The sequence below is a fragment of the Arachis ipaensis genome, chromosome B10 (genome assembly GCF_059453495.1).
Source record: "Arachis ipaensis isolate K30076 ecotype BB chromosome B10, ASM5945349v1, whole genome shotgun sequence".
In the NCBI taxonomy this organism is placed as follows: Eukaryota; Viridiplantae; Streptophyta; class Magnoliopsida; order Fabales; family Fabaceae; genus Arachis; species Arachis ipaensis.
In genome coordinates, this window is record NC_142435.1 from 124,662,759 (window position 1) to 124,734,847 (window position 72,089).

A 72,089-nucleotide genomic window follows, 5' to 3' on the forward strand; every position below is an offset into this window, starting at 1 on the left:
ACGTTACTCAGTAGTTGTGAATTCAATGATAAGAAGATGGTTAAGGCTTCGGAGATGCTTTGTTCTTCTGGATCAATACTTTCTTACTGTCTACTCCAACTGTGAATGATTTCTTCTATAGCAAGCTGTATGTGATCAACGCCGCTTGAGAGGCCGCCACTCTTCCTCTAGGCTGAACACCAGGTTTAGTGCGCATCCAGTCTGAATGAGGGTGAAGCTCCTGTAGTCCATCCCCTTGAGAGAATGTTGCGCCTTGATTCTAGCCTTTACCACAAAGACCTTAATCTCCCCATACCTCGGCTGAACTGATGTCTCGAGAAGTCCTCTACAAAGTCATGGATTAGCCGTCTAAGAGACGTATCCTCAAGCTAGTGGTTCATTGATATCCGATGAAAGATGCTCGATGAACCCATGTAGAATAGAGATGACTTTTGATGGTTCAACTCATTCATAAGGTTGAAGAATAAAGATACATCTTAGGAGAGAATCAAACACGAATTGAAATAGAACAGTAGTGCTTTTATTAATCCATAAAACTCAGCAGAGCTCCTAATCTTAACCTTAACCTAGGAGGTTTAGTGGCTCATGTTATACAATGAAACTCGAAAATATGAAATAATATTCTATGGTGGTCGAAGATCCTAAAACAAGAGTGATCTTCTCCTATATATACTAATCTAATAACTAAGGATTACAGAAATATGATAGGCTTAGGCTTGTAGTATAAAAATCAACTTCCGGGGCCCACTTAGTGAGTTTTTAGGCTGAGCTAAGGGTGTCTCCACATGATAGTAGGGCTCTTGGGCATTGAACACCCCCTTTGGACTCCCCTTTGGGTGTTGGACACCAACTGCTCCCTTTTGGGCGTCCAACGTCAGGAAGGGGGTAGATGGCTGGCGTTGAACGCTAATTTTGGGCCTTCATCTTTAAAGACAAGTATGAACTATTATATATTGCTGGAAAGCACTAGATGTTAGATTTCCATAGCTGTTGAAAACGCTCCATTTGGATATCTGTAGCTCCAAAAATGCTTGCTTGAATGCACCGAGGTCAGATCCTGACAGCATCTGCTACGATTTCCTTGCCTCTAAATAAGACTTTGTCAAAACTCTCAGATTTCAGCCAAAAAATACTTGAAATCACCATAAAACACAAAAACTTATAGTAGAATCCAAAAATGTGAATTTTACACCAAAACCTATGAAAACATAATAAAACTTAAACAAAACATGCTAAAAACTATATGAAAATGATGCCAAAAAGCGTATAAAATATCCGCTCATCAGTTACTCAGAGAGACCTTTGACGATCGGATTTCCTGTCGGTAAAGAAATTCACAAATATAATCGCGTTGCAAGTATATCTTCTAAACCAACAGAAAATCCTTTCGTAAAAACGTTTGGTTGTCACAAGTAACAAACCCCTTTAAAATTTATAACCGAAGTATTTAAACCTCGGGTCGTCTTCTCAAGGAACTGCAGGGAGGTATGTTTTTATTATTAGTTATGAGTTTTGTAAATTGGGGGTTTTTGAAATAAGAATCAAGTAATTTAAATAACAAGAAAAAAATAAATTAATAATAATAATAGAGAAGAACTCTTGGCAAGGTATGAGAATTTAGAAGTCCTATCCTAGTTATCCTTATCGATGGTGATGAGAATTGAGTTAATCCCATTTAGTTAACCTTTACTAAAGCAAAGGAAAGTCAAGTGGACTAATTAGTTTGATCCTCAAGTCCTAGCCAATTCCTAAGAAAGGACTAGAGTTAGTGGAATCCAATTCAATTAGCAAAAATAACAATTGTCAATCACGATGATTTTGATAACTCAAGAGTCTCCAATTAATCAAGCAAAGCCAAGAATATAAAAAGCTAAATAAGAATCATAAATCTGAAATACCTCAATTGCATTAATAAAAGAAAATCAACCTAAACATAAAGAGTTCATAAGCCAAATTGGTAACATAAGTCAGATACGAATAAAAGTATTAGAATAAATAAAAATATAAAAGGAATATTAAACCTGTGACTGAAGATGAAATGAACTAAACTAATAGAAATCCTAAAATCCTAAATCCTAAGAGAGAGGAGAGAACTTCTCTCTCTCTAAAAACTACATCTAAATCCTAAAATTGTGTATTATGAATGTGTGATCAGTTGTATGTTGAATGGATGCATTTCCCCACTTTATAGCCTCTAATCTGTGTTTTCCGGACCGAAAACTGGGTCAAAAATAGCCCAGAAATTGCCCCCAGCGATTTCTAGTACGTACAGGTCGCGGCAAAGTGACGCGGAGGCGTCGTCCACGCGTTTGCGCGGAATGCACTTTTGCCAGGTCACGCGTCCGCGTGATCCACGTGTTCGCATCGCCTGGCTTCGGTTTTTCTATCGGTAAAGAAATTCACAAATATAATCGCGTTGCAAGTATAGCTTCTAAACCAACAGAAAATTCTTTCGTACAAACGTTTGGTTGTCACAAGTAACAAACCCCTTTAAAATTTATAACCAAAGTATTTAAACCTCGGGTCGTCTTCTCAAGGAATTGCAGGGAGGTATGACTTATTATTAGCTATGGAAAAGGTAGAATTTTGGGTTTTTAAAAGGTTTGAACAAGTAATTATTAATTTATTTTAAAAGATTTATTATACTAACACACGCTCCTAAATCACACATGCAGTCAGAAAATATCACACCACCAATAGTACAATTAACCATACATGGACCTGGAACACTACACTTTTCAGGTATACCTCCCATTAAAGCAGATATAGAACTACCTAAAGGAATAGTTTCTAATTCATTAATTTTGTCTTGATGTATACATAAATCTTTTAGAAACTTTGCGTATTTAGGTACCTGATGAATAACATCAAAAAGGGGAACAATTACCTCAACCTTTTTGAATATTTCTACCATTTTGGGATCAAGTTCCATCTGCTTCCTGGGCTTCCTTGCAATTTGTGGAAATGGAATAGGAAGGGCGTTTTTTGCAGCGTCTGCATCCTTTGTTGCTTCTTTCTGTGGTTGAGCTTCTTCTTCTTCAACCATGTCTTGTATGTCCACTTCCTCTTCAGCATCTTCTACTTCCACCACCTCTTCAGCTGAGGCATGTTCTGGTGGGTTTAGCTCCTCCCGATTCCTCTCTTGCAGTGTGGTTTCAGACCTTAAGGTGATGGCATTGTTGCCACCCTTTGGATTGGGTAAGGGTTGAGAAGGAATTCCACTGGAGCTTGCATGTTGAGTGTTTGAAGTATTGGATGATCCCATCTGAGAGATGAGAGCTTGTATAGTGGATGTTAGACCATTAAGTGAACTTTCCATGTTCTTTTGTCCTTGCGCAATGGATTGAAACATCTCGTCACTCGGAGAGGAATTAGAATAAGTGATCTGAGGAACTTGTTGTTGGTTGTGCTGTAGTCCTTGGGATTACCTCAGGTGACGTGCTCTGTAAGGCTGGTTCTGGTTCTGCTGCCTGTTGTTGTTATTATTCCACCTCTGATTTTCCTGATTGTCTCTGCCTCCTCTGTTATTGTTGTCCCTCCAATCCTGGTTAGAATTATCTCTCCAACCTTGGATGGAATTTTCCTGCCATCCATGGTTGTAGCTGCCACCTTGATTGTATCCTTGATTGGGGCGGTCATAAAAGTTATGAGTGGCTGCCACAGTATTGTCTTCCTGCTGGAGCTGCGGACATTCATCAGTATAATGGCTATAATTGGCATAGATTCCGCACACTCTCTGTGGGACTAACTGTTGGCTTTGCTGTGGTGGAGGGGGCTGAGCTTGTTGTTGACTTAACTGCATCTGCTTCAGTAAGTTGGTCATTTCACAGATACTCTGAGTTAGAGCAGCAGTCTCTCTGCTAGAGGATACTTCTGCAACAGCTTTTGACTGGCTTTGTTTCTGCCTGTGATTCCGAGTAGATTCAGCTAAGTCGCTGATCAATTGCCATGCCTCATCAGTGGTCTTGTACTTTTTCATAGACCCATTGCTAGCACTTTCCAATGTGGTCTTATCTTGAGGCCTCATGCCCTGTGTGACGTAGCCGAGCAACACTATCTTGTCAATCATATGGTGGGGGCAAGCTTCCAGAAGATTGTTGAAGCACTCCCAGTATTCGTAGAGAGTCTCGGATTTGTCTTGAACAATCATGGAAATGTCTTTCCTCAGTTTATCAGTAACTTCAGCTGGAAAGAATCTTTCCAAAAATTCTCTTCTAAGCGTAACCTAGTTAGAAACAGTTGCTGCGGGTTGAGTGTAGTACCACTCTCTCGCCTTTCCCTCAAGAGAGAATGGGAAGGCTTTTAACAAAATAGAAGTTTCATCTACACCATCACGCCTGACAGTAGAACAGGCTTCCCGAAAATCCCTAAGGTGCTTGATAGGCTCTTGAGCAGGTAAGCCATGAAACTTAGGCATCAAGTTGAGTAGTGCAGTCTTGAGTTCAAAATCTACAGCCACCGCTGGGTGATGCGCTTGATACGGTTGCAGTGTAAAATCAGGGGCTCCAGCTTCCTGGATAGTAACTCTCCTAGGTGCTGCCATGTCACATGCACGTAAGTCAACCGAATCAGTAGAAAGGGAGCTTGTTTCTTCCTTACGTGACGTTTTAGATTCGCCCTCGGAGAGGACTAACCAACGCCGAGCTTGCCTTATACGTGAAATAATTCTTTCAATCTCAGGATCAAATACTGGCAAGCTTGGATCAGGAAGTGAACGCGTCATTTAATGAAAGAAACATGTAGCTCATAGTAGCAAAATAAAATAAAATACAAATAAATAAATTCCAATTAATAACTTAGCACTCTATTGCAACTCCTCGGCAACGGCGCTAAAAAATAAGAAGCAAGTAATTTAAATGACAAGAAAAAATAAATTAATAATAACAATAGAGAAGAACTCTTGGCAAGGTATGAGAATTTGGAAGTCCTATCCTAGTTATCCTTATCGATGGTGATGAGAATTGAGTTTTAATCCCACTTAGTTAACCTTTACTAAAGCAAAGGAAAGTCAAGTGGACTAATTAGTTTGATCCTCAAGTCCTAGCCAATTCCTAAGAAAGGACTAGAGTTAGTGGAATCCAATTCAATTAGCAAAAATAACAATTGTCAATCACGATGAGTTTGATAACTCAAGAGTCTCCAATTAATCAAGCAAAGCCAAGAATATAAAAAGCTAAATAAGAATCATAAATTTGAAATACTTCAATTGCATTAATAAAAGAAAATCAACCTAAACATAAAGAGTTCATAAGCCAAATTGGTAACATAAGTCAGATACGAATAAAAGCATTAGAATAAATAAAAATATAAAAGGAATATTGAACCTGTGACTGAAGATGAAATGAACTAAACTAATAGAAATCCTAAAATCCTAAATCCTAAGAGAGAGGAGAGAACCTCTCTCTCTAAAAACTACATCTAAATCCTAAAATTGTGTATTATGAATGTGTGATCAGTTGTATGTTGAATGGATGATGCCAGGGCATTTTGTCCAGTTTCACTGACCTTTTCTTTACTGTTTTTAAGGTAGTTTCATGCATTTTCTTAGGAAATAAGCTAGTTTTGGGTAGATATTCACTTACATCTTGATTCAAGCATACATTGTGCACTTTACATGATTTCATGAGGATTTTGCATGAATTATATGATAAATTGGATGATGCATGATCCCATGATTAAGAGCAAGACTTTGATGCACTTTGTTTGATTGATTTCAGGCCAAAAGAGAAGATCCATGTTAGTATCTACGTTAGTTACACTAACGTGGAAGGAAGGAAAGCCACAACGTTAGTGAGAAAAGCTAGTGGCATTAACTTTGAAGAAGGAGAGCATGGAACGAAGACCCACGTTAAGAGTCACGTTAGCTACACTAACGTGAACTCTAACGTAGGGACAAAAGGCACCAAGCAACCTTAATGGGGAAGGTGAGCCCCAATAACGCTTGCGAAAGGGGTATATGCCAACGTTAGTGGAAAAAGTGAGTGCCGCTAACGTTTTCGAAGCAAAAAGACCCACGTTAGCTTCCACGTTAACTACATTAACGTGGGAACTAACGTGGAAGGAAAGGAAGATGCCAAAGTAAGTGGAAAAGGTGATCTCCACTAACGTTGGCGAAGCAAAAAGACCCACGTTAACTAAGTTAACGTGGGCAAAAGTCCCACCTAGCAGCCTGACCATGCCTTCTTCAAACACGCATAACTTGAGCCACAAAGCTCCAAATGAGGTGATTCCAGTGGCATTGAAAAGTAGGATTCCAGAGCTTTCCAAGCATAAATGGCACTACAAGATGGACACTAAATTTGAGGGAGAAAACCTACCCCGAAAGTGCAAAGATGAATATGGTATCAACCTGTAGTAAGGCCAGCTGACCTCTTCACCTTCCAAGAAGTGTAACTCGAGTTGTAGAGCTCCAAATGATGTGCTTCCAAAGGCATTGGAAAGTAAACATTCAGGGCTTTCCAACAATATATAATAGTATGGGGTGGACACTAAGTTTGAGCTCCAAAAACTGGCAATAATGAAGCCCTGATCGCTAGCGTTATTGGCACTCAAGTTTTCCAGTAATGCTAGCAACTATGCCAGCAACCATGTCCACTTCAAAGGAGTATAACTTGAGCTACAGAGGTCCAATTGAGGTGATTTTAGTTGCGTTAGAAAGCTGACATTCAGAGCTTTCTAACGATATATAATACTCTATAGTGGGCATGAAATTAAAGTACAAACAAGAGGCATCTTTTAAGCCCCAAAAACACCAACTGGGCAGCAAGTGCAACGTTAGCCACAATAACTTTAGCACTAACGCCACACTTGTAGCGTTAGTGTGGCTAACTTTAGCACTAACTTTAGCACCTGGACCTCAACTTGACTCACTTCTCTCTCAAGTCCACTTCAAAGCTCAAGCAAGCAAGCCCACAATTGTCAACCAATCAAAGCCACAAGAAGCATCTAGAATAGGAATTTTTATTTAATTGTAATTTGCTTTTAATTTTATTTTGTAATTTAGGAGAGCCTATATAAAGGCCTTAGTTTTTACATTGAAAGGGGGTTGGAAATTCTGGAATGGGGGATTGAAGAGGGGTCTTCGGACTCCCTCCCCTCACACACTTTTCCTTCTCTTTCTTTTAGTTGTAATTTTCATTTATGAATGTTGAATTTTCAATTTCAGTTTGAATCTTCATATTTACTTTTCTGCACTTTCTTTCTTTTCTATTTTTGTAGAGCAATGATCAACTAACTCTTTACATTGGGTTAGAGAGCTCTATTGTGATTCAATGGATTAAGTGTAGTTCTTATTCCTCTTCTTCTTTCTTTTCTCTTGATTTTACTAGAGGGCTTTCGATCTTCATCCAATTGGGTAGTTATCTTGGAAAAGAAACTATTCATACTTGGATCTCTTCTGAACCTTGAAAGAGGAACGAAGAGATCATGGTAGAAATACTTTCTCATGCTGGACCAAATTGGGTGTGGATGGATATGTGACTATAATCCTTCCAACACTTGATTTGGGAAATGCATGTGGTATAATCAGTGACCATACTTCATCTCTTCTCATGAGCAATTGACCAAGAAATTGGCTATTGATCAAGATTTGAGAGATCGAATTACAAGGAATTGTAATTCGATCACTTAAGATTGCCAAGGAGATCAATGAATGCATTGATTGAGGAATAGATGAGAATGAACTTGATCCAGAGGATTGCAATATCTCTTTATCCCAATGTTCATTTTATTTTTATTTCTTATATTTACTTTTCTTGCCATTTTACATTTCTGCACTTTATTGCTTTCTTTACATTCATGCAATTTACATTCCCTTGTTACTCATCATCCAAATAACTAGGATAATCAATCAACTATTGATTGCTTAATCCGTTAATCTCTGTGGGATTCGACCTCACTCTTTTGTGAGTTATTACTTGACGACAATTCGGTACACTTGCCGAAGGAAATTTGTTGCGAGACAAGTTTTCCGTGCATCAATGGATGCATTCCCCCACTTTATAACCTCTAATCTGTGTTTTCCAGTCCAAAAACTGGGTCAAAAACAGCCCAGAAATCGCCCCCAGTGATTTCTGGTACGTACAGGTCGCAGCAAAGTGACGCGAAGGCGTCGTCCACGCGTTTGCGTGGATTGCACTTTTGCCAGGTCACGCATCCGCGTGATCCACGCATTCACGTCGCCTGGCTTCGAGCCAGTGAAGAACTGAAGATTGATGGTTTAGAAGTTATAGTAAATACTCGTTGCAAGTATAGTTAATAAACCAAGCAATCAACCTTTCTTACAAACGTTTTGGTTGTCACAAGTAACAAACCCCTAAATAAATTGATAACCGAAGTATTTAAACCTCGGGTCGTCTTCTCAAGGAATTGCAGGGAGGTGTTCTTATTATTGGTTATGAGTTGTAAATTGGGATTTTGGATCAAGGTAAAAAGTATGTTGAATGACAAGTAAAATAAAATAATAATAACTATAAAATAAACTCTTGGTAAGGTATAAGAACTGGAAGTCCTATCCCAGTTATCCTTATCAATTGTGATGAGAATGGATTTTTCTCCTACTTTGTTAACCTCTAACTATGAAGGTAAGTTAAGTGGATGAATTAATTCCAATCCTCAAGTCCCAGTCTTTCCTTGGGAAAAGTTAGAGTTATTGGATCCCGAAGTAATTCTTGAAGAATTCCAATTTTCAATCAACAATGAGTTTGATAACTCAAGAGTTACCAATGACTCAACCAAAGCCAAAAGGGAAAAATCAAAATTATTTATATAAATAAAAGAACCTAAGAGAGAGTCACTCCTAAAACTAAGATAAGTCCTAAATCCTAGTCCTAAGAGAGAGGAGAGAACCTCTCTCTCTAAAAACTACATTTACTCCTAAAATTATGAATGTGAAAGCTTGTCGTCATTAATGGGTGCATTCCCCCACTTTATAGCCTCTAATCTGTGTTTTCTGAACCGAGAACTGGGTCAGAAACAGCCCAGAATTCGCTGGTTGCAAAATCTGCCACGCTGGTTTTTCGTCACTGCGACGCGTCCGCATGGAGCATGCGGTCGCGTCACCTAGCGTCAGGGAAACTATGAAATATTATATTTCAAATCGAAGCCCCGAACATTAGCTTTCTAACGCAACTGGAACCGCATCATTTGGACCTCTGTAGCTAAAGTTATAGCCATTTGAGTGCGAAGAGGTTAGGCTGGACAGCTTAGCAATTTCTCCAACTTCTTGTATTCCTTCCATTTTTGCATGCTTCTTTTCCATCCTCTGAGCCATTCCTGCCCTGTAATCTCTGAAATCACTTAACACACATATCAAGGTATCTAATGGTAATAAGAGAGGATTAATCATAGGGAACTTAAGGCCAAAGAAGCATGTTTTCAACCAAAGCACATAATTAGGGAGGCAAATAAAAAAATATGCAAATAGTATGAATAAGTGGGTAAAGAGTTGATAAAATAGTGGTTTATCAACCTCTCCACACTTAAACATTATCATGTCCTCATGCTAAGCTCAAGAGAAACTATAAAGAATGAAGAGGAATGGTATGAAATGCAACTACATGCAAAATGTTTCTACCTACTTGGTTAAAAGTAAATAAGTCCTCCAAGACAAATATAAATCAGATTTTACTAATTCAAATCATACAATAAAAGCAAATAAACTTGTAAGAAGATAGCTCATGAAAGCAGGGAACATGGAATCAAGCCTTGAACCCTTACTGGTAGTGTATATCACTCTAATCTCTCAAGTGTCTAAGGTTAATCACTCTATTCTTCTCTAATCATGCTTTTTAAACCTTGTTCTTCATCTAACCAATCAACAAAAATTTAATGTACCAATGCAAACATCATGAGGTCTTTTCAAGGTTGTAATGGGGCTGAGGTAAAGGTAAGGGTACATGTATGGCCAAGTGAGTTATAATATGAATCTTTGACTAACCTAAACTCTCACCTAATATACATATACTCTATATACTGTTAAATTCATGCCTAGCTACCCATAATTCCCACTTTTGTATGATTCCCATACTCATGCACCAAAATTTTGATATTTCTTTACTTTATCACATGTGCATTGATCTTTTTATTAACTTAGCATTGGGGTAATTTTGTCCCCTTATTTACTTATTTATTGAGTATTTTTGGATTTTTTTTCTCTTTTTCTTTTTTTTTCCTTTTTTTTGTAGAGAAACAAACATAACTTATCAATGCACATGGATTTTCTATTATTTTTCTATTTTGGTTTTTCATGAGTAGGTTCCCAAATTCCTGATATTCAAATAAATTAGAAACATTATACTTTTTCTTTATTAACCCATGTTCCCACAGTTTCTCCACACTTAGTTGATGCACAATTTCTATCTTAAGCTAACCAAATATTCAATTTGGGATAATTAATTTGTTTTTCTGCTTAAGCCTAGTGATGTGGTAAAATACAGAACAAATGGGGATTAAAAGGCTCAAAGTGGCTGACAAGGGTGATTTAAAGGGTAGGCTTATTTGGGATAAGTGAGCTAAAATCAAACAATGGCATCAATCATATGCAAGCATGAAAATACACTAAATAATGGACATATAGAATGGAACAAAGCAAAGATTGCAATCATAGAGAAGAAAACACATAAGAATAAAAATTTATGGTTAAATAATGTAACCATGTAAATAAGCTCAAAATCTCACAGGTTGTGTGTTCTTTGGCTCAAAAACCATGTTCCAAATACAACTTCAAACAAGTTTTAACATAAAAATTCTTTCAATTTAAATTAGTGAAATTTTTCAAAGATAGGGTCTTAAAAGAATTTTATTACTTTAACCAAGTAGTAACTAGATGCATAAAATCAAACAAATATGCAAATGCAACAACTAATTTAACAAAGAAAATTAAACATTGGTGCTAAAATATAAAGTGACTAACCCATGGAAGTCGGTATCGACCTCCCCACACTTAAAGATTATACCGTCCTCGATGCATGCTAAGATGTGCAGGTGGACGGGCTATTTCAACTGGCGCTTTTCTCCGAAGAATTTGCAGATGGACTTGTCTGTCTCCTCATGTAAACGTCTTCCGGTTCTCTTCCTGGTGGCCATCCTGAAAGAAAAAGGGAAGAAAGGTAACCCAATAATAAAGATAAGAAAATAAATGAAGTATGGTTGGGTTAATGCCAAATGATAAGGGTCTCATTTACATGGAAGCTTCAACATGTACGTGAGAAAACAATGTAAGCACATGGCATACACATCGTGCAAAAATTGCAACAAAGGAGAGGAAAATGTGGGTAATGCAAGATAATATAAGTTCATATCAATGCAAGAGAAGTACAAGTGTCATAAAAGATTAGCATTGATTTAAATAATGTTACCCAATCAGAATAAAACAAGTCATAAGCACTAAGATAATACCAGAAAAGATATAACAGTTGAATATGAATATTTGAACACCAATAGTAAAATAATAAATTTAGAAAAGAAAATAAAAATATACAAAATTAAAATGCAATGAATGAAAGTATGCAAAAAAATAAAATAAAAGATAAGAAGAATGAGAAGGGAAAGAAATAAAGAAAGAAAGAAAGAAGAAAGAAGAAAAGATAGAAGAAATTAAGATAAGAAAAGAAAAGATAAAGTATGTGGCACTGATCTGGATAAGCTGTGCGGCGCAGACGACGCGGACGCGTGAGTGACGCGGTCGCATGGTGCGTGATAAGGTCAGGTGACGGGGACGCGTGGGTCACGCGATCGCGTGGCCTGATTTGTGCGATTGGCGCGAGTGCAGCCTCATGTTCGCACAACTCTCTGTTTAAATGCATAGTGCCAAAAATCTGGGTGACGCGATCGCATGGGTCATGCGATCGCGTGAGTGGCCAATATTGGGATATGACGGGGTCGCGTCGGTCACGCGGTCGCGTCGTAAGGTTTGTGCATTTGGCACCAGTCCATCACCACTCTAGCACAACTTTCGGTCGTGCACCCTTTTGACGTCGAATTCCAGGGCACGCGGCCACGTGGGGCACGCGGTCGCGTGGGAGGCCAATGTTCCCATGTGACGCGGACGCATCGGCGACGCGGTCGCGTGGGGCAACTTATGCCATTGGCACGCCTCCAGCCACGCTCTCGCGTGACTCTCTGTTCAATTCTCTTTTCTTCACAACGCACTGGTGACGCGGACGCGTCAGCGACGCTGCCGCGTCGCGTGCGTGTTTTTTTTTATTATGCATGAAAAATGCAGAATGCAATGCTAATATGAATGTTATGCACAACTCCAGGTTCAATACAATAAAATAAAATAAAACTCGAAAACAAATAAAACTAAATAAAAATGAAAAAGGAATGATCTTACCATAGTGTGTTGTCTCCCACCTAGCACTTTTAGTTAGAGTCCTTAAGTTGGACACTTGATGAGCTCCCTGTTATGGTGGCTTATGCTTGTATTCATCCAGGAATCTCCACCAATGTTTGTGATTCCAATAGCCTCCGGGGTCCCAAACTAGGCGCAGAAAGCCTTCAAGTAAGTTAAAGCAAGTGACAAGGCCCCAAGAGTGTTGATTGTTGGAATGAATTCTGGGGTCCCAAACCTTGCTTTTGCACCCGTCTTCAAGTTGATTATCATGATTCCATCCGGGTGGTTTAGCTTTGGAATTCTCACTGAAGCGTCCAAACAACTTCCTAGACCCATTCAATTGAGCTTTACACCAACCTTTGCATTTAAACTTAAAGCTTCCAACCATAATGAACCTTGCAGGACAGTTCTTACCACTGACCATCTTTCTCTTACTCTTGATGCCACAAAGAGTTCTAAGTTGACCATCTGTCTCCAGTAGCCCATATTCAAGTGGAATTAGAAAGCTAAGGGATATGAATTTTACCCACTTGAATGTTGTGAAGGATGATGGCAACTTAGGGGGAGGGGTCTCCAATAACTTTGGCAAGGTGATTTCAAGCTCCACTCTCTTGTGCTCTTTGACAACTTCCACCTCTTTGCAAACTTCTTTAATTTCAACCTCTTTCTCTTGAATCTCCATCTCTTGATCAACCTCTTCCAAGTCTTTAACCATGACATGCCTTGGAGGTTGTACACCCTCCTCAACATCAAATGCAAATGTCTTGGAAGGAGGTTCTATGTCTTGACTTTCCCATGGAGGTTCAGCATCTACCAAGTCTTCAACCACTTCTTCTTCTTCAATAATTCCGGCTTCCTCCACTTGTTCCAGTACAAATTCATGCTCCTTGCTGTCCACCGGAGTTTCTAATGTCTCCTTCATGCTACGTTCTTCATTAGATTGTCCACATGAAGCCATGGGGGTTCCTTGAGTGTCCGAATGTCGGGAAGCTAATTGATTTATCGCTTGATTCAATTGGTGAAGGGTTGCATGAAATCGATCCACTGATTTCTTGAGATGATCCCTTGATTCTTGTTTCACTTGGATTGCATGATTAGGATCATATGGCTCTTGGGTAGATGGATATGGACATGATGTATATGGAGGTGGTGGCTCCTTCACCTTTAGGGCCTCCTCTAGCTCTTTATGAAGTATGGATTCACGAAGATGATCCCTTCTCTCTTGTTCCATGTCAATAGCATCATTGGGATCATGTTGCTCTTGGATTGATGGATGTGGGTGCCCTTCCGTGGATGGTGGTGATGGGATAGAGAGATTATTCTGTGGTTGAAAAGGAAGTGCACTAGAGCTTGAGGGTTGATTGTTGAAGATATTTGGTGGTCTGATTTGGGCGACGAGAGCTTGTATAGTAGAGTTTAGATCAGTAAGTGCTTTCTCCATGGAGGTTTAGGGTGGATAGGAGGGTTCATTTGGCTCATAAGGTGGTTGGTATGGTGGACACGGGTTAAGGTCATATGGAGGTGAATGGTGAAAAGGGGCTTGTGAGTATGGTGGTCCAAAGTCATGTTGAGGAGAGGGTTTATAGGCATATGGTGGTGGTTGTTGATAGTCCATTGGAGGTGGTTGTTTCCATGAGGGTTGATCAAATCCTTGTGGCTCCTCCCATCTTTGATTGTTCTAACCTTGATGCATGTTCTCATTGTAATTTCTTCTTCCTGCAACATAATTGTAACCAGACTCATAGCGATGGTGGTGAGTACTCATAATAGCAAATAAAAATTAAAAATGAAAATAAAAACAAATTTAAATTAAAAGGTTATTTAAATTTTGAATTTGAAAATTAAATTTTGAAATTTGAAATTTGAAATTTAAATATTGAAATTTGATTTTTGAAATAAGATAAGATAAGATTTTGAAAAAGATATGATTTTTTTGAAAAAGATTTAAATTTTGAAATTTAAATTTTGAAATTTTAGATTTTGAAATTTGAGATTTTTAATTTTAAATTTTTAAAATTGAATTCTAAAAATTGAAATTTGAAATTTGAGTTTTAAATTTTGAATTTTTGAATTTAATGAGGAAAGAGAAAAATAATAAAATGACACCAAACTTAAAATTTTTTAGATCAAAACAAAGAAAACAATTAAGAACAACTTGAAGGTCAAGATGAACACGAAGAACAACTTGAAGATCAAGATGAACACACAGAACAAAATAATTTTTGAAAATTTTTTTTAATAACTAAATAAAAATCAATAACCTCTTAATTTACGAAAAAGCAAAAATAAAAACAAATAAACAAGTAAAAAGCAAATATTTACAATAACCAATAATAAGGCACACGTTTGCAATTCCCCGGCAATGGCGCCATTTTGAAGAACTGAAGATTGATGGTTTAGAAGTTATAGTAAATACTCGTTGCAAGTATAGTTACTAAACCAAGCAATCAACCTTTCTTACAAACGTTTTGGTTGTCACGAGTAACAAACCCCTAAATAAATTGATAACCGAAGTATTCAAACCTCGGGTCGCCTTCTCAAGGAATTGCAGGGAGGTGTTCTTATTATTGGTTATGAGTTGTAAATTGGAGTTTTGGATCAAGGTAAAAAGTATGTTGAATGACAAGTAAAATAAAATAATAATAACTGTAAAATAAACTCTTGGTAAGGTATAAGAACTGGAAGTCCTATCCTAGTTATCCTTATCAATTGTGATGAGAATGGATTTTTCTCCTACTTTGTTAACCTCTAACTATGAAGGTAAGTTAAGTGGACGAATTAATTCCAATCCTCAAGTCCCAGTCTTTTCTTGGGAAAAGTTAGAGTTATTGGATCTCGAAATAATTCTTGAAGAATTTCAATTTTCAATCAACAATGAGTTTGATAACTCAAGAGTTACCAATGACTCAACCAAAGCCAAAAGGGAAAAATCCAAATTATTTATATAAATAAAAGAAAGCAATCATAAGTCTGAAATACCTCAAAATATATTAAATAGAAAATCAATCTAAACATAGAGAGTCATAAATAAAATTGAGAAAAGAAATAAAAGAACATTGAACCTGGGATTGAGAGTCACTCCTAAAACTAAGAGAAGTCCTAAATCCTAGTCCTAAGAGAGAGGAAAGAACCTCTCTCTCTAAAAACTACATCTACTCCTAAAATTGTGAATGTGAAAGCTTGTTGTCATGAATGGATGCATTCCCCCACTTTATAGCCTCTAATCTGTGTTTTCTGCACCGAGAGCTGGGTCAGAAACAGCCCAGAATTCGCTGGTTGTGAAATCTGCCATGTTGGTTTTTCGTCACTGCGACGCGTCCGCATGGAGCACGCGGTCGCATCACCTAGCTTTAGGGAAACTGTGGCATATTACATATTAAATCGAAGCCCCAGACGTTAGCTTTCCAACGCAACTGGAACCGCGTCATTTGGACCTCTGTAGCTAAAGTTATAGCCGTTTGAGTACGAAGAGGTCAGGCTAGACAGCTTAGCAATTTCTCCAACTTCTTGTATTCCTTCCATTTTTGCATGCTTCCTTTCCATCCTCTGAGCCATTCCTACCTGTAATCTCTGAAATCACTTAACACACATATCAAGGCATCTAATGGTAATAAGAGAGGATTAATCATAGGGAACTTAAGGCCAAAGAAGCATGTTTTCAACCAAAGCACATAATTAGGGAGGCAAATGTAAAACCATGCAAATAGTATGAATAAGTGGATAAAGAGTTGATAAAATCCACTCAATTAAGCACAAGATAAACCATAAAATAGTGGTTTATCAGGCAGCTATGGCAAATTATATATCGTTGCGAAGCCCCGGACGTTAGCTTTCCAACGCAACTGGAACCATCTCATTTGGACTTCTGTAAGTTAAGTTATGACCGTTTGAGTGCGAAGAGGTCAGGCTGCACAGCTTAGCAATTTCTTCAACTTCTTGTATTCCTTCCACTTTTGCATGCTTCTTTTCCATCCTCTAAGCCATTCCTGTCCTGTAATCCCTGAAATCACTTAACACACATATCAAGGCATCTAATGTTAATAAGAGAGGATTAATATTAGCAAATATAAGGCCAAAGAAGTATGTTTTCAATAATAGCACAAAACAGGAAGGAAAACGTAAAACATGCGAATAGTATGAATAAGTGGGTAAAGAGTTGATTAAAACTACTCAATTGAGTATAAGATAAACCATGAAATAGTGGTTTATCAACCTTATAGTTTGAATATGCTTTGACTTAAGAGCTTTCCTTTAATTCTTTTTTTTTTTTTGAAACTTTTAACTGTACGAGTCCTTTCTTATTATAAATATGCCCTATTTTAATATTTTAATTCTGATTTTGCATTTTAAATTGTTACATATGCTCTATGAATTTATTAGTGAAACTGTTGTATTAGTATTATGCTCAGTAATTAAAAATTTAGTTTAATTTATAGACTAGTTGTATGAAATAAATTTTATGTTATCTAAATTCTTATATTTTATTTATATGAACTATTTTATCTAAAAATTTGAATAATGATATCGTGGTTGGTTTCATATTTTGGTATTGGTTGAGATTTTATATTGCAAGCATTTAGTTTACTATGAAGTATAAACGCAATATGTCTGGACAATCAATACTTCCAGAGCTACAACAACAAAGTGAAGACATTAACTTAAATTCAGAAGATGGTTTGGATCAAACAAGTCTCAACCAATTTGGGGAAGAATTCTCAGAAATGGAGATGATAAATCGAAGTGGTGATAATAACTCACAATCTTCTGCATCATCTATGAATAAGAAAAATAAAAACAAGCTACTGATTGTGAATGTCAAAGGTAAGTGTATTCAAACTCTAATTTTGTTTCTTATAACCCTTTTGAATTGATATGTTTTGAAATTGTTATTTCATGGCAAGTACTTTGTTCCTTATAAACCTTTGGAATTGATATGTTTTGGAACCAACCCAAACTAATATATGTTTAACATTATGTTTAATTTGTTACCCATATATGTTTAACATTATGTTTAATTTGTTATCTTCCAAACTCTCCCTCCTCTGAATTATAAATCTTCTCTCTGCTCTTTCTCTTTTTTTATCTTACTCACTAAGCTCCTTAAATTTTAACATGGTGCAATAAGCCTTTGCACTTGCAATGCTTCTTCATCCCTTTGATCTTTTCTTCTTCTTCTTCGTTTCTTGATTTGCCTTCCTCTGAATCATATGCATTTGAAAAACTATATGCATTTGAAGCATTTTAAAATGTTTAAAATGCATAGTAATACTTTACATCTAATCAGTGACTACATAGCTTAATAAGAAAATAAATAAGTGCGTCAACAAAAATAAATCAGCTCACTGAGTCATTGTATGTATATATATGTTACCTTCCTTATTAGTTGAATGTTATGCATTAATGTAATTTATGTTTTCTCTTTGTAAGTTAAGTGAAAAAGCATTTAGTTAGATTTATTTCTTATGTCACTGGATTTTTATCTAGTTGGTTTAGTTTGACTTGACGCTCTTCCATGATTACGGACACATCTACTAGAGAAATTATCATTCACAAAATGATAGAAATTTAAATTTGGGGTTTGAAAAAAAGTAAAAAAAATGATGAAATTCACTACAAGGATTTTGCTCATTTGTGGCGGTTTTTTTTTTGTTTGTGGAGGTTTCAAACCCCCACAGAAAGGATCGTGGCAGTTTCAAAAAACCCCCAAAATTTGAGGTGCCACGAGCTCTTTTGTGGCGATTTTTCACAACCCCCACAATTCTATTAAGTGGCGGTTTTCTATACCTTTTGTGGAGGTTCTACGCTTGCATTTTGTGACAATTCTTGGTTAATCATTGTGGCAGTTTAGAACTCCCATAAAAAGAATTTTCAATTTAAAAAGAAAAAAACATTCATGTGGGTTTCAACCTCCACAAACATATCAATATTAGTCTGAAACAATTAATCTAGATACTAAAATTACATTATTATACTACTAATCAACTATCACTTAAAAGAAATCTTTAAATAAGACACATTAAAAATTTAGAAGAAAATTAAAATATTACATATTTGAATAAAATTTAACATGAATAATTTGAAATATAAAACAAGGTCTGTCAATATGACCTCGACCAAACTGGATAGTAAACTAATATAAGAACCCCTTCACATCCCAATTGGATGAAATAAAGATTGTATTTCAACTATATAAAGCACTAAAATTAATTTGGCTGATTAATGCATTCTAGCTGTCACTTAAAAATATGATGACACTGACGAACGAACCTCTCGCAATCTAGAAATTTCACAAATAAATTTTCGTTGTAAGTATAGCTTCTAGACCGACAAGAATTCCTTTCGTACAAAAGTTTTTGTTTGTCACTTAAGCAAACCCAATAAAAATAAATAACTGAAGTATTCAAACCTCGGGTCGTCTTCTCAAGGAATTGCAGGGCAGTATGATTTATTATTGGTTATGGAAAATTGTATATTTTTTGGTTTTTGAAATAGGGAACAAGTAATTTAAATGGCAAGAAAAATAAATTAGTAATTAGAAATTCTCTTGGCAAGGTATGAGAACTGGAAATCCTATCCTAGTTATCCTTATCAGGTGTGATGAGAATTTGATTTTGTTCCCACTTAGTTAACCCTTACTAAATAAAGGAGAGTCAAGTGGACTAATTAATTTGATCCTCAAGTCCTAGTCAACTCCTATGGAATTACTAGCTTTAGAGGGATCCAAATCAACCAGCAAGCTTCAAATATTAATCAACAGCTGAGTTTGATAACTCAAGTGTCACTAATTACTCAACCAAAGCCAAAAGGGAAGAAAATCTACTCGAATGAAAATAATTTGAATTAATTAGAAGCATCAATAACATTAAAGAGAGCAATTATAAGTCTGAAATACCTCAAATTATATTAAATAGAATATTCAAATCTTAACATGAACAGTTCATAAGCCAATTTGGCAACATAAGTAATTAACAAGTAAAAGCATTAGAATAAATAAAAATAGAAGAGAAACATTAATTAAAGGAAAAATATTGAACCTGGCATTGAAGTATTAATCATAAAAGGAATCCTAATCCTAAAACCTAAGAGAGAGGAGAGAACCCCTCTCTCTAAAACTACATCTAATCCTAAAATTATAAATTATGAATGTATGATGAGTTGTTATTTGATTTCCCCATTCTCTGACTTATATTCTGTGTTTCTAGATTTGGAATTGGGCCGAAAAAGGGTCCAGAAATCGTTGGGGGCGTTTTCTGCAGATTCTTGTACGTGGCGTCTATCACGCGTTCGCGTGGTTCACGCGTTCGCGTTATCTAGGAGTTTTCCTTGTCATGCGTATGCGTCATTTGCATTCTACTCAAAGCACGCCGTCCGCGTCAGTCACGCATTTGCGTCGATGCCATTTCGCTTAGGCACGCGTCCGCGTCATCTATGCGTTCGCGTCGCTGCCTTTTCTTCAAAACTCCATTTTTGTATGTTTTCTTTCTGTCCTTTAAGTCATTCATGTCCTATGAGACCTGAAAATACTTAACACACAAATCATGGCATCGAATGGTAATAAAGGATAATTAAAATTAATATTTTTAAAGCATAGGAAACATGTTTTTCACATATATCATAAAATAAGGAAGGAATAGTAAAACCATGCAATTTACTTGAATAAGTGGGTGAAGGATTGAATAAATCACTTAAATTGAGCACAAAATATATCATAAAATATGGGTTTATCAGACACCCTATGCAGAAACCATAAATATATATTGAAAATTTCAAAACCAACCATGAATAGACAAGTAAGCCACTAGAAAAGGGGTCATTTGATTCAGTGAGTTACCAAAATGATCAAACACTATTCCTGGTTGGCAAACATGCTTGAACAAGCGAATGCCAAGTTCTCTTCCTTCTTCTTCTTGGTTGATCTTGGGATCTTCATCATTCAGAACAGGGTCAAGTTCCTTCACTACCTCTATAGTCTCTTCCAACATGTCATGTAGAAGCTTTTGTGCCTGCCACGAGCATCATCATCACCATAAGACCAAGAAAAAAGAATTGGGAAACATGTGGAACATAACACCCACTCATTAGAGTTTTCTTTCAAAAAATTAAATTCCTAAGCTGACATATTAGATATAAACCACTCCTATTTTTTTTATCTAAATTTTAAAAGAAAAAGAAAAATAAATGAAAATTTCTAATTTCTTTATTACGAAACAAATAAATTCCTCTAACCATTGTAAATAAGAGAAAGGACATATGTGTCCTCAGCTTACAAATCAGAATTTAGAAACAGAAAGAAACGAAAGTGTTGCAGGGTACGAACCTGAAGTTGCTAGTGCTTAAGGTGTGGGGGTTTGGGCTTGCATTCTTGGGCAGCATTGGGGTGACTCCTTTGATGAAACGTAACCTGTTTTTGCCAACCATCTGCTGCACACTCTACTAATCTTTCCAATAACATTACTATTGTATTAGATTTCATCTCTTCCTCCATCTCCATTGTAATTTGACTCAAAAAATAATACAACACAAAATTAGAGGGGACATGAGAATAGAGACCGTTATTTACTCTACAAATAAATTCCTCTAACCATTGTAAATAAGAGAAAGGACATATGTGTCCTCAGCTTACAAATCAGAATTTAGAAACAGAAAGAAACGAAAGTGTTGCAGGGTACGAACCTGAAGTTGCTAGTGCTTAAGGTGTGGGGGTTTGGGCTTGCATTCTTGGGCAGCATTGGGGTGACTCCTTTGATGAAACGTAACCTGTTTTTGCCAACCATCTGCTGCACACTCTACTAATCTTTCCAATAACATTACTATTGTATTAGATTTCATCTCTTCCTCCATCTCCATTGTAATTTGACTCAAAAAATAATACAACACAAAATTAGAGGGGACATGAGAATAGAGACCGTTATTTACTCTACATTACTAAGTCTATTAATCAACCATAACTATACAAGTACATACAAATAATTGAAATGTTAATTAATATATTATTAGTTATTATTTATACAAATAATTATACTGTCAAAAGGAGCATAATATTAGTTATTATTTATATATCTGGAAAGTGAATACACAATGAAAGCCATTAAATGTTAATAAATACAAAGTACTAAATGCCTTGATTGACACATAGCCATCATATGTTCATATAACTAGTACGCGTAAGAAAGAATGGGAATGGAAAATGGTAAAATGAAAAACAACCCTAAATTTGATCCACTCAAGCGGTCAAGCCCTCCCCTCCAACTTTAGGAAACAATGGATTAAATAGAGAAGGGGTAATAGGATAATACTAGATTGTTTTTTCTTGAATAATTTGCGTTGACGTTCAATTGCCTCCTTTGTTTCTATTAGTTGCCTATACAAAAGTAAATAAATGAAAATAAAAAATTAAAAGACAACAGAATTCATGTATGTATTATTTAAAATGCAACATTTTCATAAGCAAGGTTTCCAATTTTGACCATAAAAAGAGGCCTACAATCAGAAGGAATTTACATGCTCTGCAATATGACAAATTCTTTATATAAAAACCAAAATATTAATGACATGGAATTAAACACTAAGTAATAAATATCAGCAAATAACTTGGAAATGAGACTTGGAAATGAATTTGCATTGACTTCGTCTTCATGTGGCCATATGTCTTTTAACTTCTCCATTCTCCTCAATTGGATCTCCTTTAACTGAGAAAAGATACGAACCTGTTTTGATGTAATAAAAAGTCATTCAATAAGAGTCAGTTAATAATGATGAACATTAGCAAATAAAATGCATTGATATATGCTAACTAGATTAGTGAGTAAATAAAATTATAATAAAAATCTATTACAAACTTTATCATCATCCTACATACTTGTGACTACTCATTGTTATTTCCTTCGGAGATGAATAACTTTTCTATCAAAGAACTATTATATATAGAGATGCTTTTCAATTTATTGAGATTGCAAGCCACAAACAATGAACATAAATATGTCAAGTTCCGACAATCTTCCAGAGTTAACTTTATTAAGTTTTGAAACCAACCATTTGACGGTGGATTGCTCATATCTTGTGAATCTTGATTGAAAACAACTTCAAGATTTCCAAGTTTGGAATTTCTACCTGTAGGAAAGAACCACACACAAACCTTGTTACTCTATTTGGAATCATAGGTCTTAAAATGATAAATACATATTATTTTAAGTCGGAAGAAAGCCATACATTTTCATTAAAGAGAGAAAATGAAGTTGTGGCATTCCGCTCATCCGTTGCTGGGACAATTTCCCTGCTCAAAAACAAGATATTTTGGGAAGATTTGTTGAATGAACCTTGCCACCACATAAGAATATTCACAAGTATAATGAAATCTCAACCATCTCCATAATAGAAACCAACTTTCACAACTCACAAGAACATGAATTTCTTCTCTAAAAATCCCTAATTGAACTCGGTCATAAATCGCTGCAACCTATCAAAATGCGTAAAACCCTCAATATAAAGAAATAAACAAGAGAGGAATAAGAGGTATATGAAGAGAGGAAGACGGATGGTTTAGAGGTTATAGTAAACTCTCGTTGCAAGTATAGTTACTAAACCAAGCAATCAACCTTTCTTACAAACGTTTTGGTTGTCACAAGTAACAACACTCTAAATAAATTGATAACCGAAGTATTCAAACCTCGAGTTGTCTTCTCAAGGAACTGCAGGAAAGTATGTTCTTATTATTGGTTATGGAGATTGTAAATCGGGGTTTTGAGAATGAGGAGTGAATAGTTTAATTAGCAAATAAAGTAAATGAAGAACAAGCAATTTAAATGGCAAGTAAAATAAATAAATGACTGTAAATAAACTTTTGGCAAGGTATGAGAAATTGGAGGTCCTATCCTAGTTATCCTTATCAATGATGATGAGAATTGAATCTTAATTCCACTTTGTTAACCTTTACTAAGATAAAGGAAGGTCAAGGGATTAATTGGTTTGATCTTCGGATCCTAGTTATTTCCTAAGAAAAGATTGGGATTATTGAAGTTCAATTCAATTAACAAAGATAACAATTATCAATCATGTTTGAGTTTGATAACTCCTGAGTTACTGATTTCTTAACCAAGACCAAAAGGAGGAAAGTAAATCTATTGGAATACAAATGTCTTCAGATGGGAATATCAATAATGTAAATAAAAGAAAGCAATATTAAACTGAAATACCTCAAATAACATTAATTCAAAAGAGTAATCTGTAATATGGAAGAATTCATAAATTAAATTGCAAAAGTAAATAAAAGAGAATATTGAACCTGATAAAGAGATAATCCTGAAAGCGAATAAAATCCTAATTCTAAATCCTAATACTACAGAGAGAAGAGAGAGGAGAGAACCTCTCTCTAAAATAAATCTAAATCATGAAAACTAACTAAAGTGGAGACTCTCCTTGAATGGATGCATTCCCCCACTTCATAACCTCTGGTCTATGCCTTCTGGACTTGGATTTGGGCCAAAAAGGGCTTCAGAATTCGCTATGAGCGTTTTCTGCAATTGCTGGTGCGTGGCCTCTGTCACGCGTCCGCGTGGGTCACGTGGTCGCGTCATTCGGAGTTTTCCCTATCACGCGGTCGCGTCAGTCATGCGACCGCATCATATGTGTTTCGCTCGAGGTGCGTGGTCGCGTCAGTCATGCGGCCGCGTCAATGCCTTTTCGCACTGGCATGCGGCCGCGTCGCCCATGCGATCGCGTGGATGCCAGTTTCTTCAAGAACTCCGTTTTGTGCTTTCCTTCCATTTTTGTATGTTTCCTTTCCATCCTTTATGTCATTCCTGCCTTAGAAGATCTGAAACTACTCAACACACTAACCACGGCATCGAATGGAAATAAAGGTAATTAAAATAATTAATTTCTAAGCATAGGAAACATGTTTTTCACATACATCACATAATAAGGAAGGGAAAGTAAAACCATGCAATTAATATGAATAAGTGGGTAAAGGATTGAATAAATCACTCAAACTAAGCATAAAACATATCACAAAATATGGGTTTATCAACCTCCCCACACTTAAACAATAGCATGTCCTCATGCTATATCCAAGGTAAAAAGTAAGGTTAAAGTGGTGGAATGCCATGCAATGCAATCTAATCTAAATGCAACTACCTACATGCATCATGTAATTCTAATTTTTATTCACTTGTATATAAAGCTTACATGTAGTTGAATTAATTCACATTCTCAAGGAGTTATATATATATATATATATATATATATATATATATATATATATATATATATATATATATATATATATAGCCAAGCCTTTAGATAGTGGTAAAGTGCCTTTACAATTGAGATGGGAGAGAAAAACATTTTTATAAACTTGCAAGACAATTAATAATTTAAGCAGAGATATATGTTAATGAGCTATTGAACCCTCACTGGATTTTGTGTTTACTCTCTAGTCACTCAGTGTTTATTGGGTTAATCACTCTATTCTTCTTTTTATCCTTTCTTTCTACAACTTTGTTCTTCATCTAACCAATCAACAACTATAGAATATACATACAAAAGTCATGAGGTCTTTAATTAAGGTTGTAATGGGGCCAAGGTAAAGGTAAGGGTATATGTATAAGGCTAAGTGAGCTAATAAGTGAATCCTTAATTAGTCTAAGATCTCACCTAACATACATACTTTCTAAAGCAAAGCTTCTTTACCTATTTTCCCATATTTTCCCATTTTTGATGTTACATGCTCATGTTTCAATGTTTATTATTTTTATTCCATGTGCATTGCTTTATTTCACATTAGGGAATTCTTTTGTGTCCCCTTTATTCAAATACTGAAAAAAATAACATTTTTTTAATGCACATGGTAATTCAATTATTTTGATTTCATATGAGCATGCTTCCCAAAACTTTTATTTAAATTTTATTCTTTTCAACTTTTCTACCTTTTGTTTTTATCATCCATGTTCCCAATAGGTTTCTCACATGTAAACCATACACAATTTCTATCTTAAGCTAACCAAGGATTCAACTTGGGATTTTTATTTTGTTTTTCTGCTTAAGGCTAGTAATGTGGTTTATAGAATAAAAGAGGATTTAAAGGCTCAAGGGGGCTAACAAGGGTGATGTAAAAGGTAGGCTATTTTGGGATAAGTGAGCTAAAAATCAAACAATGGCCTCAATCACTCTCTTGGTATGTAATTATATTCTATAATCGGACATATAGATTAAAACAAAGTAAAGAACACCAGAATAAATAAGAAGGGCGGAACACACAGGAATAAAATATTATGGTTTGAATGTAACCATACAATTAAGCTCAAAACTCACAGGCTGTGTGTTCTCTAACTCAAAAATCATATATCAGTTATGTATGTCATGCAGGTTTAGTTAAAAATTTCCATTATTCTCAATGTAAAACTTAAGGTGGCTTTGAAGTTCTAGTGTTTCTCCTTGATGAAATGTTGTTAACTAACTAACATGTAATGCTATATATACAAGGTGTGTGGATTGTTGTTCTTAAGTTCAAGTCTCTAGTTTACTTCCTTTTCATATTTTTCAATTTAAACTAAGCTATCATATGCCAAAAAGGGTAAACTATACTAATCAATCCACAATTTCTATAACTAATAAGTTAGAATTGCAACTAAACTAAAAGGCTGAAATATGAACTAAAAATGCAAAATGTAGAAAATAGAGTATAAATACATAAAAATAGCAATATATAAGTACTGAGAAGAGAAAAAATAAAAATAAAAAGAAAAATACAGAAAAGTAGCAAAATAAAATAAAAAGAGTCTGTAGTGGTTCACCAAAAAATACGCCAGAGATGGCGACCTCCCCACACTTAAAATGTAGCATCGTCCCCGATGCTCACTCAAGCTGGGTGTGAAGAGGTGTCATCACTGGAAGGGTGGGTAGCTGGAGTCTCTGTGGTGGTGGTCTGAAGATCTGCCTACTGTAGAAGAGGGGCTGTCTGAATAGGGATCTCAGGATCTGCATCCTGAATCTGAGGCGGGGCCTCCTGATGTGATGTGGCCTGTGTTGTGCCTGCTTGCTCGGCCTCACTCTGTGGGTGGGTCTCTGCCTCGTGATCATCCGCCTCCTCCTCAGATGCCTTGGATGGTGTGTCAGGCTCGGAGGGGATGTCGCCAGATCGTATCATCAGCTTCAGGTGCTCATAGCGTCGCTTGTTGCGACGCTCCATCTGGTCAAGCCATCGAAACAGGCGGTGCACTAGATGATAGATGGGCTCTGGGGCAGGTGGAGGTGCAGTGGTGGTGGCAGGGGTAGCTGGGGTTGCTGTGGAAGAAGAGGGGCCGGCAGATGGTGTGGCTGTCTCAGCAGTAGCAGTAAGGAATGGAGGTCTGTAGCCCAAAGCCAGAAAGTTCCTGCTGTGCGGGATAATCTTCTTGCATTCTGCAGCAGGTGGCTTTTCATCAGCATCCTCCCAAGGCACGTCAGCTCGACGGCCTAGCTGTGTAATCAGATAAGGAAAGGGAAGAGTGCCTCAGACGTGGACCCTGGCCATATAGTACCGGATAAAGCGTGGCAGGTACAGGTCCTTACCCTCCATCACACACCATAGGAGGGTGATCATAGTAGCTGGTATCTCAGTCTCGTGAGTACTCGGCATAATGAAGTTGCTAAGTATCTGATGCCATAGCCGAGCCTCATCATTTAAGTAAATCCGCTTGATTCCCTTTGGCATGGTGGTGTTCTGACCCATAATCCAAGGAACGGTCGGGTCAAGGGCTATCCTGGCCTTGACTGCATCCCAATCAAACTTCATGAAGCGCATATCTTCGTCAGCTTTTTGATAACCATCCAGCTGATCAGATTTAGGAAGAAGCTTCAGAACATCCTCTATGGCCTCTTCAGTGACCAGAATCTGCTTCCCTCTTAGGTTCACTGCATCTAGGGAAGTCTTGAAGTAATTGCAGTAGAATTCCCTTACCCAAGATGCATTGACCTCAGTCAGGGGTCTTTCCAGGAAGAACCAGCCTCTTTGTTTGATCTGGTCAGAGGTGTATTGCTGGAGTTCTTCTGGGATCTTCAAAGTTCTCTCCAGGTATAAGTTCCTGGAGGCTGCAAACACTGGATACCTCAGCTCACAGTATTGGTTTGCAAACTTTACTGGATCAGTAGTAGGGAGTAGCTGGTCGGCCTTCTCCTGCGGGGTAAAATTTTTCTCCCGCAAGGAGGCATCATGCATGAGATCTATGATAGACATAGAGGATTCTCCTCTTTTTTGTTTGCCAGTAGTAGCCTTTCCTTTCCCTTTTCTGTGGGAGTCCGACATCCTGAAAAACAGAATTCAAGGATATAATAAAAACAGGAAAACAAGGAGGCAATTAACAAAAGAAGCACATAGTGGCAAAGGAGCAGGAGTGTAATGAATATGAGCTAAGTAAATGTGCATTAAAGATTGAATAGGAGTTAAAAGTCTGAAAAGAAAAATTCACAATCCAAAATGTAATTGAATTCATGTTAAATAGAAAAATTAACATCATGCCATGGTTAGAATGTTAAAAGAAAGTGAAAGAAAATCAGAAGAGAAGTTTTGAAAGGTTAGGTTGGTTAGAATTGAAAAAGAGTTTAGGAAGTTAACATTAGTAAGTTAGTAAAAAGTGGGTTAAAGTAAGTGGCATAATGAAAATATTCCAAGTAACAAGTATTCACAGTTAGAAGCTATAAGTAACTCATATCCAAATAAGGAAAACAGGTTGATAATGATTCAAATAGATATAGAAATAGCAAAAATTGGAATCAAACATCAAAAATGCAAATTATGAACCAGGAAATCAAAAAGAATAAGAAAGCTTGCCCTGGCATTCATGAATTGGTTTGGTTAAAAGCGGAGTAAAGCAGAGTTTAAATAGCCAAAACCAAAACATGAATGAAAGTCAAAAACAGTTTATAAAAATTTGGGCAGCATTCCGGCTAAAATTGGATTGTCCCGGAAAATAAACAGCAACAGAATAGTTCATATGAATCAAAAATAAAGCTGCAATTACATATAAGAAATAAGAATCATGAAAAATCAGAGTAAAGAGCAGCATGAAACAAGAAATTACATCATACGAACTAAACTAACATCAAAGCAACAGCAGAATTGCGAAAATAATGAAACAAGAAACACGAACAGTGCAATTAATCAGGCCTAAATCCACTAACCACATCCTAGGCTACCTAACAACCTAAAATCTACTACAACATGCATATCTAACTAGCCTAAAGATGAACATAAACAGAAAAATATGAATTAACTACAAAGGATAGAAGGGTGGCGTTCGTCGGAACCTGGTAGGCGTAGGAAAGAGAGTGGGGCAGAGAGGTGGCTGGGGACAGCGGTGGTGGTGTCCGGCGCGGTGGAAGAGAGTGGCGCAGCGGCGGTGGCTGCTGTTCGGAGGAAGGGAAGGAAAGGTAGGGGTAATGGGGGTAGGGGGTAATAGGGGAAGGAAGGGGGCAGTGGCGGTGGAGGGAAAGTGGGGACGGCGGTGCGGTGGCTGGTGGACGCGGAGGGGGGCAGTGGTGGTTGAGGGGAAAGAAGAAGGAAGAAGAAGAAAGAAGGGGGAAGGAGGAAGGGGGTGGGTGTCGGCGGGGTCTGGGTGGTCGGCGGCGTCTGGCGGTGGCATGGTGGTGGCTGGGTGGTGGTGGTGTGATTGGAGAAGAAGAGAGGGAAGAGAGGGGTTTGGGGGGCGCGACTGATAGGGTTCGCGTGACTGGGGGGGTTATAAATTTGAATCCACGTGATCGCGTGGGGCACGCGGTCGCGTGGTTGGGCTGAAATGGTGGTTGACGCGATCGCGTGGGGCACGCGGTCGCGTGGAATGGATCAGGGATTGAATGACGCGATCACTTGGGGCATGCGATCGCGTCGCTGGAAATTGTGCTAAACGCACGATTCCAGCGTCGTTTAAGCGCAACTCTCTGTCTCCTTTTGGGGTGTTGTGCAATCCTTGCGACGCGATCGCGTCGCTCACGCTATCGCGTGGGATTGATGTTGTGCAAGTGACGTGATCGCGTCAGGGACGCGATCGCGTGGGCATTTTGTGCAAAACGCACGATGGCCGCACGATTCCAGCCTAACTTTCTGGACGTTGGATGTTTACGCCGATCTCCAGGGCACGCGGCCGCGTGAATGACGCGGTCGCGTGGGAAGTGTTTTTCGCAACTTGACGCAATCGCGTGGATGATGCGGTCGCGTCGCGCACCTTTTTTTTATATGCAGTATGCAGAATGCAATGATTAATATGAATGCGATGCAAAACTCCAGGTTCAATATAATAAAATAAAATAAAACTTGAAAACAAATAAAACTAAATAAAAAATTGAAAAAGGAACGATCATACCATGGTGGGTTGTCTCCCACCTAACACTTTTAGTTAAAGTCCTTAAGTTGGACATTGGATGAGCTTCCTGTTATGGTGGCTTATGCTTAAATTCATCCAAAAATCTCCACTAATGCTTGGAATACCAATAGCCTCCAGGGTCCCAAACTAGGCATGTGAAGCTTCTGAGCAGCTTCAAACAAATTCTCAAGCTCCCGGGGTGACGAATGTCAGCATAGATTCCAGGATCCCAAACTTTGCTTTTAAATCCGCCTTCGTCTTGATCTATACTTTTCCATCTGGGCGGTTTAGAAATTAGATTCTCACCAGGATAACCAAACGTTTTCCGAGATCCTTCCAATTGATCATGATGCCAATCCGTGCACTTCGAGTTGAAGCGTGGAACCTTATTAAACCTTGTGCACCAGCTCTGAGTATGAGCCATTTTCCGCTTACTCTTAAAGCCGCAGAGAGCTCTAAGCAGGCCATCTGTTTCAAGCAAACCATATTCAAGTGAAAAAATACAGTTAAAGGTTAAGGATTGTACCCACTTGAAGCTTGTATTGGGTGGTAATGGCCTTGGGATAGGTGGTTCCAGTGGTTCTGTGAGTTCTACTCCCTTGTGCTCTTCTGTGAAATTCTCCACTTCCTTGCAAGATTCTTCAAATGTATCCATGTCCTGATCAAAGCCATCTATGTCTTCCTCATTACTTAAGTCATAGACTGGAGATTGAGAGAAATCTACCTCCGTATCATCTTCGTATTCACTTGGGGAAGACTCTTCGATCTCAGAGAATTCACTCGCGGATGCAAGTTCATTACCAGAAGAACTTGACTTGAGATTATCATCATCAAGGAAACTTGCTTCTTGGGTTATTCTGTCTAGTTCTTCATGAGAGACTTGCTCTGGGGATTGCGCACAATCCTCCTTAGCATCAATTGTAACATCCTTGACAGAATGCTCCACAACTTTGGATTCCCATGGAGGTTCAGCGTCTCCTAAGTCTTCAACCAACTCTTCTTTGTGTATAATGACAGCTTCCTCTACTTGTTCTAGTACGAAGGCATGCTCTGTCTTGTCCACAGGAGTTTCTAATATCTCCTTCATGCTACGTTCTTCGTTAGATTGTCCACATGGGGCTCTGGGAGGCCCTTGAATGTTCGAACGTCTAGAAGCTAATTGCCTTACTGCTTGCTCCAGTTGATGAAGGGTCGTTTGAAGTTGATCTACTGTTTCCTCGAGGCGAACCTCTGATTCTCAGGGTGATAGATTTGGACGTGGTACATGGGGAAGTGGTGACGTTTAGGAGTAATTGAATTGGAATCGGGGTAAATGAGGATCATATGGTGGTGAATGGCGAAAAGGAGCTTGTGAGTGTGGTGGTTCGGAGTTATGTTGAGAGGATGGTCTATAAGCATAGGGTGGGGCTTATTGGTAATTACAAGGTTGTCCACCATGTCTATTACCTTGGTATGCATTGTAGAATGGTCTTTGTCCATGATATCTTGGAGGGTGTTGTTGCCTAAAGGGTTGATCAGGTCCTCTTGGCTCCATCCATCTTTGATTGGTCTGACCTTGATGCATATTTCTGTTATAACTTCCATTCCTTTCAATAACGTTAGAACCAAACTCAAAGCGAAAGGGGTGAGAATTCAAAGTAGCTAATAAAAATAAAAAGGGAAAATAAAGACAAATAACAAGTAAAAGAAAAATATTTACAATAACCAATAATAAGGCACACGATTGCAGTTCCCCGGCAACGGCGCCATTTTTGAAGAGAGGAAGACTGATGGTTTAGAGGTTATAGTAAACTTTCGTTGCAAGTATAGTTACTAAACCAAGCAATCAACCTTTCTTACAAACGTTTTGGTTGTCACAAGTAACAAACCCCTAAATAAATTGATAACCGAAGTATTCAAACCTCGGGTCGTCTTCTCAAGGAACTGCAGGGAAGTATGTTCTTATTATTGGTTATGGAGATTGTAAATCGGGGTTTTGAGAATGAGGAGTGAATAGTTTAATTAGCAAATAAAGTAAATGAAGAACAAGCAATTTAAATGGCAAGTAAAATAAATAAATGACTGTAAATAAACTTTTGGCAAGGTATGAGAAATTGGAGGTCCTATCCTAGTTATCCTTATCAATGATGATGAGAATTGAATCTTAATTCCACTTTGTTAACCTTTACTAAGATAAAAGAAGGTCAAGGGATTAATTGGTTTGATCTTCGGATCCTAGTTATTTCCTAAGAAAAGATTGGGATTATTGAAGTTCAATTCAATTAACAAAGATAACAATTATCAATCATGTTTGAGTTTGATAACTCCTGAGTTACTGATTTCTTAACCAAGACCAAAAGGAGGAAAGTAAATCTACTGGAATAAAAATATCTTCAGATGGGAATAACAATAATGTAAATAAAAGAAAGCAATATTAAACTGAAATACCTCAAATAACATTAATTCAAAAGAGTAATCTGTAACATGGAAGAATTCATAAATTAAATTGCAAAAGTAAATAAAAGAGAATTTTGAACCTGATAAAGAGATAATCCTGAAAGCGAATAAAATCCTAATTCTAAATCCTAATCCTAAAGAGAGAAGAGAGAGGAGAGAACCTCTCTCTAAACTAAATCTAAATCATGAAAACTAACTAAAGTGGAGACTCTCCTTGAATGGATGCATTCCCCCACTTCATAACCTCTGGTCTATGCCTTCTGGACTTGGATTTGGGCCAAAAAGGGCTTCAGAATTCGCTATGAGCATTTTCTGCAATTGCTGGTGCGTGGCCTCTGTCACGCGTCCGCGTGGGTCACGCGGTCGCGTCATTCGGAGTTTTCCCTGTCACGCGGTCGCGTCAGTCATGCGACCGCATCATATGTGTTTCTCTCGAGGCGCGCGGTCGCGTCAGTCATGCGGCCGCGTCAATGCCTTTTCGCGCTGGCATGCGGCCGCGTCGCCCATGCGATCGCGTGGATGCCAGTTTCTTCAAGAACTCCGTTTTGTGCTTTCCTTCCATTTTTGTATGTTTCCTTTCCATCCTTTAAGTCATTCCTGCCTTAGAAGATCTGAAACTACTCAACACACTAATCACGGCATCGAATGGAAATAAAGGTAATTAAAATAATTAATTTCTAAGCATAGGAAGCATGTTTTTCACATACATCACATAATAAGGAAGGGAAAGTAAAACCATGCAATTAATATGAATAAGTGGGTAAAGGATTGAATAAATCACTCAAACTAAGCATAAAACATATCACAAAATATGGGTTTATCAGTATAACATGCTAAGATAGAAGATAGAGGCATGACGACGGCAGAGGAGAGACAGAGATCAGCCACAAAATGCAAACACACAAATTCTATTTATCATTTGAGGCATTTCCGGAATCAATTAACAGGCATGCCATCATATCATAAAGAACAATCTAATCAATAATCATACTTACTAAAACAACTAAATGAAAAATAGAAAACACAAAGATTGAAGAATAGAAAATCACTAAAGTTTGAAAGAAAAAAAAAGAAGAAACAACATATCAATTCGAAGGGAATTGAAGATAACACATTTTCTAGTAGGCGAATCAAATTAGAAAACGAAGAAATCAAAAATAGAGAACAAAAAAAACCTGAAAATAGATCTTATTTGAGAGAAAGAGCGTTTTTATTGACCTCTTTGAAAGAGCCTGAGCTTCTTCCTCTGTGAGCTTGCCTCAATGCAAACAACGAAAAGCGATAATTAAAAAAAGAATTGGAAAAGTCAAAGAGAGAGAGAGAGAGAGAGAGAGAGAGAGAGAGAATAGTGGATGAATGTGTGAACCTGGCCTCCATTCATAACTCCATCGGACGACGGTTGACGGAGGAAACTTGGCGGCAACGGCGGCAAGGAGATGAATGGCGGTGGCGATGGAATCGTGATTCTAGGGTTTCAGACTCTCCCTGCTTGTTCTCTCTCTCTCTCTCTCTCGAATAACTCTTTCATTTTTTTATTTTTGGTATGGGCTTAGGTAAATATTTGTTTGGGTTGGATTTTTTATAATTAATTGGGTTGAAAAGTGAAAACAAACGGTGGGAGTTTTTGTCAACTCTTTAAAATTGTTACAAATAAACTATATTGTGGAGCTTTTAATAACTCTCACTAAAAAACTTCCACAAACAAATAAGAATTTTGTAGTGATTGGATGTCGATGGACAAGATCGAGATAATAGCTTGAATCTATATAATATTTCTTGGTCAAGTAGCTCATCAATTAAGATTTTGTCCCATATCAATCAAAAGATGGGATGAGATGCCAGAAGCTAACACAAAAATGCAATTGGAATTTATTGAAGTAACTTCACTTTAATGTCTCATTTTTCTTGATTTATCATCATTGAAGAATAGATTTTAATTGGAAATTCTTTTAAGAAAAATTTTGAGTTTGATTATGTTGCTAGCGTCAAATGGACTCTAAAGACCTTAGCTAATAGATGAAAAGCCCATAAATATAATTTATGAGGTCAATACTTCTATCCTAACAAGAGAAAGAAAGAAATTATAGATATGAATCCTTCATGTAAGTGGAAAAAAATTAGAACGACCTGTATGTCAAAGTGAGGTTATTTTATCAACTTTATTAAAGAAAGATGGGAGTTATGTAAGCGGAGAAGGATAAAGATTAGCAGTAAGTGTTTGAATATTTTTGTGTTATGTTACTCAATTTTTTAAATTAATCATGTGTATACACTAATCCAATGCAATGCACATTTGTTTGTAGGAATAAATATCAGAGCATTTGCCATAAGATTAAGAGAGTGCTGCCAGTAAAGGTGTTCCTTTGAAAGTATTGGCTCATCCAGATGATGTAATTGGAAAAGTCTATAGTCTTGAGCATGATTAGTGAGTCCGTAGTTTTAGTAATGCTATATGTCCTAATGGTTTTGGTAAGTCAAAGCATATCTTTGGAGTTGTAAATTGTGGAGGTTCTAGCAGTGTATCGCAATAGCACGTCGCAGATTTAGAGAGGCAACTTCAACAAGTTAAGGATAAAGTAGAAACTCTCCACAATAAAAGTATGGTAATGAAGTACCTACTTTCTTAGATGATGTGCCATACACTTAGTCGAACTTAATGCACCTCATAGCTTGTTAGTTTAATCTTTAGATATATCTAGTTTAAACTATGTTATTAGAGATAATTTTATTTTTCGTATAGAATTATAGAACTTGGTTTATTTAATTTTTTTCATATATTTATATGAACAATGCATATTTAGGACCATTGTTATTTAGTTTTTTATATATTGTGGTTTATTATTGATTACAATTGTTTATTTAATAGTATCTCTTAATGTAAAATATTTTAAAAGAGTAATGCTACATGTACACTAAAATCAGGCATCAGTATAAAATACATGTTGAAATACAAATAGTCAAATACACATTGAAAATAAATTAAACCACACATGTATTTTATATATAAATACATTAGTGGCTAATTTTAATAGCTGATTTTAGTGTACAAATAATATTTTTTATTTTAAAAATACTAGTATATATATATATATATATATATATATATATATATATATATATATATATATATAAATGAATGAATAGAAGGAAAACAATTAAAAAAATTCAATTAGCAATTAACACCTAAAAATTATTTTTTAAAATAAAAAATATCCAATTAGTCACTTAATGATGTGTTGTTAAATAACCCATCAATATTAGTCACGAAAAAAATGTGAAAAAAATCAGGCCTGCTTACGCTAACCACAAATAAAGCATGGCAAAAGCTTAACCTTAATTTTACATGTTTTTATTTTGTCATGAAAAAAATTGTTGTTAAATAACCCATCAATATTAGCCACAAAAAAAATTGTGGCTAAACAACCGACCTTTTTACCATTTTTGTTATAGGTAAAGCGTGGCAAAAACAAAAATATTGTTATGTATCATTTCATTTTGTCAGAAAACAGAGTGTATCTAAATGTACAAAATTTGTGGCTAACAAAAAGTCTCTACGAGTGTTAAAACTGTGGTTGACTGATCAAAAACCGTGCCTAATTAAAAACACGTTGCACCTCTCCCGATCTTCATTCGTGGCAAAAGCATTATCGAATTTAGCCATAATTTTTTCCGTGATTAACCCCTTGTTTTTTGTAGTGATAAATATAAAATTATTTTGTTAATCAAATTGTTCTCATAAAATTATTTTATTAAACTCAATTATTTTATTAATTGAGTTTGTTAGAAACAAGAGACTAAACTAAAGAAAGTGTTTTTGTGTATTATTCAGTCTGAGAAAAAATACAATGTACAAGGGCTATATATAGCTGCTAGAGGAATCAAAGTAATAAAGGCATAGAATCCTACAATTAATATACAGATACGCTATATAAATACAAATGATACTAATTGATCTGATTTGATTCTAATTATTCTCTTAACATCTCCCCCCCCCCCTCAAACTCAAGTGGGAGCTAAGGATACCATCTTGAGTTTGGATAATAGAGTCTGGAAACGAGTTGGATGATGAGCCTTTGTGAAGATATCAGCAGTCTGATCCAGTGTTCCAACTGCAATGAGACAAACAACATCAATAAGGATACGTTGCTGGACAAAGTGACAATCAATCTCGATGTGCTTGATGCGTTCATGAAACACATCATTGTGGGCAATCTGAATAGCACTGCGGTTGTCACAAAAAATATCAGTTGGAGATGACTGAGGAGCTCCCAAGTCGGCGAGAAGCCAACGAATCGATATAACTTCAGCAGTGGTGTCAGCAAGAGCACGATATTTAGCTTCTGTGCTGGATCGAGCAGTGAATGTTTGCTTCTTAGCTCGCTAGGAAATGAGAGAGTCGCCAAGAAACAAACAATAACCAGTAGTAGAACGACGATCAGTAGGGTCACCAGCCCAATCAGCATCTGAGTATGCTTGAAGGGATAAAGAGGAATGGGCAGAAAAATAAAGGCCATGGAATAGGGTGCCTTTGATGTAGCAAAGAATGCGAAGAACTGCCGCATAGTGAGTAGCACGAGGAGCGGACAAGAACTGGCTAAGAACATAAACCGGATAGGCGATGTCTGGTCGGGTGATAGTTAAGTAGACGAGTGCTCCAACTAGCTGTCGATAAAGAGTAGGATTATCCAGAACAGTACCATCCATAGGAGTAAATCGAACATTAGGCTCAGGAGGAGTGGACTCAGTGCGACTATCTGTAATTTCGGCTCGAGGCTCGAGTAAGGAGATCTGAAGCATATTTAGCCTGAGAGAGATAGATGCCATCATCTGTGGATGTGACCTCTAGACCAAGAAAGTAGCTGAGAGAACCAAGATCTTTCATCTCAAAAGTACGTTGAAGAGATCCCTTAAGAGCAGAGATACCATCAACATCATTTCCAGTAATGATCATGTCATCAACATACAGAAGTAGAAGAACAACTCCACGTTCGCTTTTACGAATGAAGAGAGCATTCTCATGAGGGCTGCAAATGAAACCAAGATTGCATATGGTGGTCAAACCATTCACGAGGAGCTTGCTTAAGTCCATAAAGTGCCTTGCGAAGGAGATAAACTTTGCTAGAAGGACAAGGATAACCCGGAGGGGGTTTCATATAGACCGTCTTTTTTAAATCTCCATTAAGAAATGCATTCTTTCACGTCCATCTGACTGAGAGACCATTTTTTGACCGCAACAATAGCAAGAAGGGCCCAAACAGATGTGAGCCGAGCAACAGGAGCAAAAGTCTCTTCGTAATTAATACCATATTCTTGCATACAATCCTGAGCAACCAACCATGCCTTATAACGGTCAATAGAATGATCAGAGCGAGTCTTGATCTTGTATACCCATCTGCTTTCCAAAACTTCATGATTAGAAGGAGGATCAACCAAATCCCAATTGTATACTTTTTCAAGTGCCTGTATTTCTTCCTGCATTGCTTGTTGCCAATGTGGATTTGTCGAGGCTTCTCTGAATGACTTAGGTTCATGTTGATGAAGGATAGTAGAAAAGCAATGATAATCAAGAAGATGAGGAGGTTGATTTCTTACCCTAGAAGAACGAGTGGGAGGAGGAGGCATGACAGTAGGAGTAGGATCATCGTCCGGTCTGGAATCATTGGGAGATGGAGAAGGCGGAAGAACAGGAGGCTATGGAGGGTCACTCGAGATAGAACCTGCGGAATCATCACTAGGAAAAAGATCAACATTGGGGTTAGTGAAAAAGGTGACTGAGTAGGAGGAATGGACTCAAAGGAGGAGAACCGAGAAAACATGTGATGCTCCCAGAAGACAACATGACGAGATATACTGATATGTTTAGAGAGAGGATCCCAACAACGATAACCCTTGTGTTCAGTGCCATAACCAAGGAAACAACACATACGAGCCCGAGGTTCAAGTTTACTATGTTCATGAGGCTGAAGAAGAACAAAACATATACAACCAAAAACTCGAAGAGAACTATAATCTGGGGAGGTATGATAAAGACGCTCAAAGGGAGTAACGTTACCAAGAACAGAAGAAGGGAGTCTATTAATAACATGAACAGCAGTAAGAACAGCTTCACCCCAAGTACGTTCAGGACACGAAGAAGAAAGAAGCATTGTACGGACGGAATCAAGAATGTGACGGTGTTTGCGCTCAGATCTGCCATTTTGTTGAGACGTACCAAGACAAGAAAACTCAGACAAAGTACCCTGTTCTGCAAGAAAGGTTAAGAGTTTGGAATCATGGTATTCCATAGCATTATCACGTCGAAAAACCTTAATGACCTTGGAAAACTGAGTTTTAATCATAGTAGCAAAGTTGATATAGATCTGAGGTAACTCATGGCGATTAGTCATCAAATAAACCCAAGTAAAATGTGAATAATCATCAATGAAAATGACAAAGTATCGAGCACCGCCCATAGAAGTAGTGGGAGCGGGGCCCCAAACATCAGAGTGAATGAGATCAAAAGGGGAGAAAGCAAGAGAGGAATTATTGTGAAAAGATAAAGCTGGTTGTTTGGCATTTTGACAAGAAATGCAATCAAAAGATTCATTTGGAACCTGACCCAAAACACCCTGAGACACGAGAGGACGCAGTTTTCCCAAGGAGGTGTGGGCAAGACGTTGATGCCATAAGTGAAGGATAGAAGGCTGATTTTAATGGCTGATTTTAGTGTACAAATAATATTTTTTATTTTATATATATATATATATAGAAGGAAAACAATTAAAAAAAATTCACTTAGCAATTAACACCTAAAAATTATTTTTTAAAATAAAAAATATCCAATTAGTCACTTAATGATGTGTTGTTAAATAACCCATCAATATTAATTACGAAAAAAATGTGAAAAAAATCCGGCCTGCTTATGCTAACCACAAATAAAGCATGGCAAAAGCTTAACCTTAATTTTACATGTTTTTATTTTGTCACGAAAAAAATTGTTGTTAAATAACCCATCAATATTAGACACGAAAAAATTTGTGGCTAAACAACCGACCTTTTTACCATTTTTATTACAGGTAAAGCGTGGCAAAAACAAAAATATTGTTATGTATCATTTCATTTTGTCAGAAAATAGAGTGTATCTAAATGTACAAAATTTGTGGCTAACAAAAAGTCTCTATAAGTGTTAAAACTGTGGTTGACTGATCAAAAACCGTGCCTAATTAAAAACACGTCGCACCTCTCCCGATCTTCATTCGTGGCAAAAGCATTATCGAATTTAGCCATAATTTTTTCCGTGATTAACCCCTTGTTTTTTGTAGTGATAAATATAAAATTATTCTGTTAATCAAATTGTTCTCATAAAATTATTTTATTAAACTCAATTATTTTATTAATTAAGTTTGTTAGAAACAAGAGACTAAACTAAAGAAAGTGTTTTTGTGTATTATTCAGTCTGAGGAAAAATACAATGTACAAGGACTATATATAGCTGCTAGAGGAATCAAAGTAAAAAAGGCATAGAATCCTACAATTAATATACAGATACGCTATATAAATACAAATGATACTAATTGATCTGATTTGATTCTAATTATTCTCTTAACATCCCCCCCTCAAACTCAAGTGCGAGCTAAGGATACCATCTTGAGTTTGGATAATAGAGTCCGGAAACGAGTTGGATGATGTGCCTTTGTGAAGATATCAGCAGTCTGATCCAGTGTTCCAACTGGGATGAGACAAACAGCATCAATAAGGATACGTTGCTGGACAAAGTGACAATCAATCTCGATGTGCTTAATGCGTTCATGAAACACATCATTGTGGGCAATCTGAATAGCACTGCGGTTGTCACAAAAAACATCAGTTGGAGATGACTGAGAAGTACCCAAGTCTACGAGAAGCCAACAAATCGAGATAACTTCAGCAGTGGTGTCAACAAGAGCACGATATTCAGCTTCTGTGCTGGATCAAGCAGTGAATGTTTGCTTCTTAGCTCGCCAGGAAATGAGAGAGTCGTCAAGAAACAAACAATAACCAGTAGTAGAACGATGATCAGTAGGATCACCAGCCTAATCAGCATCTGAGTATGCCTGAAAGGATAAAGAGGAATGGGCAGAAAAATAAAGGCCATGGAATAGGGTACCTTTGATGTAGCGAAGAATGCGAAGAACTGCCGCATAGTGAGTAGCAGGAGGAGCAGACAAGAACTGGCTAAGAACATAAACCGGATAGGCGATGTCTGGTCGGGTGATAGTTAAGTAGACGAGTGCGCCAACTAGTTGTCGATAAAGAGTAGGATTATCCAGAACAGTACCATCCATAGGAGTAAATCGAACATTAGGCTCAGGAGGAGTGGACTCAGTGCGACTATCTGTAATTCCGGCTCAAGGCTCGAGCAAGGAGATCTGAAGCATATTTAGCCTGAGAGAGATAGATGCCATCATCTGTGGATATGATCTCTAGACCAAGATAGTAGCTGAGAGAACCAAGATCTTTCATCTCAAAAGTACGCTGAAGAGATCCCTTAAGAGCAGAGATACCATCAACATCATCTCCAGTAATGATCATGTCATCAACATACAGAAGTAGAAGAACAACTCCACGTTCGCTTTTATGAATGAAGAGAGCATTCTCATGAGGGCTGCAAATGAAACCAAGATTGCATATGGTAGTGCTGAACTAGTCAAACCATTCACGAGGAGCTTGCTTAAGTCCATAAAGTGCCTTGCGAAGGAGACAAACTTTGCTAGAAGGACAAGTATAACCCGGAGGGGGTTTCATATAGACCATCTTTTTCAAATCTCCATTAAGAAATGCATTCATCACGTCCATCTGACTGAGAGACCATTTCTTGACCGCAGCAATAGCAAGAAGAGCCCGAACAGATGTGAGCCAAGCAACAGGAGCAAAAGTCTCTTCGTAGTCAATACCATAATCTTGCATACAACCCTGAGCAACCAACCATGCCTTATAACGGTCAATAGAACCATCAGAGCGAGTCTTGATCTTGTATACCCATCTGCTTTCCACAACTTCCTTATTAGAAGGAGGATCAACCAAATCCCAAGTGTGTACTTTTTCAAGTGCCTGTATTTCTTCCTGCATTGCTTGTTGCCAATGTGGATTTGTCGAGGCTTCTCTGAATGACTTAGGTTAATATTGATGAAGGATAGTAGAAAAGCAATGATAATCAAGAAGATGAGGAGGTTGATTTCTTACCCTAGAAGAACGAGTGGGAGGAGGAGGCATGACAGTAGGAGTAGGATCATCGCCCAGTCTGGAATCATTGGGAGATGGAGAAGGCGAAAGAACAGGAGGCTGTGGAGGGTCACTCGAGATAGAACCTGTAGAATCATCACTAGGAAAAAGATCAACATTGGGGTTAGTGAAAAAGGTGATTGAGTAGGAAGAATGGACTCAAAGGAGGAGAACCGAGAAAACATGTGATGCTCCCAGAAGACAACACGACGAGATATACGGATACGTTTAGAGAGAGGATCCCAACAATGATAACCCTTGTGTTCAGTGCCATAACCAAGGAAACAACACATACGAGCCCGAGGTTCAAGTTTACTATGTTCATGAGGCTAAAGAAGAACAAAACATACACAACCGAAAACTCGAAGAGAACTATAATCTGGGGAGGTATGATAAAGACGCTCAAAGGGAGTAACGTTACCAAGAACAGAAGAAGGGAGTCTATTGATAACATGAACAGCAGTAAGAACAGCTTCACCCCAAGTACGTTCAGGACACGAAGAAGAAAGAAGCATTGCACGGACGGAATCAAGAATGTGACGGTGTTTGCGCTCAGCTCTGCCATTTTATTGAGACGTACCAGGACAAGAAAACTCAGACAAAGTACCCTGTTCTGCAAGAAAGGTTAAGAGTTTGGAATCACGGTATTCCATAGCATTATCACGTCGAAAAACCTTAATGACCTTGGAAAACTGAGTTTTAATCATAGTCGCAAAGTTGATATAGATCTGAGGTAACTCATGGCGATTAGTCATCAAATAAACCCAAGTAAAACGTGAATAATCATCAACGAAAACGACAAAGTATCGAGCACCGCTCATAGAAGTAGTGGGAGCGGGGCCCCAAACATCAGAGTAAATGAGATCAAAAGGGGAGCAAGTAAGAGAGGAATTATTGTGAAAAGATAAAGCTGGTTGTTTGGCATTTTGACAAGAAATGCAATCAAAAGATTCATTTGGAACCTGACCCAAAACACCCTAAGACACGAGAGGACGCAGTTTTCCCAAGGAGGTGTGGGCAAGACGTTGATGACATAAGTGAAGGATAGAAGGCTGATTTTAATGGCTGATTTTAGTATACAAATAATATTTTTTATTTTAAAAATACTAGTATATATATATATATAGAAGGAAAACAATTAAAAAAAATTCACTTAGCAATTAACACCTAAAAATTATTTTTTAAAATAAAAAATATCCAATTAGTCACTTAATGATGTGTTGTTAAATAACCCATCAATATTAATTACGAAAAAAATGTGAAAAAAATCCGGACTGCTTATGCTAACTACAAATAAAGCATGGCAAAAGCTTAACCTTAATTTTACATGTTTTTATTTTGTCACGAAAAAAATTGTTGTTAAATAACCCATCAATATTAGCCACGAAAAAATTTGTGGCTAAACAACCGACCTTTTTACCATTTTTATTACAGGTAAAGCGTGGCAAAAACAAAAATATTGTTATGTATCATTTCATTTTGTCAGAAAATAGAGTGTATCTAAATGTACAAAATTTGTGGCTAACAAAAAGTCTCTATGAGTGTTAAAACTGTGGTTGACTGATCAAAAACCATGCCTAATTAAAAACACGTCACGCCTCTCCCGATCTTCATTCGTGGCAAAAGCATTATCGAATTTAGCCATAATTTTTTCCGTGATTAACCCCTTATTTTTTGTAGTGATAAATATAAAATTATTTTGTTAATCAAATTGTTCTCATAAAATTATTTTATTAAATTCAATTATTTTATTAATTGAGTTTGTTAGAAACAAGAGACTAAACTAAAGAAAGTGTTTTTGTGTATTATTTAGTCTGAGGAAAAATACAATGTACAAGGACTATATATAGCTGCTAGAGGAATCAAAGTAATAAAGGCATAGAATCCTACAATTAATATACAGATACGCTAAATAAATACAAATGATACTAATTGTTCTGATTTGATTCTAATTATTCTCTTAACATCCCCCCCCCCTCAAACTCAAGTGCGAACTAAGGATACCATCTTGAGTTTGGATAATAGAGTCCGAAAATGAGTTGGATGATGAGCCTTTGTGGAGATATCAGCAGTCTGATCCAGTGTTCCAACTGCGATGAGACGAACAGCATCAATAAGGATACGTTGCTGGACAAAGTGACAATCAATCTCGATGTGCTTGATGCGTTCATGAAACACATCATTGTGGGCAATCTGAATAGCACTGCGGTTGTCACAAAAAACATCAGTTGGAGATGACTGAGAAGCACCCAAGTAAAACGTGAATAATCATTAACGAAAACGACAAAGTATCAAGCACCGCTCATAGAAGTAGTGGGAGCGGGGCCCCAAACATCAGAGTAAATGAGATCAAAAGGGGAGCAAGTAAGAGAGGAATTATTGTGAAAAGATAAAGCTGGTTGTTTGGAATTTTGACAAGAAATGCAATTAAAAGATTCATTTGGAACCTGACCCAAAACACCCTGAGACACAAGAGGACGCAGTTTTCCCAAGGAGGTGTGGGTAAGACGTTGATGCCATAAGTGAAGGATAGAAGGAGAAGAAGTAGCATAGAGATTTGGTACAAGAGGAATATGAAGATTTTCAAGTTCAAACAACCTTCCGACCTTATGTCCAGTCCCGAAGATTTGTCCTGTCTGAGGATCCTGGAGGGGTTGAAAAAGCAGCAGGGGTATAAAGAATGAATGATTGATGGTTTAGAATTCAGAATAAATTCCCGTTGCAAGTATAGTTTCTAAACCAAGCAATAATCCTTTCTTACAAATGTTTTGGTTGTCACAAGTAACAAACCCAATAAAATTTATAAACCGAAGTATTCAAACCTCGGGTCGTCTTCTCAAGGAATTGCAGGGAGGTGTTCTTATTATTAGTTATGGAAAACAGTGTTTTTGGGTTTTGAAAGGTTTGAACAAGGAAAATAAGTTACAGGAATTAATAAATTAATATCTAATAAAACTCTTGGCAAGGTATGAAAATTTGGAAGTCCTATCCTAGTTATCCTTATGAGAATTGAGTTTAACCCCACTTAGTTAACCTTTACGAAAGCAAGAGAAAGTCAAGTGGACTAATTAGTTAGATCCCCAAGTCCTAGCCAACTCCTAAGGAAAGACTAGAGTTAGTGGAATTCAATTCAATTAGCAAAAATAACAATTAACAATCACAATAAGTTTGATAACTCAAGAGCCTCCAATTAATCAATTAAAGCCAAGAATATAAAAAGCTAAATAAGAATCGTAAATCTGAAACACCTCAATTTATTTAAATAAAGAAAATCCCAAGATGAATGGTTCATAAGCCAATTTGGCAACATAAGTAATTAAAGAAAAGCATTAAAGTATCTGAAAGTAAAAGAGAAATATAAAGTTAAAGGAATATTGAACCTGTGAAGAAGTTGAAATAATAAGAAATCCTAATTCCTTTAAAAGGAATCCTAATCCTAAATCCTAAGAGAGAGGAGAGAACCTCTCCCTCTAAAAACTACATCTAAAATATGAGAAGTGAATGATGATATCCCCCTCTATGAATGGATGCATTCCCCCACTTTATAACCTCTAATCTGTGTTTTCTGGTCTTGGATCTGGGCCAAAAGGGCTTCAGAAGTCGCTGGGGGCATTTTCTGCAGTTTCTGGTGCGTGGCGTCTGTCACGCGTCCGCGTGGGTCACGCGGTCGCGTCATCTGGGAGTTTTCCTTATCACGCATTCGCTTTGCTCACGCGTACGCATCATTTGCATTCTGCTCAAGGCACGCATTCGCGTCACTCACGCGTCTGCGTCGCTACCTTTTCGCGCTGGGCACGCGGCCGCTTCGTCCATGCGTTCGCGTCGCTGCCCTTTTCTTCAAAACTCCATTTTTGTGCTTTCCTTCCATTTTTGTATGTTTCCTATCCTTTAAGTCATTCCTGCCCTATAAAGCCTGAAAGCACTCAACACACAAATCACAGCATCGAATGGTAATAAATGATGATTAATTTTAATATTTCTAAAGCATAGGAAACATGTTTTTCACATATATCACATAATAAGGAAGGGAAAGTAAAACCATGCAAATTACATGAATAAGTGAGTGAAGAATTGAATAAATCACTTAAATTGAGCACAAAATACATCATAAAATATGGGTTTATCAACCTCCCCACACTTAAACAGTAGCATGTCCTCATGCTAAATCCAAGATAAAGAATAAGGTAAGGTTAAAGTGGTGGAATCTTATGCAATGCATTCTATTCTAAATGCAAACTACCTAAATGAGTCATGCAATTCTAGTTATTATTCACTTGTATATAAAGCTTACATGTAGTTAAATTAATTTATATCCTCAAGGAATCATATATGCATAGCCAAACCTTAGATAATGTTAAAGCACTTTTACAATTGAGATGGATAAAAATATTTCACAAACTTGCAAGACAATTAACAATTAAGCAGAGATATATGGTGATGAGCTATTGAACCTTCACTGGATTTTGTGTTTACTCTCTAGTCACTCAGTGTTTATTGGGTTAATCACTCTATTTTTCTCTCTATCCTTGCTTTCTAAAACTTTGTTCTTCATCTAACCAATCAACAAATATGGAATACAGACATACAAAAATCATGAGGTCTTTTTCAAGGTTGTAATGGGGCCAAGGTAAAGGTAAGGGTATATGTATAAGGCTAAGTGAGCTAATAAGTGAATCCTTGATTAGTCTAAGATCTCACCTAACATACATACTTTATATAATTTTAAAGTTCCTTTACCTATTTACCCAAATTTTTCCCACTTTGTATTGCAAGCTCATGCATTAATTTTAATTTTTAAAATTTTGTCCCATGTGCATTGACTCTTTTCATTTTGAATTTGGGGAATTTTTGTATCCCCTTATTTAAATACTGAAAATATTATTAAAATTTTTTTTCAATGCACATGGTAATTTAATTGTTTTGATTTCGCATGAGCGTGCTTCCCAATTTTTGTTTTTGAAACAACTTGTTCTTTTTAAATTCCTACTTTGTTTCTATCATCCCATGTTTCCATAAAATTTTCCACACTTAAATTGTACACAATATCTATCTTAAGCTAACCAAGGATTCAACTTGGGATTTTTATTTTGTTTTTCTGCTTAAGGCTAGTAATGTTCTTATAGAACAAGAGGGGATTAAAAAGCTCAAGGGGGCTAACAAGGGTGATGTAAAAGGTAGGCTAATTTGGGATAAGTGAGGGAAAATTCAAATTATGGCCTCAATCATCTCTTGGTATGTATCTATATTCTATATTGGACATATAGATTAAAACAAAGTAAAGAACATCAGAATGAAAAAGAAGGGCAAAACACACAGGAATGAAATTTATAGTTTGAATGTAACCATACAATTAAGCTCAAAACTCACAGGCTGTGTGTTCTCTAGCTCAAAAATTATATATCAGTTATACATGTCATGCAAGTAGAATTCAAGAGTTCCCGTTATTCTCAATGTAAATATTAGGGTGGCTTTTAAAATCTTAATGTTCCTCCTTGATAAAATGTTGTTAACTAACTAACATGTAATGCTATATATACAAGGTGTGTGGATTGTTTTAATTTACTAAAGTCTCTAGTTTACTTCCTTTTATTTTCAATTGAACCAAACTATTATATGCTAAAGGGGTAAACTATACTAATTAATCCACATATTCTATAACTAATAAGTTTAGAATTGCAAACTAAACTAAATGTCTAAGGTATAAACTAAAGTGCAAAATGCAGAAATAAAGTAAAAATATAGCAAAAGAACAATGTGCAAGTACTAAAAAATAAAAATAAAGATAAAAATACAGAAAAATAAACAAAATAAGATAAAAAGAGTCTGTAGTGGTTCACCAAAAAGATACGCCAGGGATGGCGACCTCCCCACACTTAAAATATAGCATCGTCCTCGATGCTCACTCAAGCTGGGTGTGAAGAAGTGTCATCACCGGAAGGATGGGCTGCTGGAGTCTCTGTGGTGGCCTGAAGGTCTGCAGACTGGATAAGTGTAGGAGGATCTGTCTGCTGTAGTGGAGGTGCTGACTGTAGAGGGATCTCTGGGTCTACGGCCTGAATCTGGTGTGGCTCCGCATGCTGTGGTGCAGCCTGCTCTGGTCCTGCCTGCTCAGCCTCTCTCTGTGCATGTGTCTCCTCCTCATGCTCGTCCGCCTCCTTCTCAGATGGCTCTGATGGTGTGTCAGGCTCGGAGGGGATGTCGCCGCCGGATCGGATCATCAACTTGAAGTGCTCATAGCGTCTCTTGTTGCGACACTCAGATCTCTCATATCGCCGCCGGTTGCGGCGCTCCATCTGATCCAACTGCTGAAATAAGCGATGCACGAGGTGGTAATGGGCTCTGAGGCAGGTGGAGGTGCAGCAGTGGAAGAAGAAGGGGCAGCTGAAGGTGTGGCGGTCTCATCAAAAGCGGTGAGGAATGGGGGTCTGTGACCTAAAGCCTGAAACTTTCTGCTATGAGGGATAATCTTCTTGCAATCTGCAGCAGGTGGCTTCTCATCAGCAAGCTCCCAAGGCACGTCAGCTCGACGGCCTAGCTGGGTGACCAGATAAGGGAAAGGAAGAGTTCCTCTGACATGGACCCTGGCCATATAGTACCGGATGAAACGTGGAAGGTACAGGTCCTTACCCTCCATCACACACCAGATGAGGGTGATCATAGCAGCGGGCAGCTCTGTCTCATGAGTGCTCGGCATCACATAGTTGCTCAAAATCTGGTGCCAGAGCCGAGCCTCATCATTCAGGTAAATCAGCTTGATTCCCTTAGGCATCACTGTGTTCTTTCCCATGACCCAAGGGACAGTAGGATCAAGGGCTATTCTCTGCTTGACAGCATCCCAGTCAAATCTCATAAAGCACATGTCCTCTTCAGTCTTTTGATAATCGTCAGGCTGATCTGATTTAGGCTGAAGGTGGAGGATGTCCTCAATGGCTTCCTCAGTGACCAAAATCTGTTTCCCTCTAAGGTGCACTGCCAGGGAAGTCTTGAAATAGTTGCAGTAAAACTCTCTGACCCAGGAAGCATTGACCTCTGTCAAGTTTCTCTCCATGAAGAACCAGGCTCCCTGTTTTATCTGTTTGGAGGTGTACTGCTGTAGTTCTTCTGGAATTTTCAGAGTTCTTTCCAGGTACAGGTCCCTGGAAGTGGCAAACACTGGATACTTCAGCTCACAGTATCTGTTTGCAAATTTAACTGGATCATTGGCAGTGAGGAGCTGGTCAGCTTTCTCCTGCGGGGTAAAGTGTTTTTCCCGCCAGGAGTCGTCATGCATAATGTCGAGGATGGACATAGAGGATTCGCCTCTTTTCTGTTTGCTAGTGGTTGCTTTGCCTTTTCCTTTGCGCTGAGGGTCAGACATCCTGAAAAGCAAAAATTCTAGGGTATAATTGAAGAACAAAACAGAAAAACAAGTAGGCAAATAGAATAATAACAATATAAGCACACAGTGGCAAAAGAGCAGTAAAAAGAGTTCCAACCTGGGGATTTAGTCCTCCTTTACAAATCTCGACTAAGGCTCATGCCAGGCAAGTTGAGATCAAGATGGGAAGGTCCATACAGAGTTTATCACCTAAGCCATCCTTCAAGCTCTGAACTTATTAATGTTAATGGACAACGCTTGAAGCTATACCATGGCGAGAAGATGCGGAAAAACAAGGAGCTTGAGATCTTCCTCTTGGAAGATCCCCACATAGCAGAAGATTGAACTAGTGGAGCGTCCAACTTACAGACGTTAAAGCAAAGTGCTAGGTGGGAGACAACCCACCATGGTATGATCGTTCTTTTCTTTATTTTTTTTAGTTTTTCCTATTCAATAACTCTTCTCTTTCTTAGTACTTTCATGCATCTGCATTTACATGTTTTTACTTTAAAAAAAAAAAATTTCGCTACGCGATGCGATCGCATCAGCGACCCGTCCGCGTCACAGGGAGAGTAAAGGAGAGTTGTGCTGGAGCGAGGCTACACTCGTGCCAGAAGCATAATATGGGTCACGCGACCGCGTGACCGACGCGATCGCGTCACCTTACTTGAAGCGCCTTCACGCGAACGCGTGCCCCACGCGGCCGCGTCACATGCGCCGCACAGCTCAACCTAAATTGCCAGATTATCTTATCTTTCTCTCTTCCAAATCCTAGTTTTTCTTTTCCCTCCTTATTTCTTCCTTCCCCCTTCCCCCTTCTATCTCACTTTTCACTCTCTATCTCTCTCACCTCCATTAACAAGGTTTTATTTTCTTCTTCCCTCTTTCTTTTTCTATCATTCTTATTATTTTATATGTATCTTCTTTTGTTTTCTTTTTCTTTTCATTATTCATATTTTCTTTCTTTTTCTTTTCCTTTTTACATGGTGTTAGAAATTTTTTGAGTCATTATCCCTCATTATATGCTTGTGAATTGTTGCAAATTGTTTGACAATTATTTTTATTCTATTTAAGGGATTGCTTGCATGTTCACCTTCATATTTCTATACCTTTTTCACCATGAATGCTATGTGTTTGTGAAAAAGCTCAAATGGCATTATGCACTTCTCTATGTTGTTATACTATTCAACGCTTGCTTTTCACAACTTTCCTTTACTATTATTAAAATTGAATTTAATTGTCAATACAAACGTGATGGTTTGTTACAAAGTATTGCTTGGTTTATGCTACTCATGCCCTTTGCCGGCATGCCAATAAACACCTTGCATTCACTTGTCTTTACATGCACTAGCTATTTCCCATTGTTGGCTTTTCACATGTACTCGCGAGCATGTGATAATGCCAGTATATCTTAATGTGCATCCATCACCCTCTTTTCCGTTTCCTTCTTTGCTGTATATCGCTTTGAATTTAATTTACTTTCTCTTCCCTTCTTTCAGGATGGCCACCAAGAAAGGAAAAGAGAAAGCTACTTCCAAACCACCAGCAAGAAGAGAAACTAAAAGAGCATTAGTGGCAGAGCCTTCTTCAACTGTAGTCAAGCCCTTAACAAAAAGAGTTAAGAGGATAATAAATGTTGATGAGAAGGAGAAAGCCTTTCCAGCAAAGGACACTGCGCGATTTTCCAATCGCTACTGTGAGCAGATGTTCCCTATCCTGGCAGAAAGAAACTATAACAATGAATATCTTCTTATCCTCCCGTCCAATATTGCTTACTTTGTTGAGCCGCAAATTGAACGAAGACAATGGGGTTTCCTACGGAGACAGCCAAGGCAGGTCAATCTTTCTTGGGTAGTTGAGTTCTACTCTAACTTCTACATGCCAACCCTGCAGTCTGTTTATGTCCGGCAGAAGCAAGTCCCCATCACAGAAAAGGCCATTCAGCAAGCTCTGAGTCTTCCCCCTATTCCAGAAGGAATGGACGCCTTCCAAGAAGCCGCACTTAAGCGCCAGAGGTACCAATTTGACTGGGACTCCGTTCTCGGAGTTATCGCATTACCTGGCAGCCGTTGGATCTACGGATACCACCGTACCCGTCCTAAGAGAATCTTGGCTTCAGCACTTACCTTGGAGGCTCGCGTATGGGCACAGATCATGTCCCATTACGTCTTTCCGAGCACTCATGAGTCCTCCTTCACTGCGGACATGGCTATTCTACTATGGTGCATCCTTACAGACCAACCTCTGCATCTCTCAAGACATATCCAGAATGCTATGGGACACGTACAAATTGCGGGCAACTTACCTTTCCCCGCCTTGGTCTCAGATCTTGTCTCAGCAGCCGGAGTCTCCTACAGAGCTGGGGACACCAAAGCCGTGCTTCCACGGGATGATCAGTATTTCCCTAACGGGAAATACCTCAGACTCCCAGCAGCCACTACAAGCCTTCCTACTACTCCAGTTGAAGATAATCCTTCTTCAACACCACAAGCACCTACAACTAATGAATTGCTCCAGCAAATAATTGAAAGGTTGGATCGGCAAGAACAGAAAGCAAAGATGAGAGAGCGCCGTAACGAGCGCCGATTCAAACACCTCAAGGAGCTACTCAAGGGACACTTCAGGGACTCGGATACCCCAGACTCCACTTCTTTTACTAGCACAGGGAGCCATGACGGTCCCGATTGTGGAGATACTGCTACCAGCCCACCCCTGTTCCTGACAGACGGCACCGAGGACGGTGCAAAGCCTTAAGTGTGGGGAGGTCGGTCAGTACCTGACTTCCGGAGGTAATTTCTTTTTCCTAGCACCAATAATTAAGATATTTTAGTTAGATTTTCTTTCTTTTATAGAATAGAATAAATTGCATAGGTTAGGATAGTTGCATGCATGTTCTACTTGATTGAAAAGACAATAAGTTTCTTTTAAGACTCTATCTTTGGAACAAAATTTCACTAATTTTTCAAAATTTTATGATAAATTTGCTTGAGTTGTATTTGGAACATGATATTTGAGCTAAAGAACACACAACCTGTGAAAGATTTGAGCCTTTATGTATGGTTACATTATTTAACCATAATTATTTCATTCTTGTGTGTTTACTTCTCTATGATTGTAATCTATATTTTGTTTTATCTTATATGTCCAATATTTATTATATTTGCATGCTTGCACATGATTGAGGCCATTATTTGTTTAAATTCACTTATCCAAATTAAGCCTACCCTTTTCAATTACCTTTGTTAACCACTTTGAGCCTTTAAATCCCATTTGTTCTATATTTTATCACATTACTAACCTTAAGCTGAAAAACAATTGTATATCCCAACTTGAATCTTTGGTTAGCTTAAGATAGAATTGTGTGTGCTAGTTAAGTATGGGAAACTGTGGGAACAAAAGTTGTTAAAGGAATGTGTCATGAGAATTTAATGGGAATTTGGATACCTACTCATGTGAAACTATAAGAATTAAAAATCTATGTGCATTGATAAGCTATATTTATTTTAATTCCAAAAAAAATATTTAAATAAATAAGGGGACAAAATTACCCCAATTTTAAATTCAGAATTCAAATATCAATGCACATATGATAGAATCAAATATAAAGTTGATACATGAGTATGGATAGAAAAAGGGAATTCTGGGTAGCTAGGTATGAACTTTAAGATTACATTAAAAATATATAGGTTGGGTTGAAGCTTGGATTGATTAAAGATTCAATTTATTAGCTCACTTGACCAAATGTATACCCCTACCTGTACCTTAGCCCCATTACAACCTTGAAAAGACCTCATGATGTTTGCATTGGTATATTAACTGTTGTTGATTGGTTAGGAGAAGAACAAAAGTTAGAAAGCATGATTAGAGAAGGATAGAGTGATTACCCTATACACTAGAGATTAGAGCGTACATACATTATCAGTGAGGGTTCAATGCTTGAATTTTCATGTTCCCTGCTTTCATGAGCTATCTTCTTGCACTTTTATCTGTTTTATTGTATAATGATAAAATTAGTGGAATTTGATTTGTAATTGTTTTGAAGAGCTTATTTACTTTTGATCAAGTGGGCAAGAATCATATAGTTGCATTTATATATATATATATATAGGCTTGCACTGCATTTCATGAGTTTCTACATGTTCATACTTATTTCCTTATCTCCTTCAATTAAGCATGAGGACATGCTAATGTTTAACTGTGGGGAGGTTGATAAACCACTATTTTATGGTCTATATTGTGTTTAATTGTGTGGTTTTATCATGATCCTTACCCACTTATTCATTAAATTAGCATGAAATTATAATCCCTTCCTGAATTTATAACATGTTTGAAAACTGCTTCCTAGAGACTCTAATTATGTATTTTTAATTCTCATTTATTCCATTCGATGCCGTGATCTGTGTGTTGAGTGTTTCAGACTTTATAGGGCATGAATGAGTTGGAGATTGGAAAGGAAGCTAGCAAAAATGGAAGGAACACAAGAATTTGAGGAGATAACCAGCGAGAAGTGACGCGGTCGCATGGCTCACGCGACCGCGCGAAGGAGAGCAAATCGCAGTGACTCAGCCGCATGGCTCACGCGGCCGCGCGGATTGGAAAAAAGCTCAGGCGACGCGGTAGCGTGGACGACGCGAACGCGTGGCAAGGAAAAGCGCGAATGACGCGTCCGCATGGATGACGCGATCGCGTGACATGTGCGATCTGCATAATCTGCAGAATTCGTTGGGGGCGATTTTGGACCTTATTTCGACCCAGTTTTCGGCCCAGAACAGCAGACTAGAGCCCGAGAATATGCAGAAACAAAAGACAACATTCATTCATACCGTAGACAGTTTTAGATCTAGTTTTTCCTCCTCTAGGTTTTTAGAATTTTAATTTTCAATTAATCTTAGCATTGGAACATTGAGAAGAGTTATTTTCCTCATCAAGACTTCGTCATTCTAGTTCATTCTCTTAACTTGGTTTTATTCTTCCATGATCTTTGCTTTGTTCAATTTTGTCATTTGAATACTTTCATGATTATTTAATACAAGGATTATTTCTTCCATTTTAATTTATTTTCCATTCCAATAATCATGTCTTCTTTTAATTCCCTTTCATGTGTTATGGATTTATTATTTACAATGAGTGAGTAGTTCCCTCACTTGATGGGGAGTTGATTGAAAGAAACTCTTGAGTTGGAAGGATTGAAAGAAAAATTGTAATTGGGTTAACTGTTGGATTGTTATCTAATCACCAACACCAATCCCTTTGAACTAAGTGGGTTGCAACTTGTGAATAGATCTAGCATTCCAACTTGTTTGACTTTCCTTTACCTAGTAAAGGATAACTAAACAGAACAACCATTAATTATAAATTAATCTTGAAACCATCCCATCAATAATAGAGATTCCAACTAATCAACTCCCAGTCAAGGCTTTTATTCATACTATCTAAATTTCCTCAATTTAATTTCCCCTTTTACTTAACTCAACTTCTTGGAACATCTGATTAATAAAATAGCACACTTTTTTGCAACTCGTTGGGAGACGACCTGGGACTCCAACTCCCAGTAATTTTTAATTTAAACTCTCTGTGACATATTTTTAAATTGATAGGCAGATTTTCGGTGAGTTAAGAACTATACTTGCAACGTAACTATTTTAATAATTTTTAATTCACCAACTTCTGTGTCTCATCAGCTAGCCCGAGCAGTCATGAATTGGTTTGGTTGTAGCCAAGTAAGGCAAAATATGAAGTTTCCAAACTCAATACATGAAAACGAGTTGCAGAACATTGGGCAACATCTCAGCCAAAATTGGATGTTCCCGAGTAACAAACAGCAAGAAAAACAATTCATATGAAAAAATTGCTGTAAAGAGTCACAAACAGTAGGAATAGTAAAGAACAGTCTTAACAGTAGCATGAAACAGTAAGGAATAGCATATGAACAGTATGAACATCACAGCCAGATCAAAATTGCAGAATAGGTAAAACAAGCAACAAGAACGGCGCAATTATCAGGCCTAAATCCACTAACCACATCCTAGCTACTTAACCACCTAGAATCCACTACAAACATGCATCTCTAACTAGCCTATCTTGAACAAAAATTAAAAAACTAACTAAGGAATCGAAAAGAGGAATCGCAGTATGGCAGAACCTGGCGTGTAGAAGTACAAATGTATGGGACAGAGATGAGGGCAGAGAGGTGGTGGTGATGACGCGGCGGCGCTGGGAGGAAGCACGGCGGCGCGGTGGTGGAGCAGGGTCGGTGGCAGGGGCTTGGGTAGGGTTTAATAGTGGAGGGGGTAGTGATGGTTGATAAGAAGGGGGGTGAGGGTTGTGGTGGTGGCCGGCGGAGGTGGGAGATGGCGGTCTGAGGTTGGCCGCGGTGGGGGGCAGTGGCGGAGCGGAGAGAAGAGAAGAAGGGAAGAAAGAAGAGAGGGGGGTGGGTGTCGCGGCGGGTTTTGGGTGGTCGAGGGTGGTGCGACGGTCGCGGTGGTCGGAGCTGGGTGGTTTGGTGCGGTAGTGGTGGCTGTAAAGGAGGGAGGGAGTTGCAGAGAAGAGAGGAAGAAGGGGGGTTATAGGGCGTGACAGGTAGGGTTTCACGTGAAAAGGGGGTTAGTGATTTTGAATCCACGCGAACGCGTGGGGCACGCGATCGCGTGACTAAGGTGAAATGGGATTGACGCGGTCGCGTGATTGACGCGATCGCGTGGGTTGGGTAAAAGATGGATGATGCGGCCGCGTGAGGCATGTGACCACGTCGCTGTAAATTGTGCTAAACGCACAATTCCAGTGTCGTTTCAGCGCAAATCTCTGTTTTCATTTAGGGGGCCATGATATCCACGCGACGCGGACATGTCACTCACGCTTCCGCGTGGGATGAGTGTTTTGCAAGTGACGCGTTCGCGTGAGGGACGCGAATGCGTGGGCCGTTTGTGCTAAACGCACACCAGCCGCACAATTCCAGCCCAGATTTCTGGGCGTTGGATCTTTACGCCGATTTTCAAGTCACGTATTCGCGTGAGTGATGCGGACGCGTGGGAGGTATGTTTTCGCAACTGACGCGAACGCGTTAGCGACGTGGTCGCGTGGGTCAATTTGGGCCAAAGGCACGCCTCCAGCCACGCTTTCGCGTGACTTTCTGTTCACTTTTTCTTCCTAATGCACTTGTGACACGGACGCGTCAGCGATGCTTACACGTCGCGTGCAAAATTTTTTTTATATGTAATTATCCAGTATGCAATGCTGATGCAAATGCTATGAATATTCAGGTTCAATGAAAATAATATAGTATAAAAACAAACAAAACGAAATAAAATTGAAACAGGAACGATCATACCATGGTGGGTTGTCTCCCACCTAGCACTTTTAGTTAAAGTCCTTAAGTTGGACATTTGATGAGCTTCCTGTCATGGTGGCTTGTGCTTAAATTCATCTAGAAATCTCCACCAATGTTTGGAATGCCAACAGCCTCCGGGATTCCAAACTAGGCATGTAAAGCTTCTGAGCAGCTTCAAACAGATTCTCAGGCTTCCGGTGTGATGAATGTCAGAATAGATTCCAGGATCCCAAACTTTGCTTTTAAATCCGCCTTTGTCTTGATCTATATTCTTCCATCCGGGTGGTTTAGAAATTGTATTCTCACCAAGATGACCAAACGTCTTCCGAGACCCATTCAATTGAACTTGATACCAATCCGTGCACTTCGAATTGAAGCGTGGAACCTTATTGAATCTTGCACACCAGCTCTGAGTACGAGCCATTTCCCTCTTACTCTTAAAGTCGCAGAGAGCTCTAAGCTGGCCATCTGTTTCAAGCAAACCATATTCAAGTGGAAAAGTAAAGATAAAGGTTAAGGATTGTACCCACTTGAAGCTTGTACTAGGTGGTAACGGCCTTGGGATAGTTATTTCCAGTGGTTCTGTGAGCTCTACTCCCTTGTATGCTTCTGCGAATTCCTCCACTTCTTTGCGAAATTCTTCAACTGCAACTGCGTCCTGATCAACGTCTTCTATGTCCTCCTCGTCACTCAAGTCATATGTAGTGGAGGTTCTGACTGTAGGGGGATCTCTGGGTCTGCGGCCTGAATCTGGTGTGGCTCCGCATGCTGTGGTGCAGCCTGCTCTGGTCCTGCCTGCTCAGCCTCTCTCTGTGCATGTGTCTTCTCCTCATGATCGTCCGCCTCCTTCTCAGATGGCTCTGATGGTGTGTCAGGCTCGGAGGGGATGTCGCCGCCGGATCGGATCATCAACTTGAGGTGCTCATAGCGTCTCTTATTGCGACGCTCAGATCACTCATATCGCCGCCGGTTGCGGCGCTCCATCTGATCCAACTGCTGAAATAAGCGATGCACGAGGTGGTAAATGGGCTCTGAGGTAGGTGGAGTTGCAGTGGTGGTAGCTGGTGCAGTAGTGGAAGAAGAAGGGGCAGCTGAAGGTGTAGCGGTCTCATCAGAAGCGGTGAGGAATGGGGGTCTGTGACCTAAAGCCTGAAACTTTCTGCTATGAGGGATAATCTTCTTGTAGTCTGCAGCAGGTGGCTTCTCATCAGCAAGCTTCCAAGGTACGTCAGCTCGACGGCCTAGCTGGGTGACCAGATAAGGGAAAGGAAGAGTGCCTCTGACATGGACCCTGACCATATAGTACCGGATGAAACGTGGAAGGAACAAGTCCTTACCCTCCATCACACACCAGATGAGGGTGATCATAGCAGCGGGCAGCTCTGTCTCATGAGTGCTCGGCATCACATAGTTGCTCAAAATCTGGTGCCAGAGCCGAGCCTCATCATTCAGGTAAATCAGCTTGATTCCCTTAGGCATCACTGTGTTCTTTCCCATGACCCAAGGGACAGTAGGATCAAGGGCTATTCTCTGCTTGACAGCATCACAGTCAAATCTCATAAAGCGCATGTCCTCTTCAGTCTTATGATAACCGTCAGGCTGATCTGATTTAGGCTGAAGGTAGAGGATGTCCTCAATGGCTTCCTCAGTGACCAAAATCTATTTCCCTCTAAGGTGCACTGCATCCAGGGAAGTCTTGAAATAGTTGCAGTAAAACTCTCTGACCCAGGAAGCATTGACCTCTGTCAAGTTTCTCTCCATGAAGAACCAGGCTCTCTGTTTTATCTGTTCGGAGGTGTACTGCTGTAGTTCTTCTGGAATTTTCAGAGTTCTTTCCAGGTACAGGTCCCTGGAAGTGGCAAACACTGGATACTTCAGCTCACAGTATCTGTTTGCAAATTTAACTGGATCATTGGCAGTGAGGAGCTGGTCAGCTTTCTCCTGCGGGGTAAAGTATTTTTCCCGCCAGGAGTCGTCATGCATAATGTCGAGGATGGACATAGAGGATTCGCCTCTTTTCCGTTTGCTAGTGGTTGCTTTGCCTTTTCCTTTGCGCTGAGGGTCAGACATCCTGAAAAGCAAAAATTCCAGGGTATAATTGAAGAACAAAGCAGAAAAACAAGTAGGCAAATAGAATAATAACAATATAAGCACATAGTGGCAAAAGAGCAGTAAAAAGAGTTCCAACCTAGGGATTTAGTCCTCCTTTACAAATCTCGACTAAGGCTCATGCCAGGCAAGTTGAGATCAAGATGGGAAGGTCCATACAGAGTAGAGAAGGCCGAACCGTACGGAGTTTATCACCTAAGCCATCCTTCAAGCTCTGAACTTATTAATGTTAATGGACAACGCTTGAAGCTATACCATGGCGAGAAGATGCGGAAAAATAAGGAGCTTGAGATCTTCCTCTTGGAAGATCCCCACATAGCAGAAGATTGAACTAGTGGAGCGTCCAACTTACAGACGTTAAAGCAAAGTGCTAGGTGGGAGACAACCCACCATGGTATGATCGTTCTTTTCTTTATTTTTTTAGTTTTTCCTATTCAATAACTCTTCTCTTTCTTAGTACTTTCATGCATCTACATTTACATGTTTTTACTTTAAAAAAAAATTTCGCTATGCGATGCGATCGCATCAGCGACGCGTCCGCGTCACAGGGAGAGTAAAGAAAAATAAAAATGAACAGAAAGTCACGCTGGAGTGTGGATGGAGGCGTGCAAATGGCACAAATCAACCCACGCGACCGCGTGCCCTGTGTTTTCGACGTAAAAGGGTGCACAATGAAATATTGTGCGAGAGTGATGCTGGATTGGTGCTGGAAGCACAATCCCTATTACGCGACCGCGTCACCGACGCGGCCGCGTCATCCATTTTCTGGCGCACACTCACGCGATCGCGCCACCCCAATTTTAGCAAATAAATTAATTTGAATAGAGAGTTGTGCTGGAGCAAGGCTGCACTCGCGCCAGAAGCATAATATGGGTCACGCGACTGCGTGACCGACGCGATCGCGTCACCTTACTTGAAGCGCCTTCACGCGAACGCGTGCCTTACGCGGCCGCGTCGCATGCGCCGCACAGCTCAACCTAAATTGCCAGATTATCTTATCTTTCTCTCTTCCAAATCCTAGTTTTTCTTTTCCCTCCTTATTTCTTCCTTCCCCCTTCCCCCTTCTATCTCACCTTTCACTCTCTATCTCTCTCACCTCCATTAACAAGGTTTTATTTTCTTCTTCCCTCTTTCTTTTTCTATCATTCTTATTATTTTATATGTATCTTCTTTTGTTTTCTTTTTCTTTTCATTATTCATATTTTCTTTCTTTTTCTTTTCCTTTTTACATGGTGTTAGAAATTTTTTGAGTCATTATCCCTCATTATATGCTTGTGGATTGTTGCAAATTGTTTGACAATTATTTTTATTCTATTTAAGGGATTGCTTCCATGTTCACCTTCATATTTTCTATACCTTTTTCACCATGCATGCTATGTGTTTGTGAAAAAGCTCAAATGGCATTATGCACTTCTCTATGTTGTTATACTATTCAATGCTTGCTTTTCATAACTTTTCTTTACTATTATTATAATTGAATTTAATTGTCAATACAAACGTGATGGTTTGTTACAAAGTATTGCTTGGTTTATGCTACTCATTCCCTTTGTCGGCATGCCAATAAACACCTTGCATTCACTTGTCTTTACATGCACTAGCTATTTCCCATTGTTGGCTTTTCACATGTACTCACGAGCATGTGATAATGTCAGTATATCTTAATGTGCATCCATCACCCTCTTTTCTGTTTCCTTCTTTGCTGTATATCTCTTTGAATTTAATTTACTTTCTCTTCCCTTCTTTCAGGATGGCCACCAAGAAAGGAAAAGAGAAAGCTACTTCCAAACCACCAGCAAGAAGATAAACTAAAAGAGCATTAGTGGCAGAGCCTTCTTCAACTGTAGTCAAGCCCTCAACAAAAAGAGTTAAGAGGATAATAAAGGTTGATGAGAAGGAGAAAGCCTTTCCAGAAAAGACACTGCGCGATTTCCCAATCGCTACTGTGAGCAGATGTTCCCTATCCTGGCAGAAAGAAACTATAACAATGAATACCTTCTTATCCTCCCGTCCAATATTGCTTCCTTTGTTGAGCCGCAAATTGAACGAAGACAATGGGATTTCCTACGGAGACAGCCAAGGCAAGTCAATCTTTCTTGGGTAGTTGAGTTCTACTCTAACTTCTACATGCCAATCCTGCAGTCTGTTTATGTCTGGCAGAAGCAAGTCCCCATCACAGAAAAGGCCATTCAGCAAGCTCTGAGTCTTCCCCCTATTCCATAAGGAATGGACGCCTTCCAAGAAGCCGCACTTAAGCGCCATAGGTACCAATTTGACTGGGACTCCGTTCTCGGAGTTATCGCATTACCTGGCAGTCGTTGGATCTACGGATACCACCGTACCCGCCCTAAGAGAATCTTGGCTTCAGCACTTACCTTGGAGGCTCGCGTATGGGCACAGATCATGTCCCATTACGTCTTTCCGAGCACTCATGAGTCCTCCTTCACTGCGGACATGGCTGTTCTACTATGGTGCATCCTTACAGAACAACCTCTGCATCTCTCAAGACATATCCGGAATGTTATCGGACACGTACAAATTGCGGGCAACATACCTTTCCCCGCCTTGATCTCAGATCTTGTCTCAGCAGCCGGAGTCTCCTATAGAGCTGGGGACACCAAAGCCGTGCTTCCACGGGATGATCAGTATGTCCCTAACGGGAAATACCTCAGACTCCCAGCAGCCACTACAAGCCTTCCTACTACTCCAGTTGAAGATAATCCTTCTTCAACACCACAAGCACCTACAACTGATGAATTGCTCCAGCAAATAATCGAAAGGTTGGATCGGCAAGAATAGAAAGAAAAGATGAGAGAGTGCCGTAACGAGCGCCGATTCAAACACCTCAAGGAGCTACTCAAGGGACACTTCAGGGACTCGAATACCCCGGACTCCACTTCTTTTACTAGCACAGGGAGCCATGACGGTCCCGATTGTGGAGATACTGCTACCAGCCCACCCCTGTTCCTGACAGACGGCACCGAGGACGGTGCAAAGCCTTAAGTGTGGGGAGGTCGGTCAGTACCTGACTTCCGGAGGTAATTTCTTTTCCCTAGCACCAATAATTAGGATATTTTAGTTAGATTTTCTTTCTTTTATAGAATAGAATAAATTGCATAGGTTAGGATAGTTGCATGCATGTTCTACTTGATTGAAAAGACAATAAGTTTCTTTTAAGACTCTATCTTTGGAATAAAATTTCATTAATTTTTCAAAATTTTATGATAAATTTGCTTGAGTTGTATTTGGAACATGATATTTGAGCTAAAGAACACACAACCTGTGAAAGATTTGAGCCTTTATGTTTGGTTACATTATTTAACCATAATTATTTCATTCTTGTGTGTTTACTTCTCTATGATTGTAATCTATATTTTGTTTTATCTTATATGTCCAATATTTATTATATTTGCATGCTTGCACATGATTGAGGTCATTATTTGTTTAAACTCACTTATCCAAATTAAGCCTACCCTTTTCAATTACCTTTGTTAACCACTTTGAGCCTTTAAATCCCATTTGTTCTATATTTTACCACATTACTAACCTTAAGCTGAAAAACAATTGTATATCCCAAATTGAATCTTTGGTTAGCTTAAGATAGAATTGTGTGTGCTAGTTAAGTATGGGAAACTGTGGGAACAAAAGTTGTTAAGGGAATGTGTCATGAAAATTTAATGGGAATTTGGATACCTACTCATGTGAAACTATAAGAATTAAAAATCTATGTGCATTGATAAGCTATATTTATTTTAATTCCAAAAAAAATATTTAAATAAATAAAGGGACAAAATTACCCCAATGTCAAATTCAGAATTCAAATATCAATGTACATATGATAGAATCAAATATAAAGTTGATACATGAGTATGGATAGAAAAAGAGAATTCTGGGTAGCTAGGTATGAACTTTAAGATTACATTAAAAATATATAGGTTGGGTTGAAGCTTGGGTTAATTAAAGATTCATTTTATTAGCTCACTTGACCAAATGTATACCCTACATGTACCTTAGCCCCATTACAACCTTGAAAAGACCTCATGATGTTTGCATTGATATATTAACTGTTGTTGATTGGTTAGGAGAAGAACAAAAGTTAGAAAGCATGATTAGAGAAGGATAGAGTGATTACCCTATACACTAGAGATTAGAGCATACATACATTATCAGTGAGGGTTCAATGCTTGAATTTTCATGTTCCCTGCTTTCATGAGCTATCTTCTTGTACTTTTATCTGTTTTATTGTATAATGATAAAATTAGTGGAATTTGATTTGTAATTGTTTTGAAGAGCTTATTTACTTTTGATCAAGTGGGAAAGAATCATATAGTTGCATTTATATATATATATATATAGGCTTGCACTGCATTTCATGAGTTTCTACATGTTCATACTTATTTCCTTATATATATATATATATATATATATATATATATATATATATATATATATATATATATATATATATATATATATATATATATATATATATAGGCTTGCACTGCATTTCATGAGTTTCTACATGTTCATACTTATTTCCTTATCTCCTTCAATTAAGCATGAGGACATGCTAATATTTAAGTGTGGGGAGGTTGATAAACCACTATTTTATGGTCTATATTGTGTTTAATTGTGTGGTTTTATCATGATCCTTACCCACTTATTCATTAAATTAGCATGAAATTATAATCCCTTCCTGAATTTATAACATGTTTGAAAACTGCTTCCTAGAGACTTTAATTATGTATTTTTAATTCTCATTTATTCCATTCGATGCTGTGATCTGTGTGTTGAGTGTTTCAGACTTTATAGGGCATGAATGAGTTGGAGATTGGAAAGGAAGCTAGCAAAAATGGAAGGAACACAAAAATTTGAGGAGATAACCAGCGAGGAGTGACGCGGTCGCATGGCTCACGCGACCGTGCGAAGGAGAGCAAATCGCAGTGAGGCGGCCGCATGGCTCACGCGGCCGCGCGGATTGGAAAAAAGCTCAGGCGACACGGTAGCGTGGACGACGCGAACGCGTGGCAAGGAAAAGCGCGAATGACGCGTCCGCATGGATGACGCGATCGCGTGACATGTGCGATCTGCATAATCTACAGAATTTGTTGGGGGCGATTTTGGACCTTATTTCGACCCAGTTTTTGGCCCGGAACAGCAGACTAGAGCCAGAGAATATGCAGAAACAAAAGACAACATTCATTCATACCGTAGTCAGTTTTAGATCTAGTTTTTCCTCCTCTAGGTTTTTAGAATTTTAATTTTCAATTGATCTTAGCATTGGAACATTGAGAAGAGTTATTTTCCTCATCAAGACTTCGTCATTCTAGTTCGTTCTCTTAACTTGATTTTATTCTTCAATGTTCTTTGCTTTGTTCAATTTTGTCATTTGAATACTTTCATGATTATTTAATACAAGGATTATTTCTTCCATTTTAATTTATTTTCCATTCCAATAATCATGTCTTCTTTTAATTCCCTTTCATGTGTTATGGATTTATTATTTACAATGAGTGAGTAGTTCCCACACTTGATGGGGAGTTGATTGAAAGGAACTCTTGAGTTGGAAGGATTGAAAGAAAAATTGTAATTGGGTTAACTGTTGGATTGTTATCTAATCACCAACACCAATCCCTTTGAACTAAGTGGGTTGCAACTTGTGAATAGATCTAGCATTCCAACTTGTTTGACTTTCCTTTACCTAGTAAAGGATAACTAAACAGAACAACCATTAATTATAAATTAATCTTGAAACCATCCCATCAATAATAGAGATTCCAACTAATCAACTCCCAGTCAAGGCTTTTATTCATACTATCTAAATTTCCTCAATTTAATTTCCCCTTTTACTTAACTCAACTTCTTGGAACATCTGATTAATAAAATAGCACACTTTTCTGCAACTCGTTGGGAGACGACCTGGGACTCCAACTCCCAGTAATTTTTAATTTAAACTCTCTGTGACATATTTTTAAATTGATAGGCAGATTTTCGGTGAGTTAAGAACTATACTTGCAACGTAACTATTTTAATAATTTTTAATTCACCAACTTCTGTGTCTCATCAGCTAGCCCGAGCAGTCATGAATTGGTTTGGTTGTAGCCAAGTAAGGCAAAATATGAAGTTTCCAAACTCAATACATGAAAACGAGTTGCAGAACATTGGGCAACATCTCAGCTAAAATTGGATGTTCCCGAGTAACAAACAGCAAGAAAAACAGTTCATATAAAAAAATTGCTGCAAAGAGTCACAAATAGTAGGAACAGTAAAGAACAGTCTTAACAGTAGCATGAAATAGTAAGGAATAGCATATGAACAGTATGAACATCACAGCCAGATCAAAATTGCAGAATAGGTAAAACAAGCAACAAGAACGGCGCAATTATCAGGCCTAAATCCACTAACCACATCCTAGCTACCTAACCACCTAGAATCCACTACAAACATGCATCTCTAACTAGCCTATCTTGAACAAAAATTAAAAAACTAACTAAGGAATCGAAAAGAGGAATCGCAGTATGGCGGAACCTGGCGTGTAGAAGTACAAATGTATGGGACAGAGATGAGGGCAGAGAGGTGGTGGTGGTGACGCAGCGGCACTGGGAGGAAGCACGGCGGCGCGGTGGTGGAGCAGGGGCGGTGGCAGGGGCTTGGGTAGGGTTTAATAGTGGAGGGGGTAGTGATGGTTGATAAGAAGGGGGGTGAGGGTTGTGGTGGTGGCCGGCGGAGGTGGGAGATGGCGGTCTGAGGTTGGCCGCGGTGGGGGGCAGTGGCGGAGGGGAGAGAAGAGAAGAAGGGAAGAAAGAAGAGAGGGGGTGGGTGTCGCGGCGGGTTTTGGGTGGTCGAGGGTGGTGCGACGGTCGCGGTGGTCGGAGCTGGGTGGTTGGGTACGGTGGTGGTGGTTGTAAAGGAGGGAGGGAGTTGCAGAGAAGAGAGGAAGAAGGGGGGGTTATTGGGCGTGACGGGTAGGGTTTCGCATGAAAAGGGGGTTAGTGATTTTGAATCCACGCGAATGCGTGGGGCACGCGATCGCATGACTAAGGTGAAATGGTATTAACGCGGTCGCGTGATTGACGCGATCGCGTGGGTTGGGTAAAAGATGGATGACGCGGCCGCGTGAGGCATGCGACCACGTCGCTGTAAATTGTGCTAAACGCACAATTCCAGTGTCGTTTCAGCGCAAATCTCTGTTTTCATTTAGGGGGCCATGATATCCACGCGACGCGGACGTGTCGCTCACGCTTCCGCGTGGAATGAGTGTTTTGCAAGTGACGCGTTCGCGTGAGGGACGCGAATGCGTGGGCCGTTTGGGCTAAACGCACACCAGCCGCACAATTCCAGCCCAGATTTCTGGGCGTTGGATCTTTACGCCGATTTCCAAGTCACGTATTCGCGTGAGTAATGTGGACGCGTGGGAGGTATGTTTTTGCAACTGACGTGAACGCGTTAGCGACGCGGTCGCGTGGGTCAATTTGGGCCAAAGGCACGCCTCCAGCCACGCTTTCGCGTGACTTTCTGTTCACTTTTTCTTCCTAATGCACTTGTGACGCGGACGCGTCAGCGATGCTTACACGTCGCGTGCAAAAATTTTTTTATATGTAATTATCCAGTATGCAATGCTGATGCAAATGCTATGAATATTGAGGTTCAATGAAAATAAATAGTATAAAAACAAACAAAACGAAATAAAATTCAAACAGGAACGATCATACCATGGTGGGTTGTCTCCCACTTAGCACTTTTAGTTAAAGTCCTTAAGTTGGACATTTGATGAGCTTCCTATCATGGTGGCTTGTGCTTAAATTCATCTAGAAATCTCCACCAATGTTTGGAATGCCAACAGCCTCCGGGATTTCAAACTAGGCATGTAAAGCTTCTGAGCAGCTTCAAACAGATTCTCAGGCTTCCGGTGTGATGAATGTCAGAATAGATTCCAGGATCCCAAACTTTGCTTTTAAATCCGCCTTTGTCTTGATCTATATTCTTCCATCCGAGTGGTTTAGAAATTGTATTCTCACCAAGATGACCAAACGTCTTCCGAGACCCATTCAATTGAACTTGATACCAATTCGTGCACTTCGAATTGAAGCGTGGAACCTTATTGAATCTTGCACACCAGCTCTGAGTACGAGCCATTTCCCTCTTACTCTTAAAGTCGCAGAGAGCTCTAAGCTGGCCATCTGTTTCAAGCAAACCATATTCAAGTGGAAAAGTAAAGATAAAGGTTAAGGATTGTACCCACTTGAAGCTTGTATTAGGTGGTAACGGCCTTGGGATAGTTGTTTCCAGTGGTTCTGTGAGCTCTACTCCCTTGTATGCTTCTGCGAATTCCTCCACTTCTTTGCGAAATTCTTCAACTGCAACTGCGTCCTGATCAAAGTCTTCTATGTCCTCCTCGTCACTCAAGTCATATGTTGGAGGTTGAGAGAAATCTACCTCAACATCATCTTCGTATTCACTTGGATAAGGTTCTTCAGGCTCAAGGAGTTCAGTTGCAGGTGCAAGTTCATGACCAGGAGAGCTTAATTCATGATCATCACTACCTATGGAATCAATTTCTTGGTTTGTTCCGTCCAATTTTTCACAAGGTATATGCATTGGAAGTTGTGCACTATCCTCCTTGGCATCAATTTCGAACGTCTCGGCGGAATCCTTTACAGTTTTCGATTCCCATGGAGGCTCACATCTCCTAAATCTTCAACCACTTCTTCTTCTACAACTATTATGGCTTCCTCCACTTCTCCAATACAACGCTATGCTCCTCATTGTTCACCGAAGTTTCTAGTGTCTCCTTCATGCTACACTCTTCTTTTGATTCTCCACGTGTAGCCATGGGAGTACTTTGTGTGCTCAGATGTCGGGAAGCTATTATATTTACTACCTCGGTTAAGGCAATAGTGAGTTTCAGTACGTCCCTTTGCATCTTCGCTTGCCCTTGAAGAAGAATACGAAGTTTGTCATTCATTGGAGGTTGGGGTGGATATGAGGGTTCCTTATTGGTTGGGAGAGAGGGTTCAAAATAAGAATGTGGTGGTTCTTGGGAGTAATTGGATTGGGATTGTGGTGGATAAGGGTCATACGGTGGTGAATGGTGAAAAAGAACTTGTGAGTGTGGTGGTTCAAAGCTATGTTGAGAGGATGGTCTATAAGCACAGGGTGGGGCTTGTTGGTAATTACAAGGGGGTCCACCATATCTATCAGCTTGGTATGCATTGTAGAGTGGTCCTTGCCCACGATATCTTGGGGGGTGTTGTTGCCTAAAGGGTTGATCAGGTCCTCTTGGCTACATCCATCTTTGATTGCTTAGACCTTGATGCATATTCCTGTTATAGCTTCCACTCCTTTCAACAAATTTAGAACCAAACTCAAAGCGAAAGGAGTGAGAATTCATAGTAACTAATAGAAATAAAAGGGAAAAACAAAAACAAATAAACAAGTAAAAGAAAAAAATATTTACAATAACCAATAATAAGGCACACGTTTGCAATTTTCCGGCAACGGCGCCATTTTGAAGAACGAATGATTGACGGTTTAGAATTCAGAATAAATTCCCGTTGCAAGTATAGTTTCTAAACCAAGCAATCATCCTTTCTTACAAATGTTTTGATTGTCACAAGTAACAAACCCAATAAAATTTATAAACTGAAGTATTCAAACCTCGGGTCGTCTTCTCAAGGAATTGCAGGGAGGTGTTCTTATTATTAGTTATGAAAAACAGTGTTTTTGGGTTTTGAAAGGTTTGAACAAGGAAAATAAGTTGCAGGAATTAATAAATTAATATCTAATAAAACTCTTGGCAAGGTATGAAAATTCGGAAGTCCTATCCTAGTTATCCTTATAAGAATTGAGTTTAATCCCACTTAGTTAACCTTTACGAAAGCAAGGGAAAGTCAAGTGGACTAATTAGTTAGATCCCCAAGTCCTAGCCAACTCCTAAGGAAAGACTAGAGTTAGTGGAATTCAATTCAATTAGCAAAAATAACAATTAACAATCACGATAAGTTTGATAACTCAAGAGCCTCCAGTTAATCAATTAAAGCTAAGAATATAAAAAGCTAAATAAGAATCGTAAATCTGAAACACCTCAATTTATTTAAATAAAAAAAAATCCCAACATGAATGGCTCATAAGCCAATTTGGCAACATAAATAATTAAAGAAAAGCATTAAAGTATCTAAAAGTAAAAGAGAAATATAAAGTAAAAGGAATATTGAACCTGTGAAGAAGTTGAAATAATAAGTCGAAATAATAAGAAATCCTAATTCCTTTAAGAGGAATCCTAATCCTAAATTCTAAGAGAGAGGAGAGAACCTCTCCCTCTAAAAACTACATCTAAAATATGAGAAGTGAATGATGATATCCCCCTCTATGAATGGATGCATTCCCCCACTTTATAACCTCTAATCTGTGTTTTCTGGTCTTGGATCTAGGCCAAAAGGGCTTCAGAAGTCACTGGGGGCATTTTCTGCAGTTTCTGGTGCGTGGCGTCTGTCAGGCGTCCGCGTGGGTCACGCGGTCGCGTCATCTGGGAGTTTTCCTTATCACGCGTATGCGTCATTTGCGTTCTGCTCAAGGCACGCGTTTGCGTCAGTCACGCGTCCGCGTCGCTGCCTTTTTGCGCTGGGCACGCGGCCGCTTTGTCCATGCGTTCGCGTCGCTGCCCTTTTCTTCAAAACTCCATTTTTGTGCTTTCCTTCCATTTTTGTATGTTTCCTATCCTTTAAGTCATTCCTGCCCTATAAAGCCTGAAAGCACTCAACACACAAATCACGACATCAAATGGTAATAAAAGATGATTAATTTTAATATTTCTAAAGCATAGGAAACATGTTTTTCACATATATCACATAATAAGGAAGGGAAAGTAAAACCATGTAAATTACATGAATAAGTGGGTGAAGGATTGAATAAATCACTTAAATTGAGCACAAAATACATCATAAAATATGGGTTTATCAGGGTATTACCAGAAAGGGAGAGAAGATGCTGAAGAAGAGACGCAATATCAGATAGAGAGACAGGAGACGGGTTGAAAGGTGCAAAGGTGGTAGGTTCAGTAGTAGCAGCAGAAGCAAGCTCAGGACGTGGTGGACGAGTAGGACAAGTAGTAATCAAATGTCCCGAGAGCTTGTAATAATGGCAGAACAACTGTGAACAATGGTAGCTAATATGACCTTTGTGGTGGCATGTGCGACATTCAACAGAGGGACAGACGGAGAAAAGGTGCCCAAAACGGTTGCAGTTTCGACAGAATTTATCATTTCTGTCTATGGCAGCAAAACATCTGACTTTTCCATAATAGTAGTCACAAAGATCAAAGAGAGGAGAGAAAACTACAATTTTAAAGCAGAAAGTGAGAAATCAGAGTGCAGAATCGGAAAGAGCTCACCAAAAACCTTAGGGAGGGTCTCACTGGTTGCCATGTCAGCGCCACGTTAGTGACCACGTCAGAAGATGGATGCCACGTGGCGACGCCTGAGTGGAGGGGAAGGACACGCGGACGCTGACGCGTGGATGAGCTGGCGAGCGGGTCAAGATGCGGACCGGGTCGGGTTGGCACGCGGGTCTGGAACGGATCCTCCTGGCTGCTGGGCAACACATGGCGCGTCTGGGAGTCGTTGATCTGGGCGCTGATCAACGGCGCTGTAGGCGTCTGGAGTGAGGACGCTTCAACCGGACTGCCAACTTCAACCGGCGCGTCAGGCGGCGTACGGTGGTGATTCTGGTGGCGTTGGAAACATTGCAACGAGGAGAATGCTAGAGTGGCAGAGGTGACGAACCAAAGCGTTGTGAAGGAGTCGAAAAATGAGCATAAAGTACTGCTAGAGAAAACAAAAAGAAACCAATTGTTTCTGAAAAAAAAATAACCTAAGCTCTTGATACCATGTTAGAAACAAGAGACTGAACTAAAGAAAGTGTTTTTGTGTATTATTCAGTCTGAGGAAAAATACAATCTATAAGGGCTATATATAGCTGCTAGAAGAATCAAAATAATAAAGACATAGAATCCTACAATTAATACACAGATACGCTATATAAATACAAATGATACTAATTGATCTGATTTGATTCTAATTATTCTCTTAACAGAATTTAATGATTATTTGATATTTTATTAATTAGTCGATATATAGATAACTTTTAGATCTCAAGTCCCAACAATTATTTTATAAAAATAAATATTGGGTTATTTTTTATATACCTTGTTTGAATTTAAGATATTTTTTTTTAGTGAAAAGATAATGTTACTTTAATTTTATCTATTATTTTTTTTAATTTAACTTTTGGCATCTAATAATCAACTTGATAAAGTTTTATGAGATGTACGTGCAATCTAAATATTAATAATCAAACTTAAATTGAATTTGTGTTATTTTTTTTAATTTGAAAAGATATGTTTATCTGTTGATATTTCTTGTTTTGAAGTTAGCTTTGATTTTGATCATTATAAAGTCCATAGTTAAAAGAACTATTTGTTATGAATATTAAAATAAAGAGTTGATTTTATGATTGTATGAAAAATAAATCTTTTTAAGTGATTGTTTAATAGTATATATATAGAAAGAGAGATTATATATGCTCTTTCAAGATAAAGAGACCGGTAAAATAAAAAAATAAGATTCTAATCTAATTTGAATCAAGATAGCAAGTTTGCCTGTTACGAAAATTATAAATTCAACTGTAATTGAGATCTTATTTTTTACTTTAAAAGATATTTTTTAAAATAAAAATATTTGATTGTATTTCTTTTTAAAGTCAAGAGTAAGACTCAAATCTAAAATTTTTAAGTATTTTTTTATTGTATTTTTTTTTACCAAAGATATGAAGACTCGAACCCGCAACCTCTTAGATGAGTATGGAAAGATTATGTCATTTGAGCCATTATTCATTGGCTTTTTTATTGTATTGACACTACTACATTTTAGATATTTAATAATATTTATCTCTTTTAATATTTGTTGAAATGTTACCTACAATGATAAAATTATATTTTAGGCAACATTTATAATAAAATGTTAGCAAATACCTTTAATTTTTATGAAAATTTTAAATAAGGGTTACTTATTCCTAGAAACACTCATTGCTCACAGTTTCTCGTAAGCAAACCTGCTCATATAGATTCTACAAGAAGTGCGCGCGCTCTTACTCGCAGTTGCAGATTTGTTTAATCCGTTATTCTTTCTTTTTCCATGACAGTCTCTTCCTCGCTCGTTCTCTGGATCTCGTGATTTTATTCTTCATCAACCGTTTTTTGATCTGAATCTAAATTTCGATCTCATTTCTAGCTTTGATTCTTCTCAATTCCATTTTTTTTAAGCATTTCATCTATCCTTTCTTCGATTCAATCCTATTTTCATTTGATTTTAATTTAATTAATGGTTGAAGCATGAGGTAAAATGGAAAATGGAAAGCATTAAGAGGAGAAGTTGTTGAAGCCGCAGTCTCTTTTCTCCCTTTGCAGATGTGTCTCTCGTTAAACTCTCAAATCCCTATTCTCTCATTGAAATTCTTATCCACTCTCACTATGTGATTGTTTTATTCAAATTTTTGTTCCATTATTAATAACAAATAAATCAACAATTTTTGAGTTTTGTTTCACAATCTTAATTCAAGAAGTGGAAAGACTCTTTTTGTGGGTGTCTCAAAGTCTCAATTGTAGTTTCGAAAGTAAAATTAAAGATAAAAAGGAAAACATATAAGGTGCCGGAGGCAAAGTAAAATGCAGAAATTAAAACAAACAGAAAATTAAAAAGAAGATGAAAGAAGAAACATGAACGTAAAAAAGAAAAAGACGTAAAAATAAAGAAATTTTATTAATAAAAACGGAAAGAAAGCAAAGTACAAGGGGCTGAGAGCGTTTTGGGTCTCTAAGTGTTTTCCAAGAAGAACTGAACTGATTACAACGTGTTCCTAAAGCTCTATTTATAGACTAACCTAATCTCAATGGGCAGTTAC

The 72,089-nt window shown here is 38.4% G+C and overlaps 1 pseudogene; it reads right to left on the reverse strand.

Moving 5' to 3' along the window:
* Positions 1-26,189: 26,189 nt before the first annotated feature.
* LOC148581603 (uncharacterized) lies at positions 26,190-35,764 on the reverse strand (annotated as a pseudogene).
* Positions 35,765-72,089: the final 36,325 nt, after the last annotated feature.